Here is a 72089-nt window from a genome sequence, read left to right on the forward strand (position 1 = left end):
CACCGCTCTACAGCTGGCGTGACCGGCCATCACTAAGGAGGGCGCGGCGTCTCAAGCGACCGCGCCAAGCGATCCACCACCTGCGACGACCGGTGTGCACATCGCCACCGGGCCTGGTCCAGACGACGATCCATCGGGCAACCAGGACACGGCGTCTTCAACATATCTCAGGGGTCGCCGGCGATGTCCTTCCAGACACCGCCGCCGCTCCCGGCAAACGGTCAGACTGATTCCTCCGCACTTACTCTTGCATCTCCTTTCGCTCACGCCAGCCAACTCCTCGCGGGATTAGGCCAGGCGCATCCTGCGATCGTGTTTCCAGTGTTTGCGGGCGAAAATCCTCGCCTCTGGAAAACACTCTGCGAACAGTATTTCGGCATGTTCAGAACCCACCAGTCATTTTGGGTGCCGATGGCCTCGCTCAATTTTTCGGGTCCAGCCGCTGTTTGGCTGCAGTCAGTTCATAAAAAGTTATCTGAATTCGACTGGGAATCCTTCTCGTCTTTGTTATGTACGCGTTTTGGTAGAGATCGTCATCAGTTACTGATTAGGTAGTTCTACGCTGTTAAGCAAACATCTACAGTCACTGATTACATAGAGCGTTTTGAATTGCTGATCAATCATTTGAGCTCTTACTCAGACTCGATTCACCCATTCTATTTCCTTACTCGTCTTGTGGAAGGTTTAAGGGCGGACATACGCGCGGTGGTCTTGGTTCAGCGGCCACCGGACTTGGACACCGCCTGTTCCCTCGCACTCTTACAAGAGGAGGTGATCCAAGGGGCACGGGGCGAGATTCATCAGCCATCTACACCCAGGCCACCGGAGGCACTGCCCCACAGTGGTGCAGCTCTGCCACTGCCGTCTCCATCGGCGCGGCTTCAAGCTCATCCAACAGCCACGGATCGACGCGGTTTGGAAGCGGCACGAGCAAAAGCGGTGCGCCCAGACGCTGGTCGTGTTGAGCCAGCAAAACTCAAAGCCCTCCGTGACTATCAGCGTGCGCGGGGGCTCTGCTTCAAGTGGGGCGAGCGTTGGGGCCAGGAACACGTCTGCCCCACCTCTGTTCAACTGCATGTCGTTGAAGAACTTCTCGACTTGTTCGGCATCAACTCCATCCTCGACGGCGATGCTTCGTCACCAACTGAGGCTGCATCAGAGACGGTTATGGCCATTTCTCGCCCAGCACTGTCAGGGGCAGTGGCCCCGAAAGCTTTTCAGCTATGCGCTTGGATACAAGGCCGCGAGGTACTGATGCTAGTGGACTAGGGTAGCTCTACCTCATTCATCAACCAGGAGCTCGCCAAGTCGATTGCGCGCACGCAGCAGCTGCCCCGTCCCTGCAGAGTTCGCGTGGCAGATGGAGGTTAATTTTTCTGCACTGCACAGGTGCCTCAATGCGCATGGACTACTCAAGGCAGTGAGTTCCGCACGGATAAGAAGATTCTGGCCTTGGGCACATATGATGAAATTTTGGGGATGGATTGGCTCGAAGCTCACAGCCCCATGACAGTAGACTGTCGCGCCAAATGTATTCAGTTTGTGACCAAGGAGGGAGTGGCCTGTCTGCACGGTCATGATTCTGACTCTAGTACGTGCCACTCCATTAACTTCATGCAGCTTCAGAGTATGTGCAAAGCAGGCACTGTGTCCCATATTGTGTATCTATGCTCTGAAGACCGGTCATCAGACAAGGCAGAGGCATATCTATTTGAAAGTTCAGAGTTCTTTTTTTTCTGAAAAAGAATTGATTTTCTGTAGCAAGGAAAATCAAAGATGGATGGGAAGGAGATGATTCAGTGGCGGTGGTCCGGGTTTTGTGGTTTCACATCTTGGCGTTTCGCGTCCGTAGCTGCAGTTTCCGGCGAGGTTCTAGTCGTCGTGGATGTGGTGGGTAAGTGGGGCATAGGGATGGGCTTCTTGCTTCGGTCCCGGCGTGTGTTGCGTCGGGACTACATGACGAGATTCTGGGTAGCTGCAGCGGAGAGCATTACGTAGTTGGCTAGTTAGATTATGTAGTTGCACAAAATTGGTAGGGAAGTTGAATGCATTGCATAAAAGCATGTTCATGCACTCTAGGTGTTCTTGCAGACACATATACTCAGTTGGCCTGCAATGTAGTCTAGTTGCACACGCATTGATGTTTAGTTGGTAGGACTAGTTGCACGCACATATGCTCAGTTGGCCTGCAATGTAGTCTAGTCACACACACATTGATGATTAACTGGCAGGACTGGTTGCACACACATATTCTCAATTGGCATGCAATGTATTATAGTTTGACACACATTGATGTTTAGTTGGCAGTACTAGTTGCATACACATATGCTCAGTTGGCCTGCAATGTAGTCTAGTTGCACACACAGTTTAGTTGGCGGAACTAGTTGCACACACACATATGCTCAGTTGGCCTGCAATGTAGTCTAGTTGCACACACATTGATGTTTAGTTGGCAGGACTAGTTGCACACACATATGATAAGTTGATGTGGCATGAGGATGCAGAGCTGTTGTCGGGCGCTATGATAGGATGCAGAGGGGGCGACGGGAGAATGCAAAGTTGCTGCTGCGCGTGGCGTTGACAGTGAGGAACCACGCGCGGCAACAACAGTTGCTTGGGGTTGCTGCAGGAGTGAGTCACCTGGGGTGGGCGATGTTCCATTTCTGTGTTTGCACAGGACTCCGGCGAAGTGTTAGTTGTCAGGGGATTGACTGCATTGCATAAGTTGTCCAATTTTAGTTGTTTTCCAGACAGGTCCAGTGAAGTTGCACGCAGAGGAGTACATAGTTGGCTAGCCAGGTTCTTTAGTTGCACAGGAACCTTCAGGTAGTCGACTACACTGCACAAAGCATGTTCAGTATGGGATGTATTTTCTGCACATACATGTATGCTCAGTTGGCTTGCATTGCTGTCAAATTACACACACTGTTTTTGTAGTAGCATACAACACGGATGCTCAGTTGGTTTGCTCTCATTGTTCACTGAGTAATCAATGACATTTTGCCGATTATATGATACCCCTGCTGCCGATGATGATTTTTGCATTTTGCTGTATGCTACATGATTTGGTTCTCGTTTTTCATGGCTGTAACTAAATTCCTCTAGTGATCGTAGTTAAATTATGAATAATTTGCATACCAGAGGTTGTTTATTGGTAATTCACACAAGCCATTGCCAATATTTCAATTTATTTTTTGAATTTTTCTGCACATGATTTTGTATCAGTAGTAGGCTTGCATAACTAGTGCTTGAAACAGCAGAGCATCTAAGAGAGAGGCATGACATCCAATTTCAGTTCCTGCAGTTTATCCAATTTGGTCATTTTTGTAGTACTAGTGGCCATTGTAGCATCCTTACTTGGTTAAGAGTATGAGGAAGTTGCACAATACGGCCATACTTAGTTGGCGGTTTAATTATCTTGGTTTTCCATATTCACATTTTTTTATGGTATCTCTAGCAGTTGTAATTGCACACGAACCTCATGATAGTTGGCTCCATATATCATGCAAGTTTCTTTCATACACGAAACTGATTCAAGTTGGCGCCCCTACAGTTTGTAGTTGCACATGAACCTTATAGTAGTTGGCATCCATATAAGGCATAGTTGCACATGAACCTGATATTAGCTGTCATCTTTTAAAATTCACTATTTCAATTAGACAGGCCTAACAAATTTCTTTTCTTAATTATTGCAGTTAGAGGTGTGTGTAAGTAATTTTCCCCATCCAACCAATGTCATGGAATAGCAATCTAATCACCACAGTCATTAAGATGGACTTGAAGGGGTATGGTGTGTTTGTCAAGCTACAAGTGAGTAGACCTTTTTGCTCCCCTTCTTTTGTTTTTTAATACATCTCCTTTTTTAACTTGCACATGTTTGTTCTGGCAGTTTTACAACTAGGCATACCATTCTGGCACAACAACCCATGGTAGTTGCACAAAGGCTTATACATTTTTCTCTCAAAGGTAGTGGAAGAGGGAACAAACAAACAAATCAACATGAGTTTGAAATAAACAAATCAAATTTTGGCAGCACCTTTTTTATCAAACTAAACATCCAAATAAATTCTCTCAGTTGCACACATGGGTCTAATCAGTTGCACAGATGCACCCACAGATTGTACAAATAAAACACGTGATGTTTTTTTTGCTGTTGTATTACATTTCTACTTCTTCTGTATTCAAGCTTTTCACACAAGTTCTATTCCAGCTGGCACACAATAGACACAAATCTGAAAGTATTTTTTATTCAAGTTAAACATCCAAACTAGTTCTGTCAGTTGCACAATTCTTTTTTAAGTTGCACAGGAGAAAGCCATAAGTTGCACACCACAAATCTATCCAGTTCCAATATGTTGTCAGGTTTGCCTCCACATACATTTTTATGTTTTTCCATAGTTCCACATAGGGTATTCTGCCAATTTTGACCAAGATGACATACAACATGGGGTCCCATGTTTTCTCATGAAGTTTTTGTTTTTCATGCATCAACAATCTTACAGGCAGTAACACATCTTCTTTTTGTTTTGTTTTTGTCTACCAACCAGGGGACTGGATGGATGAGCTTCTAACAAACGAATTTTGCACAGAAGAAGTGATCACCAATAAGCAATCTGCTACTTTGTCCTTTTCAGTTTTTTAGCCATTATTTGCCTTCTGAACTAAAACATTAGTGCATTATAGATATATATCTAGTAGACTAGGTGCAACAAACTAGAACATATGGCCTATATATGTTACATTTTCTTCTTTTTTACAGCAGGATGTTCATTGGTTTCCTGTGTGTGTGTGTTGCACAATATGAAACAAAAGTTGGTTGGATTACCTGAAATAGTTGGTCGCAACCAAAAGAAAAGTCACACAATATGAAATTCCATGTTTGTGTGTTCCTTGGGTTTTATGTGTGTTTTTGCACAAGTTTGGCTGAACTATTTGTGGAGCAGTTGCAGTCAACATGAAGATGAATTGGAGAAGTTGAATTCAAGTTGAAGAAGAAGAGGAACATGTCACCTTGGTTCCTCCTGTTTTCAAGTTGAAGATCTACAGCAGCCTGGTACTTCCCACTTTCTTCCTTCTCTTTTCCCCCTCAAAACCTACATAGATCATATCTTCTTGGTCTTCACCTTGACATATCTTCCCTGATAGCTTCTGAGATAGGGAAGGCTCCCATGGCGTCTTCGTAGTTGCTTCTTTCTAGGGTAAGAAGATGGTGGGCGAAGCAGCAGGAGATGGGTTGGTGTGTGTGTGGGTGATTGGTGAGACCAAGAACAAGAAAGAGAAAAGGTGGGGGCAGAATTACGCGGGTTCAGTAGTGGAGTGGGGCGTTGGGGACCTGGTGTTTTCTGTGCGGTGGGCGTTGTCCTTTCCCTTTTTTCCTTTTTAGGATTGAGTGGGGTCAGAAACTTACCATATTTAGGTGGCCGCTCGGGACCGCTAGGGAGCCAATGGCCGCTCCCTAGACGCGTCCACGTTTGAATGCAGCAGTCTAGACAACTACGTGTTTCGTGTGCGTGCATGATGCACGTGCCCTTGATGTTGTTCTTCCCCTGGATCTACTAGTCGTTTCTCTTAACTCCCTTTTGCTCGTGTCCTGTCAGGTGGGTTTCGGGTTGCGACGGTCATTGTGTCACAGGAGTCGCGTGTGGGAAAGGTTGGGTCTTTGTATGTGGTATCGTGTGGAATGAACCTTCCTATCGCACACCTTCGCAAGGCGACGGTTTGAAATTGTTTCAGCGAAAAGGGGTTTAAACCGTTTGCATAGGACTTAACTGCACTAGTGCCGGCCACCAGTCTCGCTTCATCCACACCCCCGTACAACACGTACAATTTTGAATAACTGGAATGAGAAAGTCATACTACTAAATTATATACAGTCCATCAAAGCTACAGTGAAACTGTTAAGCGTACGCATGATCAAGGCTCGTGCGATCCAATCCATTAAGAGGCTACAGTGTTGCCTTGGCCACCAAACAAATTGCGCCATTTTCTGTGCGCCCTTTGTAATCTCCGTCACACTCAATGATTTCGGATCATGATATGTGGATACGAATTGATCGCATTAACCCATTGGTCCCGATCTAGCTGGTGTTCCTTCTGATTTTCCATGTTGCTGTCACCACTGCCGGCGGCGCAATCGGTTACCAGAATCCACGTGGAAACAACGCGACCAGGCCACGAACAACCATTGCTACTACCGTCGGAGGAAAGTGTCAGGTGCTTCCATGCTTAGAGTGCTCCCAGTGCTTCAAATTACAAAATCAATGTTTCAACAATAACAAAACCATTAAAATCACTACAGTAAACATGTAAAAAAAAGGGGAAAACATTCCGACATAAATAGAATGTGAATACAGCATAATAGCAAATTTCATATTTAGATTGAAGTCACGGCTCGAGAAAAAAGAAAAACACAAGTTGTGGGTCATCGTGGTAATGAGCTCATTCATAGCCCAGTTTGAATTCAAATTAAAATCTATCCTTTTTGTTTCTCAAGTTGTGGACCGAAGAAAGACTACTGTTGGACGAAACTATCAGGGTGCTCCCGGTGCTTCAAATCATTAAATCACACCAGTAAACTTGTAAAAGATCTAAAGACATTTAGAATTTAACTCATAGCTGGAGAAATGAAAAAGGTTAAGTTGCATGATGGTACTAGTAATGGGATGAATTCATATACCAATTTGAATACACAGAAAAAATTGTCCGTTTTGTTTCTCAGAGTTGTGGATTATTAAATACACACCCCGTCTTGAATTACTCGTCACAGAAATGGATGTATAGAGACATATTTTAGTTCTAAATACATTCATTCTTATCTATTTCTATGACAAATAATTCCAGATGAAGAGAGTATATATTTAAGGAATTTCGGGACCTGGTAGATCCAAGATATATATGTGCGCTAAAACATCAAGAAAATAGAAAATTTTATAATACGTCCTTTCTGGTTTAAAAGGCTTGCATGTATCCCTAGATCTACATTTGACTAACATAAGATAAGTTGTATAGTTTAAAAATTATACCATTAGAAAGTATATATGATTTGAAGTTTCAAATGATATATCTTTGTGATACATAACTTGTATAACATTGATCTATTGGTCAACTTAAAAATACGTCTAACCCTTATAAACTGAAAATGACTGTAGCACATGCGATTTTGCTGTTTGGAGCACCGGCGGGTGTCTGTGCATGCAATTGCCGGCTCGATAGATGTTGATATTTCTATTTACAATCGGCCCTTTTTAGACCAGTTATGATAGATGTCGATATTTATATTTACAATCGGCCCTTTTTAGACCAGTTCTGCAATCCCATCGTCTTGTCCTAATCCGTCATTTCTTTTGATCATCCAGTCCGTTCTAGCGGCAGGAAAGATATGCAGACATTCTGTGAAAACATCCCGAGCTCAGCCTGCTGCTAATTCGGGCAGCTGATTCCCCATCCCTCCTCCCTAATTTTTCCAAACTGAATCTATTATGTGGCTGTCATCAGTTCATGGCCCTTCTTCTTGGCGTACACCCTAATTATTTTTGAGTGTGCCGCGTTATTAGGGCATGGCGCTCGATCTCGAGGATGACTACCCACCCTAACTCAACGCGCACATTCTTCCATAGTATATTTCATTTCCAGTTTGTGGAGTGATGTCTCGAGCAAAAAACACACTTGTTCTTAAATGCCTTTGCCCAGCTCACCGCTACATAGATGCCTACACGCAAAAAATTCAGCCTGCTGGTTCACGGGTCCCACTTCATTTGCTATGCCATGATACTGCGGGTCGTCAGTCGGGGGCGTCCCTCTGGCACAATGTTGACCTCTTTGGATGGTCTTGGGGGGGTACCTGGATGATGGGCGGGAGCCCAAGCGGCGGGAGGCATGGCGTTCGGGGATGGAACCTGCGTCTCAGGTGCGGGCGGGCGGCTATGGCTTCGCGGGGGGCTTGGCTGCGGGTGGTTGGCGGAGCGAGGGTGTATCGGAGGGGTGTGAGCAGCTGGGGTACATTACTTGCCCAGTCCTTGTACTGGCCGTCGACGGTGGCGTCCGTTGACGTCGTATTCTTCTTGAAGTCTCCGTCGTGGTGCTCCCACTCCTTACATGTGGCTCTGGGTGGAAACTTGATCTTCACATCGGACGGTGGCGGCTATCCGTTATCGTATCCTTCTGGGAGGCACCGTCCTAGAGTCCTTGCTTCATCATTGTCCGTCTCACCCCTTCTCAGTGGCTCCAAGTAGTTTTTCTAGGCTCATCTCTAGTTTGCTTGGTTGTCGTTCGAAGTGGTGTGATGATGCCCACCATCTTTGTATCTTGCCTTGTATGCAATGTGTGTTTGTATCGATTCGCTGAGATGTATGTAATGATGGTTTTATAATAGGGATAAGTATATTTTTCGTCCTCGAACTCTTTCCAGAGTTTAGAAATCGTCCCTCAACTCTAAACCGGAGAATTTTCGTTCCTCAACTATCAAAACCAGATAATTTTCGTCCCTCGTGCCGCTTCGGGCGGTTTTAGTTCGGGGTGAATAGTAAAATCGAAAAAAATAGCAACAAAAATCGAAGATACTTTGGTGTGCAAGACACATGCAAATTTTTGTGGTGTTTTGATATTCGAGCAGCTCGTGCCAAACAAAAAACTATAAATTTGTACGTCAGTGAACAATAAATTCATAATAAATAGCAAAAAAGATTCAAAGCGGTATGAATTGTTTTGGCATAAAGAGGCTTGGGTGCCCAACGTGCGTGCAAATTTTCGTGATGTTTGGGTATTGTACGAACTCGTGACAAAAAAAACAAAATTTGGCTCAGATTTTTCTTTTTTAAAAGTGCGCTATTTTTTTTGCTAGAGCTCCTCGTATGTGATTCGATCACAAAATTTTGAATGCATCTTGCGTACCTGAGCATCTTTGATGCCAAAATGTTTCATGTTTTTTTGAATTTTTTTTGCTATTTTTTAAATTTACTGTTCATCGACGTACATATTTACAGTTTTTTGTTTGCCACGAGCTGCTTGAATGTCGAAACACCCCGAAATTTTGCACGGGTCTTGCACACCAAATTATCTTCGATGCTGTAAAATTACAGATTTTTTTTATTTTTTTGCTATTTTTCTGATTTTATTGTTCACTGATTTACTGTTCATCCTGGACTAAAACCGCCCGAAGTGGCACGAGGGACGAAAACTATCCGGTTTTGATAGTTGAGGGATGAAAACTCTCGGGTTTAGAGTTGAGGGACGATTTCTAAACTCTCGAAAAAGTTCGAGGACGAAAAATATACTTATCCCTTTATAATATAAAGCAGGGAAACCCTTTTTGGGTAAAAGGTTTGCCTCGTCCCATTAACTAAGACGAGTTTGAAAGTTACAAAAGCAGACCAGAGCGGCCACTATGACCATAAGCGTTCCCTCGCGGTATCTCCAATGTTTAGCACCCGCTAAGCCAGAAGCGTGGAGTCCACCGTAATTCTACTTGGCATTTTCTTAGCATCAATGCCGCATTTCTAAAAATTCTTGTAGTTCTCTCGTTTCAAATTTTCCACAGGTAGAATGATGCGTCGCCATAGGTGGGCTGGCGACACGCCCCTGGCGGCCCACTTTCCGGACCTTTTCTCCATCGCGGTTGCACCACAGATCTCCGTGGCGACCGCCCTTATTGACTTAGGGAAACTCCGGATACCTTTTGGCCCGGCTGAGAACGCAGACTGGCAGGAGCTGCTTGACTGCATTGCACTCCACGAGCCTGATCTCACGACGGACGATGACCGCGACAGATGGCATCTAGAGCCTTCTGGGCAATTCTCCACCAAATCCCTATACCTGGCCATTGCCTCATCGCTTGGCCATGAGGCGCTCTCCTTCATTTGGGAGGTCCGTCTCCCCCCTGAAAATTAGGATCTTCTTGTGGCAATGGATTCGCGGCCGCCTCCCGTCTGGCGTTGAGGTTCTGAAACGCAATGGCCATGGGGATGGGTGCTGCCCGCTCTGTGGGCTGAAGAAGATTCGAACCATATCTTCTTCACCTGCATGTCCGCAGTTCCTTTGGAGCTGTTTCCGCGAGATTGTGGCTGGAAGCTAGGACCATAACAACTTTCCCGCTCTCTTTACCGAACTCCAGGCGATCCCACCCGCGTTGCGCCACATTAGGTGGCTGACCATTGGGGTCCTTGCCTGAACGTTGTGGACTGTTAGGAATAAACTTGTGATTCAGCATATCCCTCTTCGTCGTGCTACTGACGCTTTGTTCAAATGGCCTTGTTACTTGCAGCTTTGATGGTCGCTTAGCCATCCCAGGGAGAGAGACGCCATCACCTCCATCATCACCCAGCTCCGCGCGATGGCTCTCCGGTTGGCGCCGCCGCTTTCCCTACCACCTCCGGAACCAGATTAGATCGTCATGTCGTCGCCTCCACCACCGCCGTCTTGGGTTGTTTCGTCGTGCTTTTGTGTTGGGCTTGTTGTGCTGTGCCCACAGCGGAATTTGGGGCTGTTTGTGTCTGCGTGTGCGTGTGAGTGTTAGACTTGACTTGCGGTGGCGTTGTGTGTTGGTGTGTGGTATGTTCTGTTGTTACCTTGGTATTTTATGCTTGGTGGTTGTTTTATTTATAAAGCGGGACGAAAGCCTTTTTCGGTAAGCATTACCACATACGAGACGCATTTCCCCATTGTCATTTGCATCTACCGTAGAGGACCACCATTCTTTTACCGAGTTGAAGTTATTCAAAGGGTCAAGATGTGCGTCAGCCCAAGCCAAGCCTTGAGGTTGTGAATCGGCATGTTGGCTCACGGTGGATGCCGCATCTCATATCCAATGTCAAGACAATGCGACTACCCATTGAGGAATTCATAGGTGATATAATATGTTATCGTGATGGGTAATTAACAATAATAGGCGATGATATGTTATCGGGCGGATATGCAGGCGACGGTAGTAAGGCTGTGGCGCCCTCCGGTGAGCGGCGGCTTGGTGTCGGCCGTGAGGTAAGGGTGGCTCCTTTTTTGGGCGACACGGTCGCGATCTAATCCATACTCGGGGCGGCGGATGCGGTGGCCATCCTCTGGATCAGCTAGGGCAGGACAAGCGGGGTGAGTGCACACAGCGGCCAGGGTGGCGTCCATGGTCATGTGATGGTGGCGCTCACCTCCATGCCTGCGGGAGCTGGCGTGCTTCCCTGGATATGGTGGGCGGACATGTGTCGTGGATCTGACCCCCACCCCAATTCGCCGTTGCTAGGGCTGGCCTGCCACTGGCGTGTAGAGGGGTCGGTGAGGGATGTTGGATCCCTATCGGTGCTCCGGGCCGCGGCTGGTTCGGTGTGGCACAACTGCCGGTGAAAACCCTGTCAACCTCGGTTATGGCAGATGTTGGCGGTGTCATGGGTGTCTTCTCCTTGTTGAAGACATCGTCGATTGCTACCGTCATCACCGCGTTCCAGCTGTTTCAGGGAAATACTATATCTGGGTCTCCCAGATGCGATGATAGTGGTGCCTCCGGGGCAGTTCTCCATCTTGGAGGCATCGTTTTGGAGTGGCACTACCTGGAGGGACAATAGGAGGGGCGATGTTGCATCTACTGCATCCATGACGACGGGTCTCGACAGCGTGCACTGGCGCAACGGACTCTGGGCACGTACGCGTGTTGGTGAGCGCGTGCAGGAGAGTGACACTATCTGGTGTCGTGGTGGCGTCGGCAGCAGAAGGGCCTCACAACGTCAATGCATGGTTCACTCATGACGATAAAATGGCGGAAGATGGCGGCAGTGGTTTATAGAGCGTGCGCCGGCGGGCAGCACTAAGGGCCTGCTAGATAGGTTGATGCTCCCGCTCGTCTACGGGTGGCTTGGTGAGTCCATCGAATTACATGGTGTGTGTTGGTGCGATGTCGACGAGGTCAATCCAATCAAGGTGAAGATCTGTGTGACGTGGCCCCTTGTAGACCTTGTCTCTCACACAATAAGAGATACTTTGGCGAGTGTGGACGTGCTGAACCCATGTGCATATTCAGCCATTTTTTTGAACACACATTTGAAACACGTTTTAAAATGTAAATTCAAAAGAAAATTTCACGTATACATCTTCGCAACATGTGGTGCGACGCATAATGTTTTTGTGAAAAAAAGTCTGTTGATTTATCCTCTGCAAAAGAAGACAAATTTCAATGCTTCTAAATAGTCTTCCATGACACATTTTTTGGGTCTTTTTTGCACAGGCCAAAGAAAAAAAATCCGCAAAACTTTCTGCGCGCACATGAAATGTGAAGATGTATGCATGAGCCTTTTTTCAGGATTTTCTGACATTTAGAAATAAATATTCCAAAGTGGGTTCATATGCCCATGGATTCATCCATGCACTTCTCATAGTTTGGCCCCTCACCATCTGCGAGACGTGTCATTCATCAGAATGGGTCTCACCTGCTAATCCGCGCGACCTGGTCTCATAGAATTTTTTCCCACTGCGAGGGCCTCAAACTCGTTTATATATGTGCTAGTCTTAGTTTCATCTTTATTTCTTAGTAGGACTCGTTTTTTTAAAAAATAATGTGAATAGTTTCTTAGTGCGACTCATGGAGAAACACTGCCTAAGGAAAGATCTGGTTAGTCATGTTAGTCAAGGAGACTCTTGCAAGGTACTCCTATTTGCTTTATCTGTCCTCACTTGGATTGTACGCATATGGATCGAGGACTAGCAGATGATGCATGGATTTGATCGCCTGTCAATAGGAGTGGGTATTATTTAAGAAAAATAATAGAGGCCTCCATATTTTTGTTTTCAAATAATAAGAACTCAAAGTCGCACCCGTGAGGTTTGAATCTAGCTAGCTGGACTGTGTATCCATTCCTTAAGCTTGTCTTAAAATTAGTGAGATAATTGCTACTGCAAATACCTTCATGCAACTAGGGTTGTAGCTAGGGGATGGACGTGAACCAACCTGTGATTGGATAGTTAGGAGAACAGTTGTATTCCCACTCACAAGAGTTCATGTCCTAAACTTAACATTGGTGCTCGTATTTTTTTGTGTTTATTTTAGGCCTTCCGGCAATCTGTGTTCAGTGGGAGGAGACGTTTCCGTCAACTATGAAATCGTCTGTGTCAACTTCGTCAATCTCAATATGATGTGCCGACTGAGTCTCTTGAACGTGCTCATAGAGGTAGGATGTGTGTGTTCATTCATAGACATGAATGTATGTGCATATGTATAAGCATAAGCGTCTGTGTCTATTATGTTAAAAAAACTAAGGGGTGGACGTGATGCTCCATGGACCGCCCTGAAATTTTCATACAACCTATATGTAGCATAGTATTTTTTCAAAATGCATTAATTTAAATGAATAGTTTTATTGTTGGACCACCATGGACCATTGGCTAGCTACGCCTCTGAATTGTTTCATTTTCAAAGGACGTGCAAGTGGTTCGGAGTTTTCAATTTTCTACACAGTGCATACCTAACTACCATGCACATGAATACTACTTCTTCTGCTTTTAAATATAAGTCCTTTCGAAAAATTTAACACGAACTACATACAGATGTATATAGACATATTTTAGAGTGTACATGCACTTATTTGCTTTGTATATAGTTTATATTGAAATTATATGTTGTGGGAATTACGTGTTATATTTCTCAGGTGCAAACGCACGTATATATGATGTACAAGAGGTGGACCATGACCTCAACTATACAAGAAACTAGAAGGTGGGTCCAATACACAGATATGCACAACACATATACTCAACAGAAATGTTTAAGAAGTCTTATATTTCACAACGGCGGAAGTACACTACAACGAAATGTGTTGTCTTTGCGTTTTCAGACTGACTGATTTCTCTTGTTAACTGCTCCCTCCTTTCCGGTTTATAAGGCTCAATTCAAAAATCTCACCAACCAAGGTAGATGATGAGTGGTGGAATACTTTTTGTAGTTTGCAAAAGCACCCAATTAATGCTCTTGTTTTCCTCAAAAAAATATGTTTACCAATGCATTAATTGCAATGCATGCATGCATAAATTACATGCATTGGTCAATTTTCTCTTAATACTTGCATGCAATGATTTAATGCACATTGGAATCTGAACATGTGATGGGAAACAACCAAATTGAGCCTTATAAAATGGAAAAACTAAAATTTTAAGATAAGCCCTATAAACCGAAAAGGAGGGAGTATACTGCAGGTTTAATTATTGGATCGAATGAGCGGGGAAACCTCATTGAGCGGAACATCGCTTGCACGGGCGCCTCCAGAGACGCCACCCTGCCGTCACCCAGAAAAGTCCCCACCACTGTCCAAGCCCACCCGCCGGCGTCGGAGGAGGCCGCCAGTGCTGACGGTGGCAGCGGGGCACTGCCTGTTCCTTACCTTCTCATCCATCCATCTCCTTCCCATCTGGGTAGCCGATCTACGTCGTCGATCTGCACCTTAAGCCCTGTATCCGTTCTGATGCGGCGTTGACTCGAAGGGCGACAGCGGCTAACCGCCTCTCGCTGTGGTGTAGGCGGCACGGCGCCCCTTCTCCTCGTAGTCCGTGGTGATTGTTGGCTTCCGGTTTTTGCCCGGTTTTCTGTAATTAACCGGACAATTCACTTCTGCTTAATTAATAGATGAGGCAATCTTTGCCTCCGTTTCAAAAAAAATGTTGAGGCCTGGCAGGGCGTTGCAGTTCTGTGGTGAAAACCAAGGTTTCAACCCAGATGGTTTTACCTCGCAATGACGATGTTTTTGTGTCGTTACCTTGTTAAAGACATTGCTCGAATATGCTTGAACTTTCTTCAGGGTGAAAAATTATATTCTGACCCTTGGTGGTTGGATCCAGTGAAGGCAGAGCTTGAGCGTCACTTCCTTCAAGAAGGCATTGCTGTTGAAAAAACTTTCTCGTGATTTTTGTCGTGTCAGAAGATGGTTAGTGCGAATATGGTCATAGTTGTAATTTGTTGATCACCGTCTTGATCGCCTTTGGGTTTCTTTATCTTTTTCCTAGCTTCCGGATAGCTTCGCTCCTATATGACTTTCCTACTTGCCGGCATGCTTATGTGTGCATATATTGGTGTTGGTTGCCTGCATCTGAGCTATGAGAGGCCATGGGTGCGCTCATTGTGTTTGTATCTCCTTGATACTTCAATTTGACTCAATAAAATTCACCCTTGCTCAAAAAAATCATCGGATCGAATCCCCGTGATGATATCATACTTCTATACATTATTTGGTGAGCTCTTGGTCACGTTTTATTTGTCAAAGCCTTCACTCAATTTTTTTTGTCAAAGCGAATTATTTTGGTATACTGTCAACTTAATGCATTAATGCAGTACTTGTTATCGGAAAACGATGCTTTCCTTATCCGGTTTTGCTATCTATTTGTTGGCTGGTTTTATTTTTCGTTTCAATCAGTTTTTCTTTTTCAGGTACATCTTCTGGGAAACGTGGGCATCCGGAAAATTGAAGCTGTTCGCGTGCCTACCAAGACCAGTTATGGCGCAAGATCATATCCAACGAAGGGGCTGGCCAAATGGCTACTTCTTCCAGCTAGCTTGCGCAACCTGGAGATGTCATGCCCCCTCTTCTGGAGCTGCATCGTGTCCATGGCAGTCTGGTCCCAGGTTGCTCAATGGAGGGGCCGTACTCCCTAATCTAGCTTACATGGCAAATTAAAAAACTAAACCACACACATATAAGAATGATCTCTGTACAACCAAAGGTCACGCCAACGGTTTTTTAAGCTGTTGTCCCTAGCTTCGTGTTTTGCATCTTCACATTTCACGGGGCCTGCAGCGAAAAAACTGCAGAGGAGACCAAATCGGTGCGAGCTGAATTAACCACTTATGTTTTGAAAATTTGCATGAGCGGTCCACCTTAATTGATGAGAATCTAAAATCGCTGAGCCAACTACCAACTATTTTCCATAATCTTATGAAATGTAAGTAACGTTTCACATGGCTGCTCCTAATCGTATGGGCCAGTTCAACTACCACATAGCAAGGTAAATAACAATACATGGTTGACAATGAACATGAATGAGAGCATACGTACATGTGTTGAGGATCTCGTATTAAGAGTTAAGAACTAGCCGGTTGAACTACTCCCTCCTTCCCATAATCTTCGGCGTCTAAAGTTTTAGCATGAAAATTATCACACTGATAGTTACTTGAGCCGTCGTAGGCTAGGGCGAGGAAAATTAACTTACGTTGTGGCAAAAATTGGGTGGGAGAGAGAAATTAAGTGGTAGTTGTGAGCTATTTAGGGCATGTACAATGGTGCTATCTTAGGAGTGCCACGTAGGATAAATAATGAGGTGGAAGAAAGAGAACTCATAAGAAAAAGATTGTCTTCTCTTATTTAAGAGAAGACAAGACATGATCTTTTAGCAAAATATGTCTCACCATGTTTTTAGGAATAGCTAGTTATCGAAGATAAGTCTAAGAGATGACCCATTGTAGATATTTTTTATTGTCATCTCTGATTTACATGCAATACTAAAGATAAGACTATCTTATCAACTATTGTACATGCCCTTAACCACACGGAGAACTCAGACATGATTAGTGATTTTTTTCTTTCCAAATAATTAGCGATAGTTAGCCTAATATGTAACTACACGGGCGAGAATAACGGTCTGCCATAGATTATGGAATTGCATGCAAAAGTTAATGCGCCCTAGATTAAGGAAAGAAAGAAGTACCACATAATATTTCTGATGTTCATTGTACTATCTGATTGAAAATTAATAGATCTGAAGTTTTCCCCTAAAGAAAAGCCACACTTGTGCTGGGTAGTCAATTGACTACATAGCTTTTTGCAAAAAACAACATACAACAAGAAAAAATTGTGCCAAAGAAAATTTTATTAGTGCATCCATCTGACTACACAACGCTCGGTTGAGCACACATGATGGTATTTCTAGCATCGCCACTGCTTAAGAAACTCTGCTTTCGAACTGGGGACTAGCATTGTATTTTGATGATCGATTATAATGCATGCATTGTTAAGTACTCCCTCCGTCCGTAAATATAAGTTTTTGCAGAGATTCCATTATAAACTACATACGGGTGTATATAGATACATTTTAGAATGTAGATTCATTCATTTTGCTTCGTATATAGTCCATAATGAAATCTCTACAAAGACTTATATTTAGAAACAGAGGAAGTACAAACAATTAACACGTACCACGGGCCTCCTCCGCTGCTGATCAAAGCGTGCACGTACTCCTTCTCGTTTCTATAAATACCGAGTACATGCAGAGCACTCAACTTGCAGCCAACTACTTCATCTAATCTCGCAACCCTCGGGGAGAAGCACACACACACAGAGAGAGAGAGAGAGAGAGAGAGAGAGAGAGAGAGAGCGCTAAAGGGAAATCAAGGAGTGGCTAGGGCAGGCTGCGAGAGACATGCCGGCGGCGGCAGAGTGATCGCCCAGGGCTACACGGTGCTTGATGAGCGACGGCATGCGGTGGACTACCGCCTCAGCGTGTGGGGGGACTACTTTATCCGCAACCCGACGCTCCCCCATACTCATCAGGTACCTTTTTCGATAATAGGTGGATTTTATTGCTTCATAATGGGGCATCAAGTGGATACGAACATAATGAGCACACACGCAGTCAACTCAAACACACACACACAAAAACACGCCGGCAAATAACAAAGTTATATAAGACCAAAGCTATAGGTAGACGAGAAAAAAAAATCTAGCGATCAGATCCGCGGTCGGCAATACTCATCATGTACCTACACTACGCGATTGTTAAAAATTAGCTCCTCAGTTGATGCAAAGTTATTTCATATATAATGGGCTCACATGCTGATCATGGTTGATGCAATCCTGGCCTATGTTTCAAAGAAATTGGTTGAGCACTGTTCATAGTCCAAAACTAACTCCCCAGGATCTGCCTTGTCAAAACGCCAAGAAAATTAAAAGTGGTAAAATCTGGCAAATGATTGGATAAATGAAGTAAAATGCAGGATTTTGGCTTAAATGGGGTAAAACCTTCCAAAATGTCAAACGAAGGGGTAAAAAATGGAATTAACTTTGAAGTATATCATTAAATAATTATAAACTCTTGACCTTCGTATACTTGGATGCACACGGCCATATCATGATGTACATAACAAGATACCCCCTCTCTCAGAAAATACTTGTCGGCGAAATGGAAGTATCTAGACATATTTTAGTTCTAGATACATTCATTTTTATCCATTTCTTCAACAAGTATTTCCTGACGGACAGAGTATGTTTTTTTCTTCAAAAACACTCATAAAGGCAAAACACATAATTCGGAGTCGAATGTTCCACATGGTTTGCCGTATTACCCGAGTACCATATATAATATTGTTGATTTAAGCAAAAGTTATAAATTTATGGTTTAATACTACACACCCTCGTCGTCCCAAATTCATGTCTTAAATTTGTCTAGATACCGATGTATCTAGTCACGTTTTAGTGTTAGATACATCTGTATCTAGACAAATCAAGACAAAATGTTTAGGACAAAAGTAATATAATACTGTTGATGTTAACAAAAATTTATAAATTTATGGTTTTATAAAAATATGTTCCTTTAAAACTGTAATGGTGTTATCTATAGACCAGTTTAAACATTTGCGGAAAGATGGTCGGAATAATAAAAAAATATTGGTGATATGGTGTAGTCCCTCCGTTTCTAAATATAAAACCTTTTAGTGATTCCAATATGGACTACACACGGAGAAAATTGAGTAAATTGAAACTCTAAAATATATCTATATACATCCATATATGTAGTCCGTATTGAAATCTCTAAAAAGGCTTATATTTGAAAACGAAGGGAAGATATATGAATACGCAGTGCGTCTTCACATATATTGAGAGCTCACATGTGACCACCTCGGTCTACCGTGTTCTTTTGTAGAACTCAATAGAATGGATGACTGAAAGACGCGACAAGCTAGTACTCAAAGCAAGGGACAAGTTACTCACCTTATGTGATCCATTGGCTGAGCTGAAGATGATTGATGCACTCCAGCGTCTTGGAGTTTCTTGCCATTTCAAAGAGGAAATCGATTTGAAACTACATAAGCTTTCCTCACAGAAGTTTGACTGTGAGAACCTTCATGTCATCTCCCTTCAGTTTAGGTTGCTGAGGCAAGACGGATGTTACATGTCTTCAGGTAAAATATTTCGTGTCTCTCTAAACTCCTTCGGTTGATCAACATATTGTGTTTTTACACACATAGACATGCGTGAACACATGTTGTGACATACACATTAGATATAGTTTAACTTTGCTTTTTATTTTCGAAAATGTGGTAGCGGTGGCTCCTATAATGATTTTATTTTTAAAGAATAAGAACTCAGTTTTCTGTGTGTGTGTGCGTGAGGACATGAACTCGCTTGTTTGATTTGTACATCGACTCATGTAACAAATACATATCTTAATTTTGTTTTATGGATATTTGGTTGCATGCCTCTGAATAACTTACAAGTTGTGAACGTTATCTATAGAAACTTTGCGTCAATATATAGTCGCATACAAGATACTCAAGGTATGATTAGTTAAACGGTAACTTGCATTTTCCGGGCATGTAGCAAGTTCTCATAGAAGATACTCTACAACTATGTGATTAATTATAGAGTGACATGTGTAGGTAATGCATTTACTTAAGTTTCTACTTCCCTAAGAAATGATGTGAGGTTAACCTATTTCCTTCACTCAAATTTGTCAAAATATTTTTGAAATAATATATTTCCAATACTTTGCACAATTATTTGCTTGTGGAATGTATTTTAAATAACTTGTGGAACTTGGAGCACCAACAGTTTGCTGATGTTTTTGTTTTATCAGATGTATTCCAGAGCTTTATGGAAAACGAGGAAAATTTTGAGGCCACAATGCAAAGTGATGTACGAGCTCTACTTGCACTTTATGAGGCAGCTCATCTTGGCACACCAAATGAGCAATTTCTCAAAGATGCCCAAAAGAAAACAACGAGTCTGCTAAAATCAAAGGTTGGCCATCTTGAAAAACCACTTGCAGATAAAGTGAAACATGCTCTTGAGACACCATGCTTCCGTAGGATGAAGATATTGGAGGCTAGGTTGTATATCCCTCTATACCAAGAAGATAAGGAGGAATGCAATGAAACACTTCTTGAACTTGCGAAACTGAATTTTTATCTTCTTCAAGGCCTTTACCGGGAAGAAGTCAACAAAATATGCGAGTAAGTACAACATAATGAAAACATTCTATTTTTAAGAGTAATCACGTTCATAGCAAGTAATTATTTTATTCATTTTGCTGAGTGTTATGACTCATTTATCTAGAAACATAGTATACATTATTAAATTAAATAGTTGCCCTGAAAGATAAGATGCTTGACAAACTTTGTTTTTCGTGAAGGTGGTATTATGAAAAGGAATCCTCATGGAAATTATTCTATGCACGCCATAGACCAGCAGAAGCATACTTTTGGGCACTTGGAGTGTATTATGAACCACAATATGCCAAGGCCAGAAAGTTTTTAGCAAAATTTATAGCAACAATTACACCATATGATGACACTTTTGACAATTATGGCGTATGGGAAGAGCTGCGACCTTTTGCTGATGTCATGCAAAGGTTTGTTTTACTAATTTTAAAAGGATACTACAAATTAATCTGAGAAGGTAGTGTTGTCACCTTTCAAGTTGAAGCTATTATAGCTAGTTAATGAACAGTTATTTTATGAGGTTCCTATAAATATAACTTACATATATGAAGATGATCTAATGGACATTATTCTTGTAGGTGGGACATGCAGGATGTTGACCAACTCGGGGAATGCTACAAAGACTATGCACGGTTTATGTTTGGCACCATGATTGAAATAGAGAATGCACTTCCAAAAGACATAGCAACGAGAAATGTTAACTTTATCAAAAATATCGTATGAGTTCAACTCTATATTTATGCTCCATTCAATTTCATTACATCTACTTTTGTTTTAGTACACATGTACGGGTGCTAGATGAAATAATTGTAATGGTCAGTTGATCCCATGTTATTGCAAACGCAACATGCTTAATTTCTACGTAGGACACATTTTATAATTATATTAGGCACATAATAATTCACCATAATTCTATAGCGACATTGAGATTTATGTGTTGTGTTTCTAAAATCATGAAAGTACAAAACCTTTGTAGACTAACAAAATGCCTCTAAAACGTACATTTCTTGCTACATTGTTAGTTGAGTTAAAATTTCAATATCATCATTCACTACTAGAATCTAGAACTTTGCATAGTGCAAATTGTTTATTCGAGTGCATTCCGTCGGGTACTAGGAAAACATAACATTTGCTGAGTGCCACGAAGAAAACACTACGCAATAGGATGACACTCATCAAATCGCATGTTTGCCATGTTTCTGCCGCGGGCCACTCGACAAACACATGCTTTTATGGATTCCTGCCATGTGGCACTGAGCAAGCACATTTTTCCATTTTTAAAATATTTTTCCACTCCCTTACTTTGTTTCCTTTTTTGTACGTTATTTTTTTCCTATTTTTTGCATTTTATGCTTTATTATTTTCTGCATTTTTTTATTCCACCCTCTGTTTCCCTTTATAGTGATTTAGTGCATATAATTCAAATTTGGACGGAAGTACTTGCAATATTGGGCAAAATTAGGTTGAAAAGAAATACTATTTGTGTTCTTTAGTCTAGGTTTACATCTTATCCAATAAAGGAAATGATGTACAAACATCTGGATGCCAAGACTCAACCCTAAACATGGAGATTATTGGTTTTTTAATTCCAAAAGTGCAAACGAAGTTTAAAAAACATGAAACCCCGGTTGGTGCCACTATATGATATATATAGGATGTGATAAAAATTGAACTAGTTTCACAAAAGTTAGTTCTTAGACTGCTTAAAAGCTAGGCCATTCCAAGAAAGAATCATAGTTTCAAGATGGAACATGTAAGTTTGACATCAAAGTGGCAGTTTCCTCATCTTTTTACATTGATTTTTCTCCTACACTGAAGATACATCATTACATGTTTCATGTAAAAACTTGCCATTTTTTGGCGTTTGTTTTCTACATTTAAGTTATTTAGTGCATTTTAGTCATTTAATGCATATAGTTCAAATTTGAATTGCATGTGCATGATTTTTTTATTGGCAAAATTTGGTACAAGAATCCTCTTTGTGTTATTGATTCTATTTTTAGGTCTTATCCAAGAAAAAGAAATAAATTTGAAATCTTAGGGTGCCAGGTCAAAACTCTGAACATAGAGGTTATTGGGTTTTTAATTCTGAAAATGCAAACGAAGTCTCAAAACATTAAACATGGAATATTGTCGTTATATGATCCACACATGTTGTGGTAAAACTTGAGAATGTTTCATAGAACTTGGAACATACACTACATAGAGACCGGAACAATTCCTAGGAAGAATCCTAGCTTCAAGGGGGAACATGCCAGGTTTGAAGTACAGTGTTGGTTGCTTCATCGGTTCACCATGAATTTTTTATACAGTAAAGATATGCCATTACATGTTCCATCTTAAAATTTGGCATTGTTGGGATTTTTTTGCTATCTTAAAGTCATCTGGTGCATTTGTACTCATTTAATTAATATATTTTAAATTGGAGATGCTAGTGCATGATTTTTTTGGCATATTTGGCTTCAAAAAACTTATTTACGTATAATGAGCCTATGTTTTGGCCTTTTCCAATAAATTGAAAGGAATTCCAAACCTCAAGTGCCAAGACTCGAACATGAACATGGCTGTTAGTTCCTTTTTATTTTAGAAAATTCAAATGAACTCTAAAAAATAAGAACTTGGCATGATATCATTATATGATTCATGGATGTGGTAAAGAAGAATTCGCAAAATTTGCATCTTACACTGCTTAGAAATTGAATCATCTCCGAGGAAGAATCATAGTTTCGAGAGGGAGCAGGTCAAGTTTCAAGGCGAAGTGACAATTGGTTCATTTGTTGGCCCTGGTATTTTTCCACACTCAAGATACACCATTATGGGTTGGATGTCAAAATTTGACATTTTTTGGGGTTTGTTTTCTATTTTATGTCATTTAGTGCATTTCTAGCCATTTAATGAATATAGTTCAAATTTTAATTGTAAGTGCATGAAAAATTTGACAACATTGGATAGAAAAATCTTGTTTGTCTGATAAGTTTATGTTTAGGCTTTATCCAAGCAAACCATAGAAAATAAAACAAAATAATAAAGAAAGAAAGACAAGAGAGAAAAAAGAAAAATATGTTTGCCAAATGTTTAATTAAAAACATTAGGTTGACTATTTTTTATTGGCCGAGAGAAAGCACATGATCCATGTGCGGACCTATGTTTGTTTGGAGGTAGTGTCATGGATCGTTGATGTGGCAAGCAAGAAACCACACATCCCCCCCCACCTCTCTCAAGCCCTCTTTCTGTTATCTCTCTTTCACCGAGGCGGTGTTCTTGAACTGGCCGACCCCCCCTCCCCCCGCCCCTTTCATGCATGCCATCTTTGTTGGGACAAACCTCGGACCAGCTCTCTTTCTCACTCGCTCAGATGAAGGTGGAAGAATAAGTACATTATTTTTCTGATGCACAAATACCTCGCCGCACGAATGACCTTAATTTACTTGGCACATACCCGGGTTCAGCAACACACCGTCACAAACTAATACAAGGAGGGGGAGGGGGATTTATACCCTCGTTCACACACATACAAAGCCAGGCCACTACCGCCAAGTAACCCACGTCTGCATGGCATGCTTACAACCGGCCAGTAACCCACGTCTGCATGGCTTGCTAACAACCACGGCCACTAACCGCATGCACTGGCTACTTCCACCACGCATGGTTAGGACATGTACAATGGTGCTATCTTAAGAGTGCAATGTAGGACAAGTGATAAGGTGGAGGAGAGAGAACTCATAAAAAAAGGTTTGTCTTCTTTTATTTAAGAGAAGACAAGATGTGATCTCTTAGGATAATATGCCTCATCACGTTTTTAGGAACAACTAGTTATTGAAGATAAAGCTAAGAAATGACCCATTGTAGACAATTTCTTTTGTCATCTCTAAATTACATGCAAGACTTAAGATAAAACTATCTTATCAATCATTGTACATATGTCCTTAGGCTCTCAACCTTATCCAGCTGAGATCCATGCACTAAGAGGGTGTTTGTTTCCAGGGACTTATTGGTCTAGGGACTTAAAAAAGTCCCTATAAGTCCCATCTAAACCAAACAGGAGGGACTTATAGGGACTTAAAGTGGGCATTTAGGACTTATGAAATAAGACTCTCAAGGAGGGACTTATAGGGACTTATAGTTGTAATATGGTCTTATAGTGACTTATAAGTCCCAGGAACCAAACATGTAGGGACTTTTTAGGGACTTGGAACTTATAAGTTGGGACTAAAAAAAGTTGTATGACTTATGAACCAAATAGGGCCTAACTAACCTGCTAACTACATGCATGCGCGTTACACACAAGACCCGGCCACTCTCGTCAACGGCCCATACCTTACGAGCCTGACCCGAAGTGCACACGCAGACGCACGCACGCACCTGCCACGGACTCGACCTGGGCACGCTGACGCCGGTCACCACCGTGGGGCGTGGCTTATTCCAACAATCTTGCTTCCAACCCAATCCACACATCCACTCTTGGCCAGCTCTGTCTTGAGTCGGTAGATGTCCACCTGCAACAGCCAAGAGGTCCTTGGAGTAATCCACTAGCAACTGGGTGGTGACCAAAGGTGGCGGCGAAGGCGGCAGTGGACGCTGATGCAAAGAGGTTCTCTATAGCGCAGTCCATGCGATGGTGGGTGTCTTGAGAGCTGTAGAGGATATTGTGCTCTACCCGTTGGTGTTCAGCAACGCGGTTTTTTTCCTATGTGACCATGGGACACGACAGCAAGGGACGGCACTGACGCTGTTTTTTTTCTTCTTTTTTGCTAAAATTGTTCGCCGGGTGAAATACTATACTTCCTCCCTATTAAAATATAAGATGTTTTTGCAGTTTAAATTGAACTGCCAAAACGTCATATATTTTGGACCCTTTGTTGTGCATGTACTAGGCAAACCACACACGCCACATGACACCAACTCTGTCTTGTCCGATGCTATGCGCATTTCTTTCATAGTTTTAAATAGCCAGCAATAGCCCTGCTACAGCCTTTTTAACAGGGTGCCGCTAAATGGCCTCATGTACAAATAGGCCGCTATTGCCCGCTATAGCTGATTTGAAGGTCCACCGCTATTTAGCATAGCCCGCTATTTAAAACACTGTATTCTTTTGCCGACTACAATTTTGTTGCACTCGAGACAATGGGTCTTCCACGTGTTGGGCGAGTACTCATGGAAAAGGACTTGACAAAATAAACTTTGTCGGCCAGAGTCCAGTCGGGTCGTGTTTACTAGAGTGTTGCACTCTGCAAACACTTTGCTTAGTGTTTTCTGGACATTGCTGAGTGCCCTGGGAACTAGGCAAAGTTCCAAAGTTCAGTAGTGATTCTAGAATTTTGGCAGCCAACAATATATTGGAATAAAAACTAGGTTAACTATATTGCAGCAAGAAAACTTTGCAACACAAATTTAAATTGCACAGACATGGGAATGAATATTGCATTCATTGTAACATTGTGTTTTACTTTAAAACAATAATGAAATATTTTTGAATCAATACCAGAATACTTTATGTTATACAATCAACAAATGTGTCGACTAAATGGAGAATATTAATCATGTAAAGAGATGTGATGGGATATAGTGAAGGAGTCATCAACTTTTTTGAAATTCGATTAAGTTGTATAGCCAACACATTGTTTCAAATCAGATGAGTGACTCATTAGCAAGTTAATTTAAATATAATTTGAAGCACCACATTTGAGCCGAATCATATTTGTATTATTGTGTTGCAACAATGTTATATAGTCTTCTTGACATTGTAATCTGTTTTAACTGTAGATTAATGAAGTATGCAAAGGCTATTTGACTGAAATTATTTGGAGAGATAACAATTACATACCACCCTTGGAAGAGCATATGAAGGTTACACTCATTACATGCTTTTATTGTGCTATTAGTTGCACTGCTTTTGTTGTATTTGAAGAGAACATTACAGAGGAGGTTCTACAATGGATGTCTAAGTTTCCACAAATTGTCAAGGATTCTTGTATTGTATCACGACTAATGGACGATATTGTTGCCCATGAGGTAATGTTCTACTGCATAATTCATACAAACAACAAATATGTAAGTACTTATGTTTTCTATTGTAGGAACATAAATGATAATATTTCTATAATACAAAATATGTCATCGAAAAATTATTTTTTTCACATGACAATGTTGGTGTACCCATGAGTTAATATTTCTTCACGTAGTAGAGCCGTCTGCTTTATGTGGAAGTAGAACAAACTGCGTACTCCTTGACACTAACCTACCAAGGCCAGTTGGACAACTACTAAGTGTGATGATATGTTACTAAAAAAAGATGATTTTCTGAATTTGTGATGATGTAAAATGTGTTGGATTTAAAATAGTATATGGCTCTTTGCTAGTCTCCCTACTACGATGGTTTGTCATTTGGGTTTTGTTCTGACCACATGTGTATTATAGTTTGAAACAGAAAGAAATAATGTTGCCACTGCTGTAACTTGCTACATGAAGGAGTATGGGACAACAAAAGAGGTGGCAAGTGAAGCACTTTGGGAAGTTGTGGAGAATGCATGGAAAGATATGAACAAGGAGTTTCTCAGCGTGACTGATATACCATCTTCGCTGCTTATCCGTGTAATAAACCTCGCAGGGATGATGGAGACAATGTATAAGGAGATTGATGGGTACACAGACTCGGCGATACTGAAAAATCGGATATCTTTATTACTTGAGCAGCCAATGACATTCTAGGGTACAATGGCGTGAAAATTACCATCACTACAATAAAAATAGATTGTCTACGAAATAAACCATGCTGAACCAGAAGGTGGTGTCGAAGATTACTTTTTACGGATTCTATTTAAGATATCTATTATGTACTACTATAGTCTGTACCAACATCAATCTCTATCTTTATATGTATGTACTTCTATTCTCCTATGAATAAAATAAAAATATTTGTGAGTGCTATATGAATCACCACATGTACAATCCTCTTATGAAATAAAGTAAAGGTGATACGTCTTATTGGAAAGTTGAAGAGAATGACGTTTTCCATGTTGCTGGTCAAAATACAAATTGTAAGTGCATCTTGTATAGTTAGTTTTGTAGCATCCATTAAATTTTCTATGCCATACTGGCAGCTAACGCCCCTACAAATTGAATTAAGGTGCTTATTGCAAACTGAATTGCTCATTAGATACCCGCCTCTTCCATCCATGCTCGACGTAACCTGGCAATATTCACTATTCTTGCATTTCCTTAAATAGATAGTAATAAAGATTTTCAGTGGACTTTTTGTAGATTACTGCAAACCAGAAGTAGCAACCAACGCAACTGGTACAAAATGTATACCACAACTATTGCAAAAAAGTATACCATCACTGCTACACATGTTTCAATTACTTTCGAATAAATGTACCATAGGTGGTACATGTTGATCTATGCTGCCAACTATGTACGCAAATAAACACACATAAATTGGAAGCATCTTGCAAGCTTGGATTTGCAGATAGCATTTGGTTCCCTTGGACATCAACGCACTCGTCATCGTTGATCCGTACATCCCCTATTACGCTGCCTATCTCTCCATCCACAATAGCTCCCGACTACCAAAATGTCTGCACTCAAGTGGATCTCGTTCGTGAACCTCACATGCAGTTTGGTCACCTCCCCCTTTTCTCTTCTGGTTTTCCTTAGTAGAATTTATTCTCACTAGATTAGGTTGCACTTGGTTTGTTTTAGTGGACATGGGAGCTAGGAGGGCGGGGCGGTTGCTACCTGGCTAGGTGATCAAGCATTAAGCGTCACAAGACACTAATTCTTGTTGTTCGAATATCATAAATCATTCCATATCCGAGGGAGGATCAGAGGCTACAAGCCTGATCACACTGCCATGGGGTGAAGCAAGAAAAGTAGTTGGTTTTGAGAATGAGCACAAAGAAATATTTGATAAGTTAGTTGACAATGACAACTATCTTAATGGTGTCTCCACAGCATCTAGGGGTGAAGCGGGAAAAACAACACTTGCTAGAGAAGTTGATACTTCGTATGGTGTCAAACAACACTTCAACACATATGCTTGGGTGAGATTATCTCAAAAGTACAAGATCATCAATTTACCAATTTATATTGTGCAAAAATTAACAGCGGGACCATATTTACTAAAGAATAAATAATAGGGGACAAATGTTAGCTAGTGGACGAAATGATGGAGTATGAGGTGGGAAACAAAATCAATGCAATTATGTCACATAAAAGATATTTGGAAGTTCTTAATGATGTGTGGGATGACACATGGGGCCAAATAAATAGAACAGTTAAAGCATTTCTAGATGCAAATAATGGTAGTATGGCATTTCTAACCCTACGTAAAGAAAAATTTACAATCATGTTGAAATGCCAACCCATGTTCATGTTTGGAAGGAGTAACATGAAGACAAAGCTGGGAAACTTTTAGCAGCGAAACATTGCCATCATGCTGTTGGAATATTAGGCACATTTATGATTAATGCCAATAAATAATTCATGACTAGGACAAAAAATAGCATGTAACAGTCTAGCATACTAGATGAACAAAAAAACATGCAAGCAGTATCACAAATGTAACAATAGCTACAGATAGAGACATGAACGAATCACAATGGATGTATTGCTCGTTAGCTGCTGCAGGAGCAACGTTGTTGATGACGATGATCTGTTGCTGAGGGTGATGGAGACAACGATGACTACCACCGCCCGACTTGGACGAAAGATGACCCACGATGACGAAGTTGAGCAGTCACATAGAGCGCTTCCCAAAAAACTAATTCGTCTTCTCCCGGTTCAGGATCGTTAGGACGAATGGTTCCAGAGACCTGCTTTACGGTGGTGGCGCGAGTGACAAGATGAGGCAAAATCCTACGTGTTCTCGATATGTCTTCGGCCACAGCCGGTAGCAATATATATAATAGGATCAACGAGCGCACACATGTGGTCTCTTATTTCTCTCATGAACACACCACTTATAGCGGTGGAGAGAACCCACTATATGAAGATGCCCAACACGTTGTCAACTAGCGGTATGAGACTAAACTTTACAACCGCCACTTGCCATTTTACTCCTAGGCTGATTTGATATTTCAGAAATTGTTAATGGTCCAAGCTCATTTATTTATAACATATTCAAGAGGTCTGCCGTACTTGATGCTGCTGAGTTCCCCTCAAAAAAGAAACTTGATAAATGTTGGTCAGTTTGACGGACTAGGGAGAATGCTTGCATGAAAAGTGTGATGCATTATCACTTGTTGCACTTGTAGTTTTCAGAGGTTATCTGTAAAAAATCTTAGTATAAAAGCATAGTCCCTGTGTTGTCCTCTTGTCATCAACCAAAAACACATAGGTGATGTGAGACATAGTGCCTCATAGTTCGAGCATGCCTAACTGCAGCCCAAAAATCTGGTGCCCTAAAAATGGTTTTATGTGAGGAGAGATAAGCATTTTGGGCACCAGAAAAGTTTCTGCATTTCCAGCACTTTAGGAGAGAAACTAGTTTCCCTGGGGGCCTTGCCACGCCACCCTCTTCATCAAAGCAAAAATTACATGTCGCGGTCACATCAATTTCCATGGCTCAAAATTTTAGTTTTGATGCCATATGACACCAACGTCCATACTGAACTATTTGCTCAATTCAAATAACTTGACATCATGTCATATACACTAGTTTTTAGTAACTACTCTCTCCGTCCGGTGAAGAGTGTACATTTGGCTTTAAAATTGTCCACAAAAGAGTGTATCTATCTTCCTATTGCACTTGAAAGTAAAAAAATGCTTCTCTCTAATCATACGGTAATCAAGATCAATACCATTCTACACATGGCCTCCTTAATTTCTACATGCACTTAGAGCATTCGGTGTTGGGTAATTAAAGAGGAGAGAGATGATGGCTCGCACCTTTCCAATGCATTTTTTACTTCACTCCATAGTCTATCATATATTTTTTATATGTACACTTTTCATCAGACGGAGGGAGTAGCAATAGATGGAGTTCGCGTTGCCAAGAACAAGCTCACTGCAATATCAATGCACTCATTAAGAAAAAACAAGGCAATTAGTTGATAAAAGCTTCTCCCTATGAGTTAGAATTTTCATCATACACCTTAATAAGAAAGCTATACATTAGGGAACTGTTGTTGCCTAACAGAGTTATTCTCTGGAAACCTCAGTAAAACCCAGTGTTTGATGGCAACTCCAATGCACGCGGATCACCTATTTGCCCGCAAATGTTCGAACCATCCACTTCAAACACTTTTAGCCATCCAACATGGCTCACATAAAATATCTGAACTAGTCTTCACATTTGAAATCTCAAAAACCAGCATCAAACTTGGGGGTGGTCTAGGGGAGTTCGGACGTCCATCACATCGAACTCCGACACCCTGGATCCACCCAAAAAACCTCTCTGCGTCCACTCCAGAACCCTCCGTGTGTACTCAAAGTGGACTTGACCTACCGTCCACCTACGTGCATTCATGCCGGCTAACCCGTTGTCCGCCTACTCGGCATTCACACCGACACAGAGTCCTAGATGCCTACTCTACCACCTACATTCAACCATCACTGCTCCACCTATCCTGGGTATTTAAAGTCGGTGGGTCATGCACTAAAACCCTGCACCTCTGAGCCCCCTCCCCCATATGAGTCGCTGTCCAACCACCCCCCAGTTTTCGTTCTCGCCCTCTATTGTAATGACTAACTCCATGCAATCATTGGTGGACACAGCTAGCTATCCTACGGACATCACACCAAAATCATGACAGAGGTCCATGCCGCGTGCGCATGACACACCAGGCCCGCATTGTGCTGGGCCAACCTCCGATTGTCCAGAGCTGAGTTCGGAGGAGGAGGCGGTGGGAGATTGCATGGAGATGGCAGAGGTCATGGATGAGGAGGCACGGGAAATTGAAGTTGCTGAACAACATAGGAAGTGAGTGTGATGGGCATTCTATGACATACAAGTAAAACATTTGATGTCTGAAATCACCGAACTCTGTCCAATTTGATTTGCCCAATATCTGAACATGTTGACCATACCGATGTAAACAATAACCTTTTCAAAAAAATCATTGCCCCGTTAACAACAATCCTTTGGAAACTCTTCATGCTAAATAATACTTTGACCCAGTCCGATGCCACGTAAAATGCGGCATGCAAAACTTCAACCATGAGAACAATGGTGAGAACAAGTACAGTAATGAGAGTATGAGTAGTCTTGGTCTGCACCTAAATGATAGGAGCTTTTGACACATGACAACCAATTAATTCTATGTGGAATAATGTAAATCAAGCGGTATAAGAAGTATCCTGATAAGCAACATTGCGAAGAAAAAATTCTCCCTCTTAGTGATGATATTGTATTTGGTGAAGAGTTAGTCATGACAGAAACCCAGTTCAACCTCCACAATCCTGAAGCCCTAGCAATCTGATGGTTGTCTGTTGTCAACAGTAAACCCTTTAAGACAAAATCACGGGTTTCGGGAAGGCTGGCTTCAACATATTCCATCCCATGGTACTGCAGTCTCAAGACCATAAACAAGGCATATGACAGGCAACAATATTTCAATTTTGTGTAAGCACCTGAGCTGAAAAGCGTGCTATCCAATTCCCAGAACTCATCAATGGTGATCGTCATGTGTCTACGACAGAGCATAAGTTACCTGTAGCCTTCCATGGTGACAAGATTGAACACACTAGGACGGTCCTCCCTGGTCTGCTTCCTCATGAAATCAGAAACTCGTTTACTGGAGAAATCAACGCCTACCATCCAACACGAGATAACTTTGACAAAATTTGTGAGCAAACTCAAGTTGAGGATGACGATAACAGGGGTGATGGACACAGACTTGAAAGATTTGGCCTTCAAATTGAATACTTCTGCAGTGCTGTAAGGGAAAAGCAGCTTGACGTTAATTGTTGAGTAGAGGGCGTACTGAAACAGCTCGAAAAGATGCTTCTTCCACTTCTTGTTATCGTCAAGATCATAGGACGTGATGGCATTGGTTCATCCAGCAACCAGGAACAAAGAGACATCTCTGTTAGACATGTAACATGTTGCGTATTGTGTTCGGTATTGTTAGAGTCATGTACGTAGAAGATTGAGTTTGTTAGGAGTCCTCTCTTATCTCTCTATCTCTCTATCTCATGTAATCCTCTCTATGGTTAGCCAGAGGCTGCTGCACCCTGTACCGAACTCCACCCAATCAAAATATACATCGCGGGTCTCCCTGTATGGAGATTGAGACGCTTCATCATTGTTGACATGGTATACAGAGCATGCCTCTTCCATCTCATCTAGCACATCATCTTCAACCTCCCACCCACCACATCCCTGTTCATCTTCCACCTCTTCACCGCCGCCATCCATCTTGTCTACCTCCACTGCCCAAATCTCCTCCGTCCTCAACTATAACACCTCTGAGCCGCTCACCCAGACGAACTATGTTCTCTGGAGAGCACAAGCGCGATCCCAGATGCTGGGCGTTGGCTTATATGGCTACATTGATCAAACCATCTAGGAGCCTTCCAAAACAATCACAACCGAAGACAAAGAGGGAAAGGATCAGGTCACCCCAAATACTGCCTACGCCCCCTGGCTCGTCCAGGACCAGAATAGCATTGCCTATCTCCTCCGCAATCTTTCCAATGAGGTCCTCGTTCAGGTTGCCTCCCTTGAAACCTCCCACGCGATCTGGACTGCCCTTGCATCTATGTTTGTGGATGTCTCACTGTCGCGTGCCAACAATCTTCGCGCCACTCCCACCAATGCCCAAAAGGGCTCGTTGTCGGCCTCGGCGTACTTCGGCCATATGCACTCCCTCTCTGATGAACTCGCGGCGGCTGGCAGACCTCTCGGGGAGGGGGAGCTCATCTCATTCATCATCGTAGGCCTTGACATGGACTACCAACCGATCATATCGGCACTGGACGTTCGCGTTGAACCCATCACTGCCGATGCTCTTTTCTCCTTGATGGCCAACTTCGACCGGAGGGTCGAGATGTTCCACGGGAACGATGCCGGGGGCTTCAAATCCTCGGCCAACCTTGCTTCCATGGGGCGCGGCAGCAGCAAGGGATCCTACCGCAACCAGAAGGGCGGTGGTGGCTCGCGTGGTGGCTACTGTGCTAGCAGCGGTGGTGGCGACTACAACCCTGGCGGCGGCGACGGCTACAACCCCGGCGGCGGATCTGGTGGCTCTGCCACTGGAAACAGTGCCAGGAACGGTGGCGGCTATCATGGCGGATACCCTGGTGGTGGCGGCGGCTACTACCAGGGGGTGGTGGCGGCGGCCATTACCAGCAGCATCCTGGCGGCAACAACAACGGGAAGGCCCCTCCTAACAAAGGGAGAAACTTTCAGGGCTATGAAGGTTATGAGGGTAAATGTCAAATATGCAAAAAAAAACTAATCATGTTGCTCGAGATTGTGCTTGGCATTACGCCGAAAACAACTCTTAGCCTAAGAAAGTTGAAGTTGCCGCCGATGCCTCGTATGGTGTCGATACCAATTGGTACATGGACATAGGGGCAACAAACCACATCACGGGAGAATTATAGAAATTAACCATGCATGAGAAGTACCGCGGCAATGATGAAGTTTACACTGCTACAAATGGTGCAGGTATGGAAATTAGTCATGTTGGTAAATCACTTATTAGAACCCCACACAAAAATCTTGAGCTAAATGGAATCCTGGATGTTCCTAATGCTTCCAAAACTTTGCTATCTATTCATAGAATTGCTCTTGACAACAATATTTTTCTAGAGTTTCACCCATTCTTCTTTTTGATCAAGGATCATGTCACGAAAGGGTTCTCCATAGGGGCGTCTGCGTGCAAGGACTCCATGCTTTGCTTCTTCAGTACTTTCAGTACAATAAACAAGTCTATGGTGCCATCAATCTCTCTCCTAAAAGGTGGCATAGTCGTTTACATCATCCTTCTTTTGCTACTGTTCATCAAATACTTAGTAGAAATAAACTCCCAGTTGTTGGTGAGAGAGATTCCAAAACTATTTGTGATTCATGTCAATGAGCAAAAAGTCATCAATTGCCTTATCCTGTCTCAACTAGTGTGTCAACTAAACCTTTGCAACTGATTTTTTCTGATGTATGGGGTCCAGCACCCACCTCTGTTGGTAGACATTCCTATTACGTTAGTTTTATTGATGACTATAGCAAATATACATGGATCTATCTCCTTAAGAAACATGCTGACGTGTTTCAAGTCTATCACAACTTTCAAGCATGTGTTGAACAAAAGTTTGATAGCAAAATTCTTGTTGTAGTCGGAATGGGGAGGTGAGTACGAGAAACTAAACTCCTTCTTCCAAAAGATTGGAATCTCTCATCATGTTTTATGTCCTCATGCTCACCAGCAAAATGGCTCTGCCGAGCGCAAGCACAGACATATTGTTGAAGTAGGTGATACGTCTCCAACGTATCTATAATTTATGAAGTATTTATGCTATTATATTATCTGTTTTCGATGTTTATGGGCTTTACTAAACACTTTATATCATTTTTGGGACTAACATATTAACCGGAGGCCCTGCCCAAATTGTTGTTTTCTTGCCTATTTCAGTGTTTCGAAGAAAAGGAATATCAAACGGAGTCCAAACGGAATGAAACCTTCGAGAGAGTTATTTTTGGAACGAAAGCAATCCAAGAGACTTGGAGTGGAAGTCAGGGAAGCTTCAAGGTGGCCACGAGGCAGGGAGGCGCGCCCTACCCCCCTGGGCGTGCCCCCACCCTCGTGGGCCTCTCGTGGCCCCCCTGACCGACTTATTTCGCCTATATATGTCCATATACCCTAAAAACATCCAGGAAAACAATAGATTGGGAGTTTCGCCGCCGCAAACCTCTGTAGCCACCAAAAACCAATCAGGACCCTGTTCCGGCACCCTGCCGGAAGGGGTATCCCTCACCGGTGGCCATATTCATCATCCCGGCGCTCTCCATGACGAGGAGGGAGTAGTTCACCCTCAGGGCTGAGGGTATGTATCAGTAGCTATGTGTTTGATCTCTCTCTCTCTCTCTCTCGTGTGCTTGAGGTGGTACGATCTTGATGTATCGCGAGCTTTGCTATTATAGTTGGATCTTATGATGTTTCTCCGCCTCTGCTCTCTTGTAATGGATTGAGTTTTCCCTTTGAAGTTATCTTATCAGATTAAGTCTTTAAGGATTTGAGAACACTTGATGTATGTCTTGCCATGCTTATCTGTGGTGACAATGGGATATTCACGTGATTTACTTGATGTATGTTTTGGTGATCAACTTGCGGGTTCAATGAACTTATGCATAGGGGTTGGTACACGTTTTCGTCTTGACTCTCTGGTAGAAACTTTGGGGTACTCTTTGAAGTTCTTTGTGTTCGTTGAATAGATGAATCTGAGATTGTGTTATGCATATCGTATAATCATGCCCACGGATACTTGAGGTGACATTGGAGTATCTAGGTGACATTAGGGTCTTGTTTGATTTGTGTCTTATGGTGTTATTCTAGTACGAACCCTATGATAGATCGAACGGAAAGAATAGCTTCATGTTATTTTACTACGGACTCTTGAATAAATCGATCAGAAAGGATAACTTTGAGGTGGTTTCGTACCCTACAATAATCTCTTCGTTTGTTCTCCGCTATTTGTGACTTTGGAGTGACTCTTTGTTGCATGTTCAGGGATAGTTTTATGATCCAGTTATATTATTATTGTTGAGAGAACTTGCACTAGTGAAAGTATGAACCTTAGGCCTTGTTTCCTAGCATTGCTCTACCGTTTGTGCTCAGTTTTATCATTAATTACCTTGCTGTTTTTATAATTTCATATTACAAAAACCTATATCTACCATCCATATTGCACTTGTATCAACATCTCTTTGCCTAACTAGTGCACCTATACAATTTACCATTGTATTGGGTGTGTTGGGGACACAAGAGACTCATTGTTATTTGGTTGCAGGGTTGTTTGAGAGAGACCATCTTCATCCTACACCTCCCACGGATTGATAAACCTTAGGTCATCCACTTGAGGGAAATTTGCTACTGTCCTACAAACCTCTGCACTTGGAGGCCCAACAACGTCTACAAGAAGAAGGTTGCGTAGTAGACATCAAGCTCTTTTCTGGCGTCGTTGCCGGGGAGGTGAGTGCTTGAAGGTATATCTTTAGATCTTGCAATCGAATCTTTTTGTTTCTTGTATTATCACTAGTTTAGTTTGTAAAAGAAAACTACAAAAAAATGGAATTGAGTTTGTCTCATACGCTTCATCTTTTTAATATGTGTCGTAAGTATGATGAAAAGAAAAATTGTGCTCAAGTGCTAGAAGAAGAAGTCTATAAAATGCTTGGTACTAAATCATTGAATGATAAGAATGATTGCAATGTTTTTAGTATGAACTCTTTGAATATCCATAGCACTAATGATGATTGCACTAGTTATGATGAAAATGTCTCTTATAAGCATGTCATTTTTTGTGGAGTGCATAGAGTTTGCAAGTACATACCAAATAGGGAAGATAGATTTTGCAAGAGGCATAAGGATTTAGAAACTAAATGGTTGCAAGAAAGGCTAGATGTTTGTGCTGAAAATTTAAAATTTCTTTGTTGTACTTGTGAACTTTGCAATGAACGTGGTCATTTACATCTCCGATGCAAATTGTTTCATGATCGAATCTTGTCCAAAAATTGTGATGATTTGAATTCCCTTGCACGTCATAATTAACTTAGTTTGCTTTTGGGTTATGAAGAAATGAAACATTTAACTAAGAATCTTCCAGAATTTGCCCTTGGGAAATTTCTTGATATTGATCTAGAGGAAATTTATGTGTATTGTGTGGTGAATTGCATTGAAAATCCTTATATTTCCAATTACATAAAGAAAAGAAAGCAAATAGAAGATGAAGAAAATACTAATGAACGGGAAGAGACTTCCCAATATCCTGCTATTATTTCTTATGATGAATCAGGTAACAAGGAAGAGCTTTCTATTCAACTAATCTCATTAATAAGGAGCTCAAAAAAGAGGGTTAAACCCACACATGATGTGAAGAAGAAAAAGAAAATACGGAGAAGCAAAGGTAGAAAGGTATCACTCCCAAATGATATTGCTCCTATTACTCATTGTAATTATTATAATTGCTATACTATTGGTGCTATCCATACTATTAATGATGAGAGTGATTATGCTTATGATATGAAAAGGCCCAAGCTTGGGGATGCTATGTTTGATGAGAATAACATATTTGAGAATATATTTGCTGCAATTAATGTTTTCCCTAAGCTTGGGTATGCTACGTTTAATGAAGATGATATTTTTAGCCTCCCAAGTTTCGATGAGCAAATTTATTATGATGATAGCATGCCTCCTATTTATGATGGTTATATTGATGAAAGTGGGTTTGGAAGAGTAGGAAGTAATGATCCCACTATTTTGGAGGATGTTGAATCTTATAATATTTATGAAAGTGGATTTGGAGAGGTCATGACTTTATTTAGTGATGAATCCACTATTTTGGAAGAGGTTTCAATTGATTATGATGAGAACAAAGTTGCTACTTATGATGATTATTGTGATGAAACTTATGCTATACAAAGTAGTGATGATCATATTTACAAAACTTGTCATGATTATGATTACCCTTTTTCTGAACATTACTCTTTTAATATGGAAAGAATTTATAGTATTCGAGTCTCTTATGATACTCCCACTATTCCAAATGAGAAGAATTTTGCTTATGTGGAGAGTAAAGAAAGTTCTATGCTTGTAGATAATGAAAAGAATGCTTTATGTGATGGTTATATTGTTGAATTCATTCATGATACTACTGAAAATTATTATGATAGAGGATCATATGCTTCTACATATTGCAATAATATCAAGTTTCCTCTCTATGTGTTGAAAATCTTGAAGATTTGCTTGTTTTACCTTCCTATGCTAGTTGATTATTGTTCTCATAAGTTGTTTGCTCAAAAATCCCCTATGCATAGGAAGTGGGTTAGACTTAAATAAGCTAGTCATATTCTTCATGATGCTCTCTTTATGTTTCAATTCTTATCTTTTTTGTGAGCATCATTGAAATCATCATGCCTAGCTAGGGGCGTTAAACGTTAGCGCTTGTTGGGAGGCAACCCAATGTTATTTTTGTTCCTTGCTTTTTGTTCCTGTTTAGTAATAAATAATTCATCTAGCCTATGGTTATATGTGGTTTTATGTTTTAATTAGTGTTTGTGCCAAGTAGAACCTTTGGGAAGACTTGGGTGAAGTCTATGCGATCTTGCTGTAAAAAACAGAAACTTTTGCGCTCACGAGATTAGCTGCCATTATTTACTGGAGAGTGATTTTAGATTGATATTTTTCCAGATGATTAATAGACAAATTCCTCAGGTCCACCAATTTATTGCAGAGTTTTTGGAGTTACAGAAGTATTCAAATTATACAGATTACTACAGACTGTTCTGTTTTTGACAGATTCTGTTTTCTATGTTTTGTTTGCTTATTTTGATGAATCTATGAGTAGTATTGGAGGGTATGAACCATAGATAAGTTGGAATACAGTAGATATTACACCAATATAAATTTAGAATGAGTTCACATCAGTACCTAAGTGGTGGTTTTATTTTCTTATACTAACGGAGCTCATGAGATTTTCTGTTGAGTTTTGTGTTGTGAAGTTTTCAAGTTTTGGGTAAAGATTCGATGGACTACGGAATAAGAAGTGGCAAGAGCCTAAGCTTGGGGATGCCCAAGGCACCCCAAGGTAATATTCAAGTACAATCAAGAGTCTAAGCTTGGGGATGCCCCGGAAGGCATCCCCTCTTTCGTCTTTGTTCATCGGTAACTTTACTTGGAGCTATATTTTTATTCACCACATGATATGTGTTTTGCTTGGAGAGTCATTTTATTTTGTTATTATTTACTTGATGTTATTTATAATAATGTTTTGCATCTTTTTTTTCAATAAAAATGTCAAGGATGGCCTTTACCATGCTTATTTTGCAAGTATACATGTTGCTGTTTGAAAACAGAAAGTTTACCGTTGTTGCAAAAATTCCCTAGAAAATTCAGAGAATGATACAATATTGAAACTTTTTTCATATTGAGCTCTGATAAATCTTCTACAGTGTAGTATTTTTCTCATAATTTTTGGAGTTAGGGAAGTATGATGAATTTTTTATTCTTTACAGACTATACTGTTTTGGCATATTGCTGTTATGTTTGCATTGTTTGCATATGTTTGCTTGTTTAATGATTCTATTTGAGGATACGAGTATTAAATATGCAGAGACATTTAGTATGCAATGTTGAATAATATTTTTTTGTGATTTATTACAGTAGAAAATGATATGGTTTTTGTATTGGTTTATACTAACTTATCTCACAAGTTCTTGTTCAGTTTGGTGTGGATGAAGCTTTCGAGATTTAGGAAACCGAGATATAAAAGGAATTCAGGAGACACAAAAGTTCAAGCTTGAGGATGCCCAAGGCACCCCAAGATAATATTTCAAGAAGTCTCAAGCATCCAAGCTTGGGGATGCCCACTACTAGAAAAAGGGCTATAGATGGGATTGACACTAATGGCGCACCAGACAAGCGGTGCGCCATTAGTATATACTAATGGCGCACCACCTTCTGATACGCCATTAGAGTTGAAACTACTAATGGCGCACCTGGCCCAAGGTGCGCCATTAGTATCAAAAAATTTTTTTGAACTAGTGCGCCTGTCCAAACATACTAATGGCGCATCCAGACTCAGTGCGCCATTACTAGTTGTAACTAGTAATGGCGCACCTGTCGGAAAGTGCGCCACTAATGTTGTTTTTTTATTATATTTTTTATTCCTTTTTTTGCAAAACTACTAATGGCGCACTGTTCCACCGTGCGCCATTACTAGTTTAAACTAGTAATGGCGCACTGTAGGACGGTGCGCCATTAGTATGTTTTTTTTGCAAAACTACTAATGGCGCACCACCAGAAGGTGCGCCATTAGTAACCTGGATTACTAATGGCGCATTTAGAGTTGGTGCGCCATTAGTAAGTGGGCAGCAACAAGATATCTTGGATAGCCTCTCCTACCCACACTCACTTTCTCCCCACTTCATTCTCTCCACCTCCTCCTTGTCTCGGGTGCCTCCTCTTTTTCACCTCATTTCCACCATAGATTCATTCAATTTAAGTGGTTAAATTACCTTGTTTTGATAGGTAAGTAAGGGGGGAAGCTATATTTATGTTGTTCTCCCTATAACAATGTGCACATGCACTTTTTATGGCATAGCTAGATCTATGTATGTTCGTGGTGTTGCATATGTTTGTGGTGTTGCATATGTGTTTGTGTTTGGAGGTGTACCGGTATTTGAAATGCGATAGTTGCCAATATTTTGCCGGAATGTTGATTCATTTCCGTTTCGGCGAGAATTTTGGCATTAAGCATTCTTTTTGGTCCTATTTTTATGGAAAGTCATGCCAAATTTTTTCTTGGTTCTAAAATATCGTTTTGCTCTACCCCGCAGGCGACCATGGTCCGCACGATGACCGAAGGCATCGTGAATAGGTTTTTGAGGTCCGCGAAGGCCGAGATGCTTCAAAAGAACGAGACGGAGATAAGATGTCTGTGTCGAAGATGCAAGCTGAAGAGCCTTATTGCGGACCCGGATTCCGGGCATGTGCGGGACCACCTGCTCTTGCGTGGTTTCATGGATGGCTATCGGTGGCAAGGTGATGAAGATGACTACAAAGTCGTCCATGGGGGCCGGGCAAGAAATGAGGAAGGGCAGCAAGACAACCACCGCGGCTCGGGCGGGCGAGAAGACGAATAATCCCCAGGAGATGATCACGACGGTGATGCTGTACACAGTCATCATGTAGAAGATGCAGGACATGATGATGAGGAAGATGCCGGAGCAGACGACGGGCATGATCTTGAAGATGATGATGCCGGCGGAGCAAACGATGCTGGACCATCGATGGGCTGGGTGCAGGACCCTCATATTCAAGAGCTGCTTCTCAAGCAGACGGATAACACAAGAGCTGCCGCCCGAGAGAAAGCCAAGATGGATCAACTTGAATTAGACGCGGTTACTCCATTGTATGAAGGATGCAGGCCCGAGGATACCCGCCTGAAAGTAACGCTCATGGCTCTGGAGATGAAGGTAAAACACAAAATGATCGACGCATGCTTCGACGAGAACATGTCATTCTGGCACGAACGTCTTCCCAAGCGGAACAAGTGCCCGACCAGTTTGGAGGAGGCGAAGAAAATCGTGTGTCCTCTGGATTTACCGCACGTGAAATACCATGTGTGCATGAACAATTGCATCATTTATCGGGACGAGCACGCGGAGTCTACCATATGTCCGGTGTGCGGCGTCACTCGATACAAGAAGAGGAAGAAAGCTCCTCGAAAAGTGGTGTGGTACTTTCCGATCACTCCTCGTCTGCAGTGGTATTTCACGGACCCTAAGGTAGCAAAGCTCCTGCGTTGGCACGCGGATAGGGAGGAGAAGAAGCGAGAAGATGACGCAAATGATCCGGAGATAGATAAAAAAGACAAGATGCTGAGTCACCCTAAGGATGCGAGCCAGTGGCAAGCGTTGAACTTCGAAGACCCAGAATTTGGGAACGATCCAAGGAACATCGTGCTGGGCGCGAGCACCGATGGAGTCAATCCGTTTGGCAGCCAGAAAAGCACACATAACACCTGGCCTGTGTTTGTGTGGATGTACAACCTTCCCCCCTGGTTGTGTATGAAGAGGAAGTACATTCACATGAGTATGCTAATTGAAGGGCCGAAACAACCAAGGAACGACATCAATCTGTATCTGGGGCTGCTGAAAGAGGAGCTTGACACGCTGTGGAAAACGCCAGCCAATGCGTGGGACGCCGCAGAGAAAGAATATTTCCCTATGAGAGCCGCACTGCTCACGACGGTGCACGACTATCTCGATTACGGATATCTCGCGGGGCAGGTAGTCCACGGATTTTCTGGATGCGTAAGGTGCATGGATGACACAACGTATCACCAGCTAGATAGAGATCCCGGGTCTTCGAAAACCGTGTTCATGGGACATCGAAGGTGGCTTCGCGATGATGACCCGTGGAGGAAACGCAAGGATCTATTCGATGGTGAAACCGAACCCCGAAAATGCCCGTGTACGAGGAGCGGCGAGGAAATAGACAAGCTGTTGAAAAATTGGAAAGACTGCCCACTACCGGGAAAGAAGCAAAAGGCGCCAGAGCCGGGAAAGAAGCGAAAGGCGCCAGAGCCGCTGCTGAAGGTATGGAAAACGAGGTCTGTTTTCTGGGACTTGCCGTACTGGAAGATCCACCGTATGCCTCACAGCCTTGATGTCATACATATCACGAAGAACGTGTGCGAGAGTCTGCTTGGTACCCTGCTTAACATGCCAGAGAGGACCAAAGATGGGCCGAAAGCAAGGGCAGACTTGAAATCAATGGGCATCAGGCAGGAGCTTCACGCTAATGATGATGATGATGATGATGATGATGATGATGATGATGATGATGATGAGGCGAAGCAGGACACAGTAAGTCGTCGCAAAGGCAAAAAGGCCAAGAAGACCGGAAATGACTACCCTCCCGCGTGCTTCACTCTAAGTCAGGAGGAGGTCGAGCAGTTTTTCACCTGCCTCCTAGGAGTAAAACTTCCTTACGATTACGTGGGGAAGATAAGCAGATACCTAGACCCAGCGAAGTAGAAGTTCAGTGGGATGAAGTCTCACGACTGTCACGTGCTGATGACGCAGATACTTCCAGTTGCAATCCCGTGGGATCATGGACGCGCATGTCCGTGAAACGCTATTTGGCCTATGCAACTTTTTCGACGTCATCTCTCGGAAGTCGATTGGCGTGAGGCAACTCAGAAGGCTATAGGAAGAGATCGTGGTGATACTATGCGAGCTTGAGATTACTTCCCGCCCGCATTCTTCGACGTTATGGTGCATCTGCTGGTCCATATAGTGGAGGATATCATCCAACTTGGGCCGACGTTCCTGCACAGCATGATGCCGTTCGAAAGGATGAATGGTGTCATCAAAGGATACGTTCGCAACATGTCACGTCCAGAGGGAAGTATAGCCAGGGGCTTTCTGACCAAAGAGTGCATCTCCTACTGCACGAATTATCTAGGCATTGAGAACCCCGTTGGTCTGCCCGTCAATAGGCACCTCGGCAGGCTCGCTGGATGGGGTCACCGTGAAGGTCGCCGCGAAATGCATGTCGACTTAGAGGGTCGACTCGCCGACTTTGAAAGAGCAAACCTAGTCGCGCTACAACACATAGACGTGGTCGATCCTTGGGTGGTAGAGCACAAAACCTTTATTAAGAAGACGTACAATGACCGAGGGCAAGAGAGGACGGACGGAGATATAATCAAAGAGCACAACTCATGTTTCACGCGTTGGTTCAAGCAAAAGCTTTTGTCGTACCCTTTACATGAGGATTCTTCCACGGAAGAACAACTCATATTCGCCTTGTCACAGGGCGCCGAGCACAACCTGATGACCTATAAGGCGTACGATATCAACGGCACACATTCTACACCGAGGCCAAGGACATGAAGAGCGATGGTTATCAGAACTCCGGGGTAACGATGGAATCCTACACCGGTAATGACAAGGACAGATACTATGGAAGGATCGAGGAGATCTGGGAGCTGAGCTACGCTGGAGAGAAGGTCCCGATGTTCCGTGTCAGATGGGTGAAGAGCGTCCTAAAAGAAGACCGGTATTTCACCACCATGGTTATACCCGAAGCCAAATCCAAGACCGCGGGCGCAAACGTCACCGCGAAAAATGAGGCATGGGTACTGGCTTCCCAAGTTGACCAATGCTTCTTCATTACCGACCCGTCAAAGCCCAGTCGTGTTGTCGTGAGGAGAGGCAAAAGGAAGATCATCGGGATGGATGGAGTAGCCAATGAGCAAGACTTCGACAAGTACGGCGACCCGAGGATCGAACATGACGATGATGATGAAGTAGCAGCATACACCACAAGAAGAAGCAGGACCACCCTACCTAAAGGACGTCCGTTCCACAGAAGAACTCCATTTGCGAAAAAGAAGGGCAAGAAGATTGTGAACAGATAGCTAGCTAAGATCGATTGTATTTAAATCGTAGCCTTCATTTCTCGATTGTATTTCATGGGCACTTTTTGAACTATCATGAATATTTTTAAATTTCATGGACACTCGATCTCGATCCCCCTCCATCTCGATCGCTATCCCACCTTGCCAGATCCGGTCCCCCTCGCCGCCGAGCACCCCCCGGTCCACCGGCCGCCGTCGCCGACCCCCGGCACCCTCGATTCCCCTACTCAACCGCCGCCGCCAACCCCCCGCACCCCTCCCCTACTCAACCGCCGCCGCCGACCCCCCGCACCCTCCCCCGCTCCACCGGCATTACTGTTTGATGATATTTAAAAAAAATTATTACTGTCTTATAAAAAAAATATTACTGTTTTGATTTAAACAAGTTTGAACATATTTAAACACAAATAAGTATCAAACAACATTTTAAATGCATAAAAAATTGTGGAGCCTGGGAATTGAACCCAGGACCTCCTGGTGTGAGAACTGGCTGCTGACCAGTCGAGCTAGTAGAGGGAGCTTGATGTGGATTAGGTCAGGTGGAAGATAACCTGTTGGCTCGAGCAGAAATAAAAAAATACTAATGGCGCACCAGGGCGAGGTGCGCCATTAGTATGGATGTACTTATGGCGCACCGAGGTGTGGTGCGCCATTAGTATTGTGCCGCCCCCATCCATACTTCCTCCCCGGCCCAAACCTATCCCCTCTCTCTCCCTCGCCCTCGCCCTCGATCCCCTTCCGCCATTGTGCCTACCTTGATCGAGGGGTTGAGTGCGTGGATTGCGGGCGGCCAACAGGGGCCGCCCCCGATTCCTAGCTTCATGGCCAGCAACTCGCAGAATGCCATGGCGGGGCCATTGGTGTCTCCGGCGGAGGCGGCATTGGTGTCTCCGACGCCGGCACGGGAGCTTAATGCACCCGGGTGTATGCCAGCAGGCACCTCTGCAGCAAGCGGCCCCTCTGTCAACTGCACGCCCGCCGTTGGCGGTGCCTCGACATTAGCCGAGCTCGACGCCATCATCACGGTAACTAATTAAGCCTCTCTCGGCCGAGGACTTCATCTCCTTGCCTTTGACTGGGCATCCCTGACGCCCTACATGTTTTTGCAGGGCGCCGCCGACGTTCCGTGCACTCTCCTGCACTTCGTGAACAACGAGTTGGTCGATGTCGCCAAGGGCAAAATCGTTCAACCGGGCAACCCCTTGTTCCACGGTACCCAGATGCCACCCAACTTGTTCAGGGTTGAACTGGTTCGGGTGCTGCCAGGCTGCGACGAGTTGTTACCTCCGATTCGACCCGTCGGGGCCGATGATGATGACGTGATGACCCTCAGCGCCTGCCTGAGCTGGCCCCTGCTTTGGCCGAAGAGCCAGATTCGTTTGGGGGCGGGGGACACCACCCCAAAGAAAACACCGCCAGTCGTGCCGGCGCCAAGTCGGCCCCATGGCAAGACCGCCGCAACGGTGCCGGACATCCCTATGCCACTGGATCCAAACATGCATATGGCACAGGATCAGAACGACGACGACGACGATACATTTGGCAACGTCGATCAGTACTTTGCCGAACATGGGTACGATGGCGACTTCATGGGGCCTCCTTCTCAAGAACCTAACCCAACAAAAGACGTGCGTGATCTAGCTGGTACCACGGAGAAGCCAAGTTCCAACAGGCGTCGTCTGCCGTTCAGCTCTCAGGAGACGCCTCCAGCTGCCGACTTCACCGAGCCTCAGATAGGTGAGGTGCGAAATATTATCATCCCCAACACACTCAAGAAGGCGGTCTGTGAGCAGAACTCGGTCCCATTATAGGAGAAGAAGAAGGCACGCAAAAGAAATACTAACAAGGGTGCGAGCCAGCCGGCACCGAGTACGATCCGTGCTCAGGATGGGCCACCTTCACCTAAGGATATCTCGAGGAGGGTGCATGTGGCGGGTAGGGCGATGCTACCGACAAATATGCTCAACACTGCAACTGGTGCTATGCGGAGTCTGGATGACAGTGTTCTTTCTTTGGAGAAGCGGCGTCTCAGAGAGAAGGATGTGGCATACCCGGTTTTCACGGCAAAGGTGCCAGAGGGCAAGGGCTTTGTGGATAACTCCATCGGGTGTACGATCGTCCTGCGGTTTGATGACATCCACACTATGTTGAACCTTCATCCGCTGCACTACACCTTCGTTCGGCTATTTTCGCTGAGTATGGAGATGCGGATCATTCGCGACAAGACCCCGGACATCGTGATAGTCGACCCCTTCTACATGCGTGCCAAGATCCTAGGCAGCGCTGGGGACCGGCAAGTCGCGAGTTCTTACCTCGAAGGCGTCATTCTGGCAAACCAAGATAAGGATAACTTCCTCGTGCCTTACTTTCCCGAGTAAGTCCTCCCCTCAACCGGCCCGTAACATAGGAATTCTTAGATTTCGATCGTTTTTCTTTTAACATTCCGTGTTTTCTGCAGTGACACACATTGCACGCTCATCCTCCTAAGCCCCAAATATTCCATGGCCACGTATTTCGACCCGGACCGTTAGTCGAACATAGACTACACAAATGTCAAGAAGGTTCTTGATGATGTTCTCCCCAGCTACGCCAAATCCGGAGGCACCTTCACCAGGCCTATTCGTAAGTATGGCAAGCACGTGTTCTCCCACAATACGACGTTCTGCTGCGTCAAGCAGCCACCTGGCGGTCATAAGGGTGCCTACTACGCCATCCATCACATGCGGGCGATCGTACGGGACCATCATCAACTTCTGCTACCGAGTAAACTGAAAGATTGGGCCGCGAGCGTGTCGGCAATCCAGGACGCGGACATCAGACAAGAATTCTTTCGCATCCAGTCGGAGTTTGCGGAAATCATCCATCAAGATGTCCTTCGTACCTCGGGGCAGTTCTACCTCAGAAATCAACCATCCAACAGTGACATCGACACAATGCTACAAATGCAGGCTGACAATGCCCATTCTTTCATGACTCCCACGATAGACGGCGGCTTCATCCACGCTCTGGTCCCTTGAGTCGAGTCGAAAGCAGTGATGCTGTGTCTAGTTCTGAAACATCGCTTGGCTCATGTTGTAATTAAACTTTAATGAACTTGTAGTATGTCTCTTTGGTTTCGAGAGTCGTTCAACTTAGATGTAATCGATGCTATTAATGTCTTTCTTTTCTCTTCCGATCGTTCTGTTGCATACTTATATATTGCTTATGTATTGTCTGTGAATTGGTACTAACGTTTCGTTTGGCTAGTGCATAGCGATGCCGTCGTATGTCGTGTACAAGGGTAAGGTTCCCGGAGTCTACGACGACTGGGAGGAGTGTCGGAGATAGGTTCACTGATTCAGCGGTAACAGTTACAAAGGGTACACCACTAGGGCCGAGGCCGGATCTAGATACGCCCGCTATCTAGCGGGAGAGGGGAGGGAGCGTTGGAGGAACCGAATGAAGACGAGTTTCATCGTGATGATGCTCATCGTGATGACCGCAGCTCTCTTCTATGTGATGGTAGTTTAGATGATCGATATCGACTTCTAATGTGAAGACAAACTCACTACTCGCGGTCTCAAGACTTGTAATATAATGTTCTATCTTTGTTCGGTCTTTTCAATTCGGAGACTAATATGATGAATTGTATTCAGAGACTAATATGATGAATTGTATTCAGAGACTAATATGATGAATTGTATTCAGAGACTAATCTTCTATTGTATTCGATGAATCTGTTGTTGATGTGTGTTGTCTATATTTTGTCCAATTATACATTTTGTAACCTGTGCAAAAACAGAAAATAAAAAAATAAAAAAAAACTAATATTCATACTAATGGCGCATCACATCACAGTGCGCCATTAGTATGCCAAAGGATACTAATGGCGCATCATTAAACAGTGCGCCATTAGTATGCCGAAGTTACTAATGGCGCATCTTGTTGTTGTGCGCCATTAGTATGCCAAAGCACCTCGGTATACATGCCCCCCTGGGAGGCATACTAATGGCGCATTGTTGTATATACTAATGGCGCATCCGTGGTCCGCCATTAGTATACCAGATACTAATGGCGCACCAGTGGTGCGCCATTAGTAAAATATACTAATGGCGTGGCACTAATGGCGCACCACTAATGCGCCATTAATGGCCAAATTAGGTGCGCCATTAGTAGGCCTTTTCCTAGTAGTGGCCCCTGTAGGCATCCCACCTTTCTTCTTCAACAATTATCGGTTAGTTTCGGTTGAACCTAAGTTTTTGCTTCTTCACATGAGTTGTGCTATCCTTGCAATGCCTATTTATTTTGTTTTGCTTTCTGTTTGAATGAAGTACTTAAGATCTTAAATAGTTAAATGAGAGAGAGTCCTCGCATAGCTAAATAATTATTTAGCTACTCATTGATCTTCACTTGTATCTTTTTGGAGTAGTTTGTCATTTACTCGTGTGCTTCACTTATATCCTATGACTCTACAAGAAATATGTCAACTAGTGACCTTCTCTCAGTGATCCCCGCTGAATTGGTCGTAAATTCACGGCCATTTCGCTTGGAAGGGCTCAAACCCTGAAATTGCCTTACACCAAATGGTCATAAAGCAGACAAGAGTGGTCAACGACCTTCTTTCTACCTGATTATGACCAATATAAAGGGTCATGAGGTTGTGAACGTGGATGCATTGGTACTTAAGGTGTCACTCAAGGTGGGCTTGGGCCTCGGTGTAATGAGGCCACCTTCTTTTAAAAAAAAATCTATCTACCATGTAGGCCTCGGCCCATCCAGGAAGAAATGTGGGATGCCCCCGTATTACTCAAAAAGAACATATATTCAGCCGAACGAAAATGGGAAAATAACAAGTTTTTCATTAGAATAGGAAAATAATGAACTCCTTCGTGAATCCTTCTATATGGTTTAGCAATTACAAAACTAAACATGTAATTCAAAAAAATGTTAATGTTAATACGTATTTCAAAAAAATTAATCATGTGTTTAAAAAATTAATTGTGTGCATTTGAAAAGTTTCATGCATATAAAAAATGTTAATCATAAATAATATTAGATACGTATAAAAAAGTTTCATGTGTATGCAAAAACAATCATCAGTACGTATATATAATTTTTTTACAATATATATATGGAAAAGTAGATAACAAAATAAGATTTTCTAAAAATCTTAATCATGTATTTAAATTTTTCAAACCAATATCAACAATGTTTTATATGTATACACAAATGTACAATGTGTAAAAACAAATATAGACATCAAAAGCTATGTATGAAAATATATTTTTTTATTGGGAATACATGAAAATATGTTAATCATGTATTTTGAAAAACGATAAACATATATAAACAATATGTACATTGTGTCTTAAAAAATGTAGACATGTGTTCAAAATATTAGACATCAAAATATTTATAAAAAAATGTTAATGATGTAACAAAAAACCGTTTAATATCTATAAAAAATGTTTCTAGTGTACACAAATTTGTTCATGAAATGTGGTCTAATATTCTTGAAAAATGGAAAAAAAATTACAACAAATATTTGTTAGGTTCTTCACAAAAAAACTCATTTTGGGAACTCGAAAAATGGAAAATGAATATGCGGAAATTTGTCTTTTTCACGAGAGGTGGATCAAAAACTTTTTACATGCAACCATTTGGTCAATTGTGCATTAAAATGGCCTAATATTTTAGAAAGTTGATTTGGTCCAATTTTGTAACAATTATTTGATAGATCCTTCACAAAAAACTCATTTTGGGCATTCAAAAAATGGAAAATGAATTTTTCGTCCAAAGAAAATGAAAACTCCCTTAGGCAACATTGTTTGCCATTCCAACATGCACCCTTGTGCATAATATGATATCATTTTAAGAAACTATGCCATGAATGTGGTGTTGGAAATATGCCCTAGAGGCAATAATAAAAGTATTATTATTATATTTCCTTGTTCATGATAATTGTCTTTTATTCATGCTATAACTGTATTATCCGGAAATCGTAATACACGTGTGAATACATAGACCACAATATGTCCCTAGTGAGCCTCTAGTTGACTAGCTCGTTGTGATCAACAGATAGTCATGGTTTCCTGGCTATGGACATTGGATGTCGTTGATAACGGGATCACATCATTAGGAGAATGATGTGATGGACAAGACCCAATCCTAAGACTAGCACAAAAGATCATGTAGTTCATTTGCTAGAGCTTTGCCAATGTCAAGTATCTCTTCCTTCGACCATGAGAGCGTGTAACTCCTGGATACCGTAGGAGTGCTTTGGGTGTATCAAACGTCACAACGTAACTGGGTGACTATAAAGGTGCACTACAGGTATCTCCGAAAGTATCTATTGTTTTATGCGGATCGAGACTGGGATTTGTCACTCCGTGTAAACGGAGAGGTATCTCTGGGCCCACTCGGTAGGACATCATCATATGCGCAATGTGACCAAGGAGTTGATCACGGGATGATGTGTTACGGAACGAGTAAAGTGACTTGCCGGTAACGAGATTGAACAAGGTATTGGATACCGACGATCGAATCTCGGGCAAGTAACATACCGATAGACAAAGGGAATTGAATACGGGATTGATTAAGTCCTTGACATCGTGGTTCATCCGATGAGATCATTGTGGAACATGTGGGAGCCATCATGGGTATCCAGATCCCGCTGTTGGTTATTGACCGGAGAACGTCTCGGTCATGTCTACATGTCTCCCGAACCCGTAGGGTCTACACACTTAAGGTTCGATGACGCTAGGGTTATAAAGGAAGTTTGTATGTGGTTACTGAATGTTGTTTTGAGTCCCGGATGAGATCCCGGACGTCACGAGGAGTTCCGGAATGGTCCGGAGGTAAAGATTTATATATGGGAAGTCCTATTTTGGCCACCGGAAAATGTTCGGGATTTTTCGGTATTGTACCGGGAAGGTTCTAGAAGGTTCTGGAGTGGGGCCCACCTGCATGGGGGGACCCACATGGACGTGGGTAGTGGGGGAAAGGCCCCACACCCCTGGTCAAGGCGCACCAAGATCCCCCCTTAGAAGGAATAAGATCATATCCCGAAGGGATAAGATCAAGATCCCTAAAAAGGGGGGATAACAATCGGTGGGGAAGGAAATAATGAGATTTCTTTCCTCCCACCTTGGCCAACGCCCCAATGGACTTGGAGGGCAAGAAACCAGCCCCTCCACCCCTATATATAGTGGGGAGGCGCATGGGAGCTATAGACGAAGTTCTGGCGCAGCCCTCCCCCTCTCACAAGTACTCCTCCTCTCCCGCGGTGCTTGGCGAAGCCCTGCAGGATTGCCCCGCTCCTCCACCACCACCACGCCGTTGTGCTGCTGTTGGATGGAGTCTTCCTCAACCTCTCCCTCTCTCCTTTCTGGATCAAGGCGTGGGAGACGTCACCGGGCTGTACGTGTGTTGAACGCGGAGGTGCCGTGCGTTCAGCACTTGATCATCGGTGATTTGAATCACGACGAGTACGACTCCATCAACCCCGTTCACTTGAACGCTTCCGCTTAGCGATCTACAAGGGTATGTAGATGCACTCTCTTTCTACTCATTGCTGGTCTCTCCATAGATAGATCTTGGTGACACGTAGGAAAATTTTGAATTTCTGCTACGTTCCCCAACATGTGGCTATAAGATTGAGCATTTGCCTTGAAAGTCATTGATCTCCACACATGATAGCTCATTTCTGACAACATTTTTTTTAAATATTTGCCGTATGACAAGTTTATTAATTTTTCCTGGAAACTTGGCCACATGTAATGACACAATGCAAAGGTTTTCCAATTTTTTGATTTTTTTTGAATGTTTTATGCCCGTTTCAAAATGCGGTCAAAACGACGGGCATGACTGTTCCTAGATAGTGGTTGAATATTGGAAAACTTTTGATGTTTCTCTGATTAAATAGATATTGATGTACCTAGAAATGATTTTTGAAAAAAATAAAGAGCAAACTACGAGGTTGCTTTAGTTCAAATTTGACCCGCTTCCAGCTGAATCGGTGGAAATTTGTCTTTTTCACCAGAGGTGGGTAGAAACTTTTGACACGCAACCATTTGGTCAATTGTGCATTAAATATGTCCTGATATATTATAAAATTAATTTGAGCCAATTTTGCAACAAATATATGGTAGATCCTTCACAAAAAACTCATTTTGGGCATTCAAAAAATGGAAAATGAATTTTTCGTCCAAAGAAAATGAAAACTCCCTTAGGCAACATTGTTTGCCATTCCAAGATGCACCCTTGTGCACAATATGATATCATTTTAACAAACCATGCCATGAATGTGGCTATAAGATTGAACATTTTCCTTGAAAGCCATTGATCTCCACACATGATAGCTCATTTCTGAGAACATTTTTTTAAAATATTTGCCGTATGATAAGTTTATTATATTTCCTGGAAACTTAGACACATGTAATGACACAATGCGAAGGTTTTCCAATTATTTTATTTGTTTTGAATGTTTTATGCCCGTTTCAAAATGCGGTCAAAACGGCGGGCATGACCGTTCCTAGCTAGTGGTTGAATATTGGAAAACTTTTGATGTTTCTCTGATTAAATAGATATTGATGTACCTAGAAATGTTTTTTGAAAAAAATAAAGAGCAAACTACGAGGTAGCTTTAGTTCAAATTTGACCCACTTCCAACTGAATCGGTGGAAATTTGTCTTTTTCACCAGAGGTGGGTCGAAACTTTTAACATGCAACCATTTGGTCAATTGTGCATTAAATATGTCCTAATATATTAGAAAATTAGTTTGATCCAATTTTGCAACAAATATATGGTAGATCCTTCACAAAAAAGTCATTTTGGGCATTCAAAAAATGGAAAATGAATTTTTCGTCCAAAGAAAATGAAAACTCCCTTAGGCAAAATTGTTTGCCATTCCAAGATGCACCCTTGTGCATAATATGATATCATTTTAACAAACTATGCCATGACTGTGGCTATAAGATTGAGCATTTGCCTTGAAAGCCATTGATCTCCACACATGATAGCTCATTTCTGAGAACATTTTTTTAAAATATTTGCCGTATGACAAGTTTATTATTTTTCCTGGAAACTTGGCCACATGTAATGACACAATGCGAAGGTTTTCCAATTATTTTATTTGTATTGAATGTTTTATGCCCGTTTCAAAATGCGGTCAAAACGGCGGGCATGACCGTACCTAGCTAGTGGTTGAATATTGGAAAACTTTTGATGTTTCTCTGATTAAATAGATATTGATGTACCTAGAAATGATTTTTGAAAAAATAAAGAGCAAACTACGAGGTAGCTTTAGTTCAAATTTGACCCACTTCCAACTGAATCGGTGGAAATTTGTGTTTTTCACCAGAGGTGCGTAGAAACTTTTAACATGCAACCATATGGTCAATTGTGCATTAAATATGTCCTAGTATATTATAAAATTAATTTGATCCAATTTTGCAACAAATATATGGTAGATCCTTCACAAAAAACTCATTTTGGGCATTCAAAAAATGGAAAATGAATTTTTCGTCCAAGGAAAATGAAAACTCCCTTAGGCAACATTGTTTGCCATTCCAAGATGCACCCTTGTGCATAATATGATATCATTTTAACAAACTATGCAATGACTGTGGCTATAAGATTGAGCATTTGCCTTGAAAGCCATTGATGTCCACACATGATAGCTCATTTGTGAGAACATTTTTTAAAATATTTGCCGTATGACAAGTTTATTATTTTTCCTGGATACTTGGCCACATGTAATGACACAATCCGAAGGTTTTGCAATTTTTGATTTTTTTTGAATTTTTTATGCCCGTTTCAAAATGCGGACAAAACGGCGGGCATGGCCGTTCCTAGCTAGTGGTTGAATATTGGGAAACTTTTGATGTTTCTTTGATTAAATAGATATTGATGTACCTAGAAATGATTTTTCAAAAAAATAAGGAGCAAACTACGAGGTAGCTGCAGTTCAAATTTGACCCGCTTCCAACTGAATCGGTGGAAATTTGTCTTTTTCATCAGAGGTGGGTATAAACTTTTGACACACAACCATTTGGTCAATTGTGCATTAAATATGTCCTAATATATTATAAAATTGATTTGATCCAATTTTGCAACAAATATATGGTAGATCCTTCACAAAAAAACTCATTTTGGGCATTCAAAAAATGGAAAATGAATTTTTCGTCCAAAGAAAATGAAACTCCCTTAGGCAACATTGTTTGCCATTCCAAGATGCACCCTTGTGCATAATATGATATCATTTTAACAAACTATGCCACGAATGTGGCTATAAGATTGATCATTTGACTTGAAAGCCATGAATCTTCACACATGATAGCTCTTTTTTGGGAACACTTTTTTAAAATAATTGCCGTATTACAAGTTTATTATTTTTACTGGTAAGTTGGTCACATTTAATGACACAATGCAAAGGTTTTCCAATTTTTTAATTTTTTTTGAATTTTTATGCCCGTTTCAAAATGTGGTCAAAACGGCGGGCATGACCGTTCCTAGCTATTAGTTGAATATTGGAAAACTTTTGATGTTTCTCTGATTAAATAGATACTTATGTATCTAGAAATGATTTTTGAAAAAAATAAAGAGTAAACTACGAGGTAGCTGTAGTTCAAATTTGACCCGCTTCCAGTCGAAACTTTTGACACCCAACTATTTGGTCAACTGTGCATTAAATATGTTCTAATATTTTATAAAATTGATTCGATCCAATTTTGCAACAAATATAGGATAGATCATTCACAAAAAAACTCATTTTGGGCATTCAAAAAATGGGAAATGGATTTTTTTTCCTGTTTCAGTGATGAAAATGGAAAATGGTCTATTATTTTTAAAAATTGAGGTGGTTCAATTTTGCAACAAAGAGTTGGTTGGTTCTTCACAACAAAATCAAAATGGAAAATGCTTTTTCAGGCAAAAAATACTTATTTCAATTAATTAAGACCAATTTAGATGGTCATAAGATTGTCAAAGCGTTTACCACGTTTTGATTGGTCCATGGGCATCCCCGATCCGACGGCAGCCCTCACCCCCTCACGGCCTCACCCTCTCACCCCATGTAGCCCAATCACCCACGCACCCACGACTCCTTCTCTCCCATGCACCCACGGCTGCCAACCCTAGCCCTCTCCCTCCGCCGCCGCCCAACCCTAGACCAACCCAATCCGCCGCCGTCCTCTTCTCCAGTCGCACCGGCGACCTCCAACCTCATCGCCGGCAACCCCGCCCCTCTCCTCTTAGATCCACTCGGGCTACTCATGTTGTGGCCATCCTCTCTCTCCCCCATGCAGCGAACCCTAGCGCTCCCCGATCCAGATCCCTCCCCTCCCCTCGCCGCCATCCACCGTCGCTCGCCGCCGGCCTCGACCCCCTACCTCCCCTGCAGCCCCCACCCTGGCCTCTCTCTCCCGTACTGCACGCTGCCGCCACACACGGTGCCGCGCAGCAAGGGGCTCGCATCGCTCCGACCAGATCCGATTGGGGCCTCCTTGGCCTCAGATCAGTCCTGCACGACCCGGGTGCCACCACCGCCACCACCGGGAGGCGTGGATTCATGCGTGCTCCGGTTGTGGGTTCGTGTCCTAAAGGTCTCCTCTCCGCGCCTCAGTCCTGATTTGGTTTGCTCTCTCCCCTGCCCAGATGCGGCCGGTTCTCCATACAAAGGTGCACAAGAGACCTCGTATCCACTCCAAGGCCATTTGTGATGGTGTAGATTGGCGTGCTCGCACGCGCTGTCTGGATGGCGGCGACACTGACCTCCTCCGTCGGGTCTCCCAAGAGGTCGTGCATCCTGCTGCGACCACCTCTACTGTGCGACGGTGGTGGCCGACCTGCAATGTGACCGTTGCATCGCCAGTAACCTCTTCGGTGAGCACTTTACCTCTGCCTCCCTCCTCTGCCTAGATCCCGTCACTGAGCCAAACTCTGTAGCATGTAGATTACTGCTTGTATGGCCATGACGAATGAAATAATTTTGCAGCTAATAATTCTAGTTTCTTCTTGGAGGAGTTGCTGCACCACTAGTTGTTTCTATTATGTGCTGGACAGTAGATGTGGATAGCGTGCATGCTGTTTCTTAGGACATTAAGCTACGTAAGGATAAACTGACATAAGTATGCTAGTCTGAAGGGTCGATAACTCACATTTGTTTCTGAATTTAGTTGGTTTATCTGTTTGTGGTTCTTAATGTATTAAATGACAGCCAAAGGTATCCATCTATAGAGGCTTATCTACTAGCTGTTGGACCTTGGAGGCTTATAGTGCAATGAAAGCCAAATGTATCTCACTAGCTAGTCGACAGGCTAAAACAACTAGCTATAAAATCACATCAAGTTCTGGTTTACATGCTATTCTCGTCGTTCATGCCTACAGACCTTTTGATGTAGTGTTTAGAGTAGATTGAGTCTGCTATCACTCATTTTTGTTTATGTTCTTATTTTGGACAGATGCTTGGGGTACATACTTTCTAGAATCTACATTTGGATTTGCAGTTCGCGTTGTCGAAGAAAATTGTCGATTGTTTGATTGATGTTCTAACTTTTATGTGGACCAGTCGTCCATTCTCTAAATCATTCTTTTAATCCTGCTACCCTTTTTGTATCCATGTACTGTTTATCTTGTTTAAGCATTAATGTATACTTTTCTTTTAGCAATGGCAACACAAGCAGGAACCTCGGCTACTCCTTGTTTAAGTCCCCAAGTGGTAGAGTTCTCTGTTCACGAGAGTCACCATCTAGGAATGCTTGCTGCTTCACCAGAATGCTGCATTGTTCTTTAGCTGTTGATTGTCTGTGTAGATTGACTGTATCGAGTTGAGGGCTTGAGGCAGGTTGTAGGTGATTAGAACAACCACCTGTTAAGTAAGATCGGCTGTAGTGTATGCTCTAAACATAAGCTTGTGCTGCTGCCAGTGTAGTTTATGCTCTGAACACAAGATTCTTTACTTGCTCTGGTTTGGTTAAGACTGATGATGCCGTGGATAAGAAAACAATTTAAAAGGTCTGTTGAAACAAGGTGGAAGCATGTTCTTTCTTGCAACATACCCTAAACCCCTAAACCCTTTTTATTTGAACTTGTTAGTTATGTTCTAGAGTCTGGAATTTTTGAATCAATATCTATCTGATTAATGCATGCCTTGTTTTGTTTTTTAGCTTGTTGCAAAACATATATGTGGTGTATCTGATTAGTTAGGTTGTAAAAGAATGCTTGTCTCTGACACTATTATTCTTATGTTGATATATGTGCCCACTTTTGTGTGTTTTGAATCAATATCTATCCGATTAATTACTAACCATGGTGAGCTAGATCCAAACAAACAAGACAATTACATTAACTTGGCACTTTGAGTCCTTGTAATTCTGATAGTGTGGAACTATATTTTGTACAGATAGTCAACTAGTTTTCGTTTTATATTTGCTTGCTTATGTGGAACTATATTTTCTCATTTTTCTAATTATGACATGGATGATATGAAATATCAGAATTGTTTCTGTTACATGGTGTGCTGCAGGAAAGCCCATGTGTAGGTTTATTGTCTCGTAATTGGGCAATTATTTTCTTGCAGGGGGGCACTCGTTCTAGCTCGCTTTGACCTTCTTTTGCTCTGTAGTGGTCCTGGTACATGAAAAGCAGCTCCTTTTAAATGTTTTGCTTCCTTGGTTGCATTCTGCTGTACACTCGAAAATATTTTCAATTTAGTGACAAGCAAACAATAAAATAGTCAAAAGGCTTTTATTTAATGTGCTTTTCGAAAATGAAAATGTGCTACGATGTTCTCCTCTTTCTGTTGACATGTATGTTGAGTAATATCAAGCCATAATTATAGTCCTTCCAAGACATGCTCAAATGTAGTCGCACGTACAAATTTGTGTGGCTGGGGTACAATTTTAAGATGAGATATGTATATTGAACTCATGTAAGGGAATTAGAAATAGAGAAATATATATGTATGGGTACCTCAGCTATTGGAAATACCAACTATACAATCATCTTGTTAATTACTACACATCATATAGATTCTGTAGTGTATTAATCTCACTGGGTAGAGTGGCCTACTTGCACACTTTTATTGACTCATTGGTTGCTGATTACTTTCGAGCGAGTAGCACATGTCTCAAACAACTGTAGTATTGCTCTCCCTGAATTGCTCCCTTGTTTTGCTGTCGCTGTATGCTTCGTGGTCAATGATGCGTGATGTATACATATTAAAACCAAAATTGTAGTAGTTTCAGTCGTGCATATTAGAACTGAATTATGCTTTGTTTTGTCGTAGTTGTATGCTCTTATTGTTGAAATGTTTAGTGGGTTGTACAAACTAAACTCGTCCAGTCAGTTTGCTATGACGTATTGTATATTACTGTACTTAAGACGTCTTGTAGAATTTGGGCCTGAGCACTCTGGAATTTGGTTGTTGTTTGAGATTAATCTTTCCGAGCCATTAGAGTGGGTTCAAGGATGGATCGGCCCATTCATTGTGCGGAGGATCTTCTAATTTACCACTTGTCTACTAGTACATTAGTTATCATTACCTGAATTCTCCCTTCTCTGCAAAGTAAAGACTAAAGAGGTTCCTTAACTTCACAGTCAAGTTATGACAGCAGTTTGATATTCCTTTTGCTACCACATGTCCTTTAGTCTTTAACTTTCTGATGCTGCTTTACTTCATCATGCAGGCATGCCCCGATGCTCCCCTCGCTCTGGGCACCCAATGCTAGGCAGGTTGTGGATGCCCCTGACCTCAAGGCCGGCCGTGCTACTCTAGTTGCTCCTGCCCCGGCCATGCTCAACTTCGATCCTGGTCAGTTGCCGCAGGTGAGACACTTGCCTCCATGCTTGGGTGATTCTGCCTGCTCACTTAGTATCATACTTGAATCTATGCACGAATTTCACAAGTTTGGATGCATCATAGAACTTGTGGTGAACCTGTTAAGTGATGTTCATTGACGACATGCACTTGTACCAATGTATCATGCTGCTATTTGGCAATTCAGTTTCACATTGCATGTGGATCTTAAACTTATACAATAAGCTTACTTATTTGCATATGTAAAATATGTTGACAAAGTGTTATGTTGGATTACCACCTCATGTTGATGGCATTGTCTTTAAACATTTAATAATGTTTCTTTTTGGTGATCTGGATTGGGATCTAATGTTTTTTAGGCTGCTGCTGCTGTGACGGAAAACCAGCAGAGGCATTTAGATGTGCACCACAATTTTAGTTGATGTTGCACCATGTTTTGGTGCTTGTGTATCTGTTTTTGCTTGTAAGCACACTTGTATGTGCTTGTGTATCGTGCTTGTGTATCTGTTTTTGCTTGTTTAAGTTGATGTTGGACGTGCGGACTTGTATGTGCTGTTGTATGTATTGGCTAAATGATTCTGAATTTAATCATTTAATCAAGAGAATTATTGAGTGTTTGCTGTTCAAATGTGTAAACTAGAAATTAGTGAATAAAAAGACCAAATGTTCTATTGGACCAAATAATATATGGGCTCTAAAAAGGCTATGACCCAAATAATAGTGGACTGGAACATTGTTTATTTCTGGAAAATCTGAACAAAAAGGCTTAATGAAATGTTCCGCAAAAGGGCCATGGCCCAGAAAATCAAAAGGACAAATTGTTGGGCTTGGCCCATGAAGTCGACCAAAAATTCACAGGAAAAAAATATATAGAAAGTCTGAATTGTTGGGCTTGGCCCATATAGACACTGAATTGGACCGGGCTCAATCTTATCCATGTCAGCTTGCCACGCTGGATCCTACATGACCTGGGGATGCTGCTAGTGACCAAAAATTTGGTCGTGGAACCAACGACCTTTTCCTTCTCACGGAGAAGGTTGTTAATTTCAGTTTACAACTGCCAGCTTTTGACCTTCTGTTTTTGGTCACAAAAAGTTCGTAAATGAAAAACAATGACCTTTCAGTGACCAATAGTGGTGGTCACAAGTTGACATATTTCTTGTAGTGTGAGTAAATGGTTGAATGAGTTGAATGTCATAAATCTGAAATTATATATGTTTCATATGCCTACCTCATTGGGAGTAATGACTTCACATCTAAGAAGTAGAGGTGGTAAATTTATTGAAGGTTAGCAAACATTGTATTGGTCACTTGAACAATTCATGAAAGAATATTGAAGGAAGAGATATTTCACATATAAATATACTATCTTAGACATATTCTATGATTGTGAGCCCCATTAATTATTTTCAAACCTAAGCAAATTAGTTGAAATTGGACAAGGAAGACACCATAAGGAGTTATGCTTTGGTATATTTCTATAGAAGTTATATTGTTATAGATCCTCCAACATGTGGTGCTTGCTGTTTAGAATCCTTTGCTAGCCAAATATCTATACTAAGCAGGAATATACTTGTGCATCCAAATCCCTTGAACCAAGTTTCTTCCATGAGTGTCCACCATACCTAACTATATGCGGTATTTACCTGCCGTTCCAAGTAAATTTGCATGTGCCAAACTCTAAACCTTCAAATAATAATCTGTTTTGTATGCCCGAATTGCTGATGTAGCGACTAGGGGCTGTCAGTATCTTCCATGATAGGTGGGTTATTCTCACGATGAGTGGACTCCACTCATCATTCACGAGAAAAATGGCTGGTAACTGGGATGCCCAGTCCCATGATCAAAAGATCAAAATCAAATCAAAATAATTGCAAACCATGGATTGATGATTGTTGGTGGATGGGCAGTAAAAACTTTACCATTCTGTTTGGGAACCACCTATAATGTATGTAGTATGGAAGATATTGGGAAATCTTGGTTGTTATGTTGACATGAAAGCATACCTCTCAAAATTATTTATCTCTATTTCAAAATCGATCTCTGGCACCTCTACAAATCCCTGCTTCCCTCTGCGAAGGGCCTATCTTTTACTTTTATGCAAGAGTCAGTAGTATTCCTTCTCATTCCAACCTACTCTTTAGTTGGCAAGCATCATGTGATGGGGAAAGATCTAAGCATATATGGCCATTCAAATATATTTGATCATGAATAATTACTGTTGACAATTATCTATATGATAAGTAAGTTGGGAGGCGAAACATTAAGCCCCTATCTTTCTCTTTGTTCGATCGATGCTATTTGTTCTAAAAATATGCTTTGAGTGGTAGCAATCATGGAAGACTATATGATAGTTGAGTATGTGGGATTTGCTAAATCAAACCTCTGACATAGACCCTTCCTGAAAATAAGATGAATTGCAGTTGTTTGATGACTGAGAACATAGTTTGCTAGTTTTCAAGAAAGTTTATGGTCTATGCTTTAACAATTGAATAGCTTGTTACTTGATCATGAAAAGTTTTATGAGATGAGCTACTATTATGACATATAATGATGCTAGAAAAGGTGACTAAAATTATCATTGATCAAACTTGTGCACCTGCTAGCATTCACACTTCATAAATTATTTCTTTTATCATTTACCTACTCGAGGCCGAGCATGAATTAAGCTTGGGGATGCTGATACGTCTCCAACGTATCCATAATTTATGAACTATTCATGCTATTAAATTATCTGTTTTGGATGTTTATGGGCTTTACTAAACACTTTTATATCATTTTTGGGACTAACCTATTAACCGGAGGCCCAGCGCAAATTGTTGTTTTCTTGCCTATTTCAGTGTTTTGAAGAAAAGGAATATCAAACGGAGTCCAAACGGAATGAAACGTTCGGGAGAGTTATTTTTGGAACGGAAGCAATCCAGGAGACTTGGAGTGGAAGTTAGGGAAGCTTCGAGGTGGCCACGAGGCAGGGAGGCACGCTCTACCCCCTAGGCACGATCCCCATCCTCGTGGGCCCCTCGTGGCTCCCCTGACCAACTTCTTTCGCCTATATATGTCCATATACCCTAAAAACATTGAGGAAAACAATAGATCGGGAGTTCCGCCGCCGCAAGCCTCTGTAGCCACCAAAACCCAATCGGGACCCTGCTCCGCCACCCTGCCGGAGGGGGTATCCCTCACCGGTGGCCATCATCATCATATCGGCGCTCTCCATGACGAGGAGGGAGTAGTTCACCCTCGGGGCTGAGCTTATGTACCAATAGCTATGTGTTTGATCTCTCTCTCTCTCTCTCTCTCTCTCTCTCTCTCTCTCTCTCGTGTTCTTGAGGTGGTATGATCTTGATGTATCACGAGCTTTGCTATTATAGTTGGATCTTATGATGTTTCTCCCCCTCTACTCTCTTGTAATGGATTGAGTTTTTCCTTTGAAGTTATCTTATCGGATTGAGTCTTTAAGGATTTGAGAACACTTGATGTATGTCTTGCCTTGCTTATCTATGGTGACAATGGGATATTCAAGTGATCTACTTGATGTATGTTTTGGTGATCAACTTGCGGGTTCAATGAACTTATGCATAGGGGTTGGCACACGTTTTCGTGTTGACTCTCCGGTAGAAACTTTGGGGCACTCTTTGAATTTCTTTGTGTTGGTTGAATAGATGAATCTGAGATTGTGTGATGCATATCGTATAATCATGCCCACGGATACTTGAGGTGACATTGGAGTATCTAGGTGACATTAGGGTTTTGGTTGATTTGTATCTTAAGGTGTTATTCTAGTACGAACTCTATGATAGATCGAACGGAAAGAATAGCTTCGTGTTATTTTACTACGGACTCTTGAATAGATCGATCAGAAATGATAACTTTGAGGTGGTTTCATACCCTACAATAATCTCTTCATTTGCTCTCCGCTATTAGTGACTTTGGAGTGACTCTTTGTTGTATGTTGAGGGATAGTTATATGATCCAGTTATGTTATTATTATTGAGAGAACTTGCACTAGTGAAAGTATGAACCTTAGGCCTTGTTTCCTAGCATTGCAATACCGTTTGTGCTCACTTTTATCATTAGTTACCTTGCTGTTTTTATGATTTCAGATTATAAAAACCTATATCTACCATCCAGATTGCACTTGTATCACCATCTCTTCGCCGAACTAGTGCACCTATACAATTTACCATTGTATTGGGTGTGTTGGGGACACAAGAGACTCTTTGTTATTTGGTTGCAGGGTTGTATGAGAGAGACCATCTTCATCCTATGCCTCCCAAGGATTGATAAACCTTAGGTCATCCACTTGAGGGAAATTTGCTACTGTCCTACAAACCTCTGCACTTGGAGGCCCAACAACGTCTACAAGAAGAAGGTTGCGTAGTAGACATCAGTAGGTCTAGCCATCCTAACTTCAGCTTCCATGCCATTAAAATCCTGGGATGAAGCTTTTCTTACCGCTGTTCACCTCATTAATATGTGGCCTAGTCGCGTTATTTCCAATGAAACTCCAACTAAACGGCTTTTGCATGTCATGCCTGATTACACCACTCTTCGAGTCTTTGGTTGTGGATGTTGGCCAAACCTTCGACCCTACGACACTCGTAAGCTTATGTATCGCTCTAAGCAGTGCATGTTCCTTGGCTATAGTACACAACACAAGGGTGTTAAGTGTCTTGATGTGTCCACCGGTCGTGTTTACATATCTCGTGATGTTGTTTTTGACGAAACACAATTTCCTTTTGCTAAACTTCATCCCAACCCCGGTGCCCTTCTTAGAAAGGAAATCTTTATCCTTCCCTCACACCTTTCCGGAGTTGATCATGTGGGTAATGATACTAGTGATGAATCAACTTTGGCTAATTTTCCTAACATACCCTCTGAGTTTTCTGATACAGGACGACACAACAGTGCAAATTCTGGTACAAATAATGGTTGTTTTATTCCAAATAATGCAACCCGGACTGATGCAGCAGATCCAGCCGGGTCCTCCTCGGGATCGGTGTGTCAGTCTGGGTCCAAACTGTCTGATTCAGTGACGGGATTCGCGCCTCCTCTTCAGCGCCCTCCGACCCCGCCATGCGGTCGACCGCACCCAAGCTGGTCCCCTCCTGCGCGACCCGCCAATCTATCGCGGCAGAAAAATCGACTAAGCACTACGCTCCCACCCCGCTGGTTTATTCCAGGCGGGCCCTGTCCTCCACTACGCTGCATGCAGCTGGGCCAGGTGGGCCTGGTACGCAAATCGAGCCTGGACCAGTCGATCGTCCTGGATCTTCTGTGTGCCCCAGGCTGTCACCATCACCACCTCCCGCCGCAGACAATCCAGTGTCTCCTTCATCACCAGGCGGGTCCCCTGCCTCGGGATCGCTAGATCCTTCTGTTCTGGAGGTGGCTGCCTGCCCTGGACCATCTGTGGCTATGCCGGCGCCCCCTTCACCACCCCGTACATGCCTTCCGGATGGAACAATTCAACCGGTTCATTACAAAACTAAATTTGGTTTGGCCGTGTCACCTGCTTCTGCAGAAGAGCCACACACCGTCTCATCTGCACTTGCTGATCCGAAGTGGGCCAAAGCCATGCATGAGGAGTTTAGTGCTCTTCAGAAAAACCACATAAGGCATCTCGTTCCCTCATGTCCAGGTATAAATGTCATTGATTGTAAGTGGGTTTTTCATATCAAAAGGCGGTCAGATGATACTATATATCACTACAAAGCTAGACTGGTTGCCAAAGGTTTCAAACAGAGGTATGGGCTTGATTATGGGGATACTTTCAATCCTGTTGTTAAAGCTACTACTATTCGTCTTGTTCTATCCATTATTGTGTCACGAGGTTGGAGTCTTCGCCAGCTAGATGTACAGAATGCGTTCCTTCATGGTGTTCTGGATGAGGAAGTCTACATGAAGCAACCTCCTGATTTTGCAGACCCATACAAACCAACTCATATCTGCAGGCTTGACAAATCGCTTTATGGTTTGAAAAAGGCTCCCCGAGCATGGTATTCTTGCTTGAGTTCCAAGTTGCAAACACTTGGCTTCGTTTCCTCTAAATCTGACACCTCCTTGTTTATTTACAATAAGTGCAATACAGTCATCTTTGTGCGCATTTATGTTGATGATATTATTGTCACAAGCTCATCTGGTGAGGCAGTTACAGCTCTGCTCGAAGACTTGAACTCTGAGTTTCCTCTGAAAGATCTTGGAGATTTGCATTATTTTCTTGGCATTGAGGTCAAACGCAACAAAGAAGGTGGTCTTCATCTTTCTCTAGAAAAATATGCAACCAATCTTCTGAGAAAGGCAGGGCTCCAAGGTTGTAAACCATCCACAACTCCATTATCTAGTTCTGAGAAATTATCACTTGTGGAGGGTACACATTTGAGTCATTAGGATGGCACAAAATACAGGAGCTTGGTAGGTGCACTTCAGTATTTGACACTTACTAGGCCTGACATCTCCTTTGCAGTAAATAAAGTGTGTCAGTTTCTTCATGCACCCACTTCTAGTCAATGGACTGCTGCTAAACGTATACTGAGATATGTCAAGCATACCCTAAGTGTTGGTCTCACTTTCACTAAGTCATTCTCGACTCTAGTCAGTGTTTTGTCTGACTCTGATTGGGCGGGTTGGTTGGATGATAGAAGATCGACAGGTGGTTTTGCAGTGTTTTATGAACCTAATCTAATCTCATGGTGTGCAAAGAAGTAGGCAACAGTGTCACGATCAAGTATCGAGGCAGAGTATAAGGCATTGGCGAATGCAATAGCAGAAATTATATGGGTTAAGTCTATCCTCAAGGAACTTGGCATATATCATACACAGACTCCATGTCTTTGGTGCCATAATTTGGGTGCTACATATCTCTCTACAAATCCGATCTTTCATGCTCGTACAAAGCACATTGAGATTGACTATTATTTTGTGAGAGAAAGAGTTGCTAGGAAAGAATTGGAAGTATGGTTTGTGCCATCGAGAGACCAAGTTGCCGATGGCTTTACAAAGGCCTTGTCTATAGGACCATTTGAAGAATTCAAACATAATCTAAACTTGCGGAGTTCAGATTAAGGGGGAGTGTTAGACCTGTAACGTGTTGGGTATTGTGTTCGGTATTGTTAGAGTCATGTACATAGAAGATTGAGTTTGTTAGGATTCCTCTCTTATCTCTCTATCTCTCTATCTCATGTAACCTCCCATGTAATCCTCTCTATGGTTAGCCAGAGGCTGCCGCACCCTGTACCAAACTCCACCCAATCAATATATACATCGCGGGTCTCCCTGTATGGAGATTGAGATGCTTCATCATTATTGACACATTCTTCACCGGGGAAGTATGCATCATGCCCAGGGTGTACGTGACCAGAGGAAACAACATGGTGTAGGACACCCAGATGATAGCCTCGACAAAAGCATTGCTCGATTACCACCTGCTGGAACAGAGGACCAGCTGGACGAGCAGGAGCACTGCCGCGGCGAGGACGAGCGCCTCCACTTGAATGACTATGCTCCGTGGGTTTTCAAGCCACGGTGAAAGAGCTCCCAGCGCCTCGGTCATGTTCGTTGATCCTCGCTGCTCCAATTGCGCCATCGGGGTTGTTGGTATTTCAGAGCTTCAGAGGCAAGGCTGGGTTGGATCTTTTATGGCTTGAGGTGTAGTTGTTGCTTCTTTGACTTTGATATAGTGATGGCTTAGGCATCTTTCATTGCCCAACTTGCACCTCAACTGCAACTGTCCCTACAGCTTGTTTTAGAAAAGGAGGTTAACCCCCGGCCTCTGCATCATTCGATGCACACATCCATTTTATTAAGAAAAGAGGTCCAAAAGTCTCCTCAGGTGGTCTCAAAAGATCATGAAGAAACAAATTCCACACGCGGCCAAAAAGAAAAAAAGCCACAACCGGCTATAATAGATAAAGATGTCTACACACCTAGCCTATTAGTGGACCGCCATCCATATTGGTTGTATGTATCCCGTGCAACCGTTTCCCATCGGTTGCACCCAATAGCCATGTGCGCCCTGTGGTCCGTATGGCTCAGCAAGGACCACGTACGGATCCATGTAGACGCTCTGAAGATGACCTACAAAAAATTAGTAATGTTTTGTCTGTTAAAGGCAACATCATTCCGACAATTCCAAACCGCCCAAAGCAACGCATATGCTCCGACTCTGATTTGTGCAGCTGTCTGAGGTACCACCCCATCCAGCCAGTCATGAAAAAACTTGATATTGAAGTTGGCGGAGTGATGTTAAAAGCAACATGAATCGTTCTCCAAAGTAATCTAGCAATCGGACATTTAATAAGTAGATGTTCAATTGTTTCATTCTGGTCACAAAAGCAACATCGTTGACTCCCTTCCCAATTGCGTTTGGCTAGATTATCTTTGGTTAAGATTACATATTTGTGAACAAACCACATAAACACGTTTATTTTCAACGGCACCTTAATTTTCAAGATATGGCCCGACCTTGGGATGTCTCTAGTATTGATTAAATCCGTATACATTGATTTAACCGTGAAAACACCTGACCCCGTCAACTTCCAACTTATCGTGTCATTGGCATCCGAAAGATTAATATCCATTAACCTACACACAAGATGCAACCATGTATCCCATCGTGGACCCATAAGTGTCGTCAAAATTGAATATTAAGGGGAATGGACCACAACACAGATGCAACAGAAACTTCTTTCCGTTGTGCAATGTGATATAAAACTGGATACTGTAATGCTAATGGAGTGCCCCCTAACCAGGTATCCTCCCAGAATCGACTTCGTTTCCCATTCCCCACTTTAAATGTCACTCTGTTAAAGAAAGCAACCTTCGTCCTCATAAGTCCTTTCCAAAAAGGTGAGTCCGACGGCTGTGCCGTTACCTGAGCCAAAGACTTGGCGTATAAGTATTTGTTTCGAAGTAACTGCAACCACACACCCCCAGTCTCCTCTAAAGGGCGGTATAACCATTTGCTCAATAAGCACCTATTTTTCACTTATAAATTCTCAACACCCAATCCGCCCTGGCCCTTTGGTCTACAAATCATCTCCCACTTGGCAAGCCTATACTTGCCCTTATTCTCATCAATTTGCCAAAAGAATTTGGATTGGTTGAAGTCTAATCTTTTCCATACTCCTACTGGTACTTCAAACAAAGAGAGGAGGAACATCGGCATGCTAGTTAGCACCGAATTAACAAGAATTAGCCTTCCTCCGTAGGATAAAAGTTTGCCTTTCCAGCAACTTAATTTCTTCTCAAACTGATCCTCAATGCATTTCCATTATTTATTAGTAAGTTTGCGATGATGAATTGGTATCCCTAGATACGTAAAGGGAAGCGCACCTAATTCACACACGAAAAACTGTTTATATCTTTCTTGCTCCTCCTTGGCGCGTCCAAAGCAGAACAATTCACTCTTATTAAATTTAATCTTGAGTCCGGACAGTTGTTCAAATAAGCAAAGAACTAACTTCATGTTCCTTGCTTTCGCGAGGTCATGCTCCATGAGAATAATTGTGTCGTCTGCGTATTGTAGGACAGATACCCCAACATCCACTAGATGTGGGATAAGGCAACCTACCTGACCAACTTGTTTCGCTCTGTTAACAAGCACGGTCAACATATCAACCACAATATTGAAAAGGATCGGTGACATGGGATCGCCCTGTCTTAATCCTTTAAGCATTTGAAAGTAATGACCAATATTGTCATTAACTTTAATACCAACGCTACCTCCCTGCACAAAGGATTCAACCTGTTTTCTCCAGGCTACATCAAATCCTTTCATGCGCAAAGCTTGTTGCAAAAAGGGCCACTTGACTTTATCGTAGGCCTTTCCAAAATCCAATTTGAAGATCACTCCATCAAGTTCTTCGAGTGGATTTCATGAAGGGTCTCATGCAAGACAACCACCCCCTCTAGGATATGTCGTCCTGGAATGAAAGCGGTCTGTGTTGGCTGCATCACACTGTGCGCAATCTGTGTGAGATGGTTTGTGCCAACCTTCGTGAAAATTTTAAAGCTCACATTGAGCAAACAGATCGGCCTAAATTGCTCAATGCGGACCGCTCCCTCCTTCTTTGGCAGCAAAGTGATATTCCCAAAGTTTAATTTGAAAAGTTGCATGTGTCCATTAAAGAGATCATTAAACATAGGCATCAAGTCACCTTTAATGATACCCCAGCACTTCTTATAAAATTCCACTGGAAAACCATCCGGACCAGGAGCTTTGTTGTTTTTCTTTTGAGGAATCTCTTCATACACCTCCTTACCTCCTTCTTCGAAAAAGGGGCTGTGAGAATCTCATTCTCATCATCTCGAAGTTGAGGTATGTCATCAACTCTATCCTCATCCAGGTTGACAAAATTCTCAAGTGGAGCCCCGAATAATTGTTTATAGAAATTAGAGATGTAAAGCTTAAGGTTCTCATGGCTTACAATCGTTCCCTCATCCTGTTCAAGTTGGATGATTTTCTTATTGTCCCTATAGCTGCCAAAAGAAAGGAAGTCCCTAACTTGACAACCCAGTTTTCCTATTACCTGAGTGAAGAATCTATTCGTTTTCATAAGTTGTGTTATGCCAACAACAGGGTAAAATAAAGGAGACTTTGAGTCGTCAGGATATTTTTTTCGAAAAGGGGCGCTTTATTACTTAAAAGGTTTAAGCATTACACCCGGCCTCCGCATAACTATGATGCACACAGCCAAACAAGTTCTCTCACACAAACGAAAATTAAGAAGGAGAAATACAAAGAAACAGAGTATGTATAATGCCTAAAGCGGAGGTGGGCCAATCCTAAGATCATGCTGCCACCCATGTTGGGTAAAAGTATCCCTCGCCGTATCCTCCAATCTTGTACACGCCTCCGTTAACAGGCCTCGATTCTCCACACATTGTAGAGAGGACCATAAACTAAGAGTCCCGGTACACCTGTAGATAACATGCATCAGAGAAGTACCTTTATCATTAAACACCTTATCATTTCTACATAGCCAAAGCGACCAAATAATGGCAAGCGCTCCCACCCTAAGAATAGTTCTAAACCTGTAATCTATCCCATGTAACCAGTTGCCAAATATATTAGAAACACTACAAGGAGGATACAAGCCAGAAGCTATCTGGATGACTGCCCATATAGAATGAGCCAATTTGCATTGGAAGAATAAATGTTTTATTGTCTCATCATGGTGACAAAAGACACATTGCGGGCTTCCATGCCAATTTCTCTTAATAAGGTTATCTTTAGTAAGAATGACTCGATGACGAAGATACCATGCAAAGATTTTATTCTTTAGCGATATCTTCATCTTCCAGATCTTCTTATTATTATCAACTGGCACACCAGACTGGATTAACGATCCATACATAGACTCCACTGAGAATTGTCCATTCCCATGTAGGTTCCATCGAAATACATCAGACCCATGTGACAAATGCATCATGGACAACCGCTGGAGCAGGATATACCATGATTGAAGTCTGGGTCCAATGAAATCTCTTCTAAACATCACATTTCATAGAAATGATAACATTACCGTGGTGATAGTATCACCCTTATGACGCACAGTGTTGTATAGAGACGGATACTGTTCTCGGAGTGTGGCATTTCCTAGCCACTTGTTCTCCCAGAATCTAATTTCCGAGCCATCCTTAATTGAGAAGGATCCATAGGAGAAGAAATATTTCTTCGTAGCCATCAGACCTGCCCAAAAGTGAGCATCCCCAGGCTTCCAGTATACTTGAGATACCGCCTTGGAACCCACATATTTCCTTCTCAGGTTGGTTTGCCATACACCATCTCCTGTCATTAATTTAAACAACCATTTGCCGAGGAGGGCCCTATTCTTAACCTCAAGGACATGAATGCCCAACCCGCCTTGTTCCTTGGGACGGCAAACCACACTCCATTTAGCCAGTCGATATTTCTTTTTCTTGCTATCTCCTTGCCAAAAGAATATTGATCGGAAATAATCCAATCTATCTAAAACTCCTTTCGGCAATTGGAAGAACGAAATCATATATAGTACCATGTTACTTGGTATTGAATTTATGAGGACCAATCTTCCACCCAGAGACAGCAGTTTACCTTTCCAACTGCTAAGTCTTTTTTGCAGTCTCTCCTCGACGTGTTTCCATTCAACATTTGTGAGTCTCCGATAATGTATCGGTATCCCCAAATATGTGATTGGAAACTGGCCGAACCCGCATCCGAATAGTTCGACGTATAGGTGTGAGTTGTCTTGAGCCTCACCAAAACAAAACAATTCACTTTTGTGAAAATTGATCTTAAGACCTGAGAGTTGCTCCAATGCGGATAAAATTAAATTCAGATTTCTCGCTTTCTTGAGGTCATGATCCATGAAGAGAATCGTATCGTCGGCATATTGAAGTATAGATAGACCACCATCAACTAGATGATTTACTACCCCATCAATTTGGCCATCAACCTTGGCACGCTCAATCATGACCGCTAGCATATCCGCCACTATATTGAATAGCATGGGCGATATGTAGTCACCTTGTCGCAACCCCTTTTTCGTTTGGTAATAGTGTCCAATCTCATCATTGACCTTAATGTCAACACTACCTCCAAAAAGGAAGCTATGGATCATAGTGCGCCACTCTGCAGAAAATCCTTTCATTCCGAGAGTCTTTGAAGAAATGGCCATTTGACTTTGTCATAAACTTTTTCAAAGTCTAATTTGAGTACCACCCCATTCAACTTTTTTCGATGTAATTCATGGATTGTTTCATGAAGGATAACAACTCCATCTAGGATGTGTCTCCCTTGCATAAAAGCAGTCTGTGAAGGACGAACCACGTGTTCAGCAACCGTATTTAGGCTGATCGTTGCAACCTTCATAAATATTTTAAAACTAACATTAAGGAGGCAAATAGGTCTAAATTGTTGTATCCTTTCAGCCTCATTAACCTTAGGTAATAAAATAATCTCACCAAAGTTTAAGCGAAACAATTCTAGTTGGCTAGCATGTAGGTCACAAAAAAAAGTAGGAGATCCGGTTTGATGACTTCCCAGAGGTTCTGAT

General features: G+C 42.3%; 1 protein-coding gene across 1 annotated transcript; it reads left to right on the top strand.

Moving 5' to 3' along the window:
• The first annotated feature begins 17251 nt into the window (after nucleotides 1-17251).
• On the top strand, nucleotides 17252-26969 carry LOC123115466 (alpha-copaene synthase). Its single transcript, XM_044536620.1, has 7 exons — nucleotides 17252-17501; nucleotides 18871-19129; nucleotides 19804-20179; nucleotides 20359-20577; nucleotides 20746-20884; nucleotides 25931-26179; nucleotides 26585-26969. The coding sequence occupies exons 2-7, from the start codon at nucleotides 18886-18888 to the stop codon at nucleotides 26873-26875; spliced, it is 1518 nt and encodes a 505-aa protein (XP_044392555.1). The 5' UTR covers nucleotides 17252-17501; nucleotides 18871-18885; the 3' UTR covers nucleotides 26876-26969.
• Nucleotides 26970-72089: the final 45120 nt, after the last annotated feature.

Source organism: Triticum aestivum, chromosome 5B (genome assembly GCF_018294505.1).
Source record: "Triticum aestivum cultivar Chinese Spring chromosome 5B, IWGSC CS RefSeq v2.1, whole genome shotgun sequence".
In the NCBI taxonomy this organism is placed as follows: domain Eukaryota; kingdom Viridiplantae; phylum Streptophyta; class Magnoliopsida; order Poales; family Poaceae; genus Triticum; species Triticum aestivum.

What these genes read in the sequence shown, in the direction of transcription:
- LOC123115466 (XM_044536620.1), top strand. Translation starts at nt 18,886, where the DNA reads ATGACTGAAAGACGCGACAAGCTAGTACTCAAAGCAAGGGACAAGTTA. An exon ending in GAAGTCAACAAAATATGCGA is followed by an intron (nt 20,180 to 20,358) that starts GTAAGTACAACA and finishes TTTTTCGTGAAG; the next exon opens with GTGGTATTATGAAAAGGAAT. An exon ending in TTAACTTTATCAAAAATATC is followed by an intron (nt 20,885 to 25,930) that starts GTATGAGTTCAA and finishes TTTTAACTGTAG; the next exon opens with ATTAATGAAGTATGCAAAGG.